The sequence below is a fragment of the Salmo salar genome, chromosome ssa01 (genome assembly GCF_905237065.1).
Source record: "Salmo salar chromosome ssa01, Ssal_v3.1, whole genome shotgun sequence".
NCBI classification, from domain to species: domain Eukaryota; kingdom Metazoa; phylum Chordata; class Actinopteri; order Salmoniformes; family Salmonidae; genus Salmo; species Salmo salar.
The window spans coordinates 123237412-123309500 of NC_059442.1; the positions used below are offsets into that span (position 1 = coordinate 123237412).

The 72089-nt window shown below is 41.7% G+C and overlaps 2 protein-coding genes across 2 annotated transcripts; both read right to left on the reverse strand.

Moving 5' to 3' along the window:
• Positions 1-6192: 6192 nt before the first annotated feature.
• LOC106561213 (zinc finger and BTB domain-containing protein 7C) lies at positions 6193-17266 on the reverse strand. The gene is given in 5 exon segments (XM_014124934.2): positions 6193-8425; positions 10329-10790; positions 10792-10873; positions 10876-11712; positions 16695-17266. Coding segments are annotated over 4 exon segments (2052 nt in total). The 5' UTR covers positions 11693-11712; positions 16695-17266; the 3' UTR covers positions 6193-7734.
• A 6865-nt stretch (positions 17267-24131) lies between these two features.
• Positions 24132-54066, reverse strand: LOC123728223 (uncharacterized). The gene is made up of 6 exons (XM_045699719.1): positions 54016-54066; positions 53725-53790; positions 26363-26431; positions 25079-26256; positions 24533-24935; positions 24132-24218 (listed from the first exon to the last, which is right to left on the reverse strand). Exons 1-6 carry the CDS (start codon positions 54064-54066, stop codon positions 24132-24134), a joined length of 1854 nt encoding a protein of 617 aa, XP_045555675.1.
• Between the last annotated feature and the right edge of the window lie 18023 nt (positions 54067-72089).

Genomic DNA, 72089 nt, shown 5'->3' on the forward strand with positions numbered 1-72089 from the left:
AGCACATTTTGCAATATTCTCAGTAGATAGCCTGGCATCACAGGGCTAGCTATTTAGACACCCAGCAAGTTTAGCACTCACCAAATTCAGATTTACTATAAGAAAAATGTTATTACCTTTGGTGTTCTTCGTCAGAATGCACTCCCAGGACTTCTACTTCAATAACAAATGTTGGTTTGGTCACAAATAATCCATTGTTATATCCAAACAGCGGCGTTTTGTTCGTGCGTTCAAGACACTATCCGAAAGGGTAAAGAAGGGTGACGAGCACGGCGCATTTCGTGACAAAAAAATTCTAAATATTCCATTACCGTACTTTGAAGCATGTGAACCGCTGTTTAAAATAAATGTTTATGCCATTTTTCTCGTAAAAAAGCGATAATATTCCGACCGGGAATCTGCGTTAAGTAAAAAGAGGAAAGAAAATAAAGCACGGGGTCGACTCGTGCACGCGCCTAAGCCCATTGTCCTCTGATCGGCCACTTGCCAAAAGCGTAAATGTGTTTCAGCCTGGGGCTGCCTCGATATCATTCAGCTTTTTCCCGGGCTCTGAGAGCCTATGGGAGCCGTAGGAAGTGTCACGTTACAGCAAAGATCCTCAGTCTTCAATAAAAAGAGCCAAGATGAACAACAACTTGTCAGACAGGCCACTTCCTGTAAGGAATCTTCTCAGGTTTTTGCCTGCCATATGAGTTCTGTTATACTCACAGACACCATTCAAACAGTTTTAGAAACTTTAGGGTGTTTTCTATCCAAAGCCAATAATTATATGCATATTCTAGTTACTGAGCAGGAGTAGTAACCAGATTAAATTGGGTACGTTTTTTATCCGGCCGTGTCAATACTGCCCCCTACCCCCAACATGTTAAACATAAAAATGCAATAATATTCCAACCGGACAATAGCGTATTCATTCAAGAAGAAAAAGAAGGCGCGGCGAGCTCTAGTGCCTGCGCATAACCAAGTCCTTTGTCCTTAGGCAGTCCACTCATTGACTGAGCTCCTATTCTCTGCCCAGTAACAGGAGAAGGATGAAACACATTTCTAAAGGCTATTGACAGCCAATGGAAGCCTTAGGAAGTGCAATGTGACCCCACAGACACTGTAGTTTCGATAGGGATTCAAAAGAAGAACTACAATTCTCAGATTTTCCACTTCCTGGTTGGATTTTTCTCAGGTTTTTCCTGCCATATGAGTTCTGTTATACTCACAGACATCATTCAAACAGTTTTAGAAGCTTCAGAGTGTTTTCTATCCAAATATACTAATAATATGCATATCCTGCGTTCTGAACCCGAATAGTAGGCAGTTTAATTTGGGCACGTCATTCATCCGAATTTCCGAATACTGCCCCCTGTCACTAAAAAGTTTATCAGCTACTTGATATGCCACACCTGTCAGGTGGATGGATTATCTTGGAAAAGGAGAAATGCTCACTAACAGTGATGTAAACATATTTGAGATAAATAAGCTTGTTGTTTGTATGGAGATTTTTGGGGATCTTTTATTTCAGCTCATGAAACATGGGACCAACAGTTTACATGTTGCGTTTACATTTTGTTCAGTATACTTTAGGAGCTTTATTCTCTCACTGTAAATAATAATAAGGAAATAGGTGCCATGATCATGACTGGGAACCGGCCTCAAGGCTAACACAGACTCTCCCTGCTCAAAACAACAATCTACTGCACATGTGGTTTTTGTGCTCTAGGGTCAGACAGCCTCACAGCAACATGTACCGTACTGGCATTCCTATGGTATCTGTTAAGTTTCATAGTGAAAATACAGAAGTCTCCTTTGGGACCACGTTTCTGCAACGGCAACTTAAATATAAGATACTGTCATACATGTGGTTCCCCATAAAATGTTTTAAATATGGGACTGTCAGTGTAAAGACCCATGTCTTCATGGGTCTTTAGTGGGACAACAGTGGAACACGAGAAAATGAACTTCAAGTGCTGATATTGCTTACTCATAAATTATTGTTAATTCTTTGGACAACTTTTTTCATTTGACTTTTTCTTTGCATCACTTATTCAGGGCTTTACGGAGTGTTTCCTATGCCCTATGACCCTCAAACTCAACTCTGGACCTTGAAGCCAGTTCCACTGAATTTGTTCATTGTTCAACTCTAATCAGGGAGTGATACTATACTCTCTAAAGGGGCAAAACTGCATCACAGTGGAGAGGTTGTGTGCGACAAACCTGTACATTGAAACTGTAGTATATTCAATCACCCAGTAGACGGCAGTGGAGAAATACAGATTAATAAAGTCTAGACAGTGAGAGGAAAATGTCTGTGTCTGTAAAAACATTGCTAGCCTCCCAACTTCTTGCTTGTCCATCAGGAAGACAAAACCAGACAGTGGACTGTAACTGATTGCCAAAAGCAGTTTTATTTCATACATTTTCACCTGAAAAAAAATACTTTACCTGCTCTTTTTCAATGTGGCTATTTTTGATTCCACACACCGTATCTCTTTGCCAAAAGGTCCAAGATCCCTTGCTCTGACCTTCTTCTCCAATCCGTTTTGAGGAGGCGAGGAGAGAGACTGTGAGGAATTGAGGAAAGATACATTATGACCCACTGCTTCATGACAGGGAAGTATGCAGAACCTGCGGCTCCCAGGCCATTCTTTATTTTATATATTTTTTCTCATGCTGCGGTTGAGAGTGGGCGGTCAAACAGACAACTTTGGGATGAACATATTTTTGTTGTCCTGCAGATTATTTGGAAAGATCTTTCTAATTTCTATGCGTTAGCCTAGGCCTACCTATTGTATTAAAAGCACATCTTTGTCTCATTATTCACACACTCTCAGAATTTGCTTCTTCAGCCTACCTCTCCTCTTCCAGTTGGGTTTGCGAGATCACGTGCGCTATGTAGCCTATATGTGTGGTCTCAATGAAATAGCCTACCCATGGACAGAGAATCACTTGGCAGTTATCTTTCCAAGGAAATGTTATTAAATATGATTAGACCAGTGGTGTAGTGGAGGGTATTCACAGGCATACAACCTAGGCCTATAGCCTACCCACTTATTTTTTTGTGGGCATTGCGTATACTCACTTCTTAATCCCCACTGATCATACCAAAGTAGTTTAGTGGAGGTACAGGATTTTGGCTATAGACTAGTTTCAAGTGAGGTAAGACATGCCTCCATAATATGAAGTAAAACATCCAGGTTTCAAACAATTAAGGAATATAACAAATATAGCAATGCTAATGATAGGCCTAACCTTCTTCTGGTAGATGGAAAGGCTTTCCTAAAAACCTTCTCTATTAAATGTTAACTACAGTAGCTACAAAGTAGCCTACCAGTCAGAATGATAACATGATTATTTGCATCACTACAGTTGCTATTTCATTTTCATACACCAACGCATGTGCTTCAGAGGGTCTGAATACTTATGTAAATAAAGTATTTATGTTTTTCGTCATTATGGGGTATTGTGTGTAGATTGATCTATTTAATCAATTGTAGAATAAGTCTGTAATGTAACAAAATGTGGAAAAGGTGAAGGGGTCTGAATACTTTCTGAATGCACTGTAGCCCTGGACAACCACTCCTCATTCAGTTCATTGAAGGCTAGTTGATTAGTTGACAAGTTGACTCAGGTGTGCTTGTCCAGGGTTACAATAAAAATGTGTACTGTTGTGGGTACTCGAGGATCAAGATTGGGGAACAATGATTTAGAACATCAAATGTTGTTGTTTTTCTGTTAAAAAAGTGTGACTTTGAAAGTGAAAACCTGTAAAAATTAGGAAAATATTTTCACATGTATCTGTTTCAATGGTAGACCTACTATTAGCCTACTTGCACAATATAGCTCGGGATGGCCTGATGTGAAAGACCAATATGGGATTTATAATTTTAGGTAATTCAGAGTGTTTGTCACTGTTTCTCACACAGGGCGCATTTCCTTAGCCGGAAGTTTGGAAATATTTAGGAAAAATGTGAGTATTCCCACTTCTCCAAGCAGCAATACACCACTGGATTGGACTATAGTTTACTACAGTGGCTGTAAATGAATATTGACAATGGAAAGAAGAGGAGGGCACCCAACCAACGTGATTCGAGGTGCAAAAAAATAAGATAATCGTTGCAAAGTAAAAGGCCCTTTTCATTTTCATTCAATATTGATTACCCATTTATTTGTCTCTGCAAATTGTCCTCTAAATGGTAGGCTATATCCTATGAGAAAAACGTAGCTCAAAAGAAAGTGCAAGTGTCCTCTCTCATCATTCTTGTTGCTTCAACTTCAGTAGCCCACCAACCCACCCTGACCAACCACCCTACTTTCGTTTTTGCCTTAAGTAACCATCTGTCATATGTAACCATACCAAACATAACATATTATACTAATTTGAGTGTCCCGAATGTACCTGCACTATGTTACATCTAGTCTATGAGACCAGGCTGCGTAGCCATACTGTGAGAGCAGGTCTTATTTAAATAGAGTCTATAGCCTATGAATGGGCAGAGAAGCACAGGGCAGTTATCTTTCCAACACATTTTTCTTCATAAATATTATTAGGCATTTAGTTTACTACATTGCCTATAAATAAATATTGATCACCCATATTTGTCTCTGTCTGAAAATCGTCCCACTCCTAAAAGGTAGCTAAAGAGAAAATGCAAGTCTACAACTCAGCTCTCTTCAAACTGTGTCTATAATGGGACACGTGAGAATCTATGGTAAATGTAACCTGTTTCTTAGGTTATTTTTGCGCATTTTGATATTGCCTATAGGCCGCAAAATGGCTGCGACAATGGCTGCCAAGTGAGCTGTGTCACATATGCCTAAAATAACATTGTGGGACTGTGGTTGGGTTCTGGACCAGTCCTTACGTTAGCAGTTAGGAGTCGGACAGAAAGCCAGTGGGTGTGGGCCTGCTGCGGTTGTGGGCGGAGCGAGATGAATTAAGTCAATCTGAAGTGGCCATACAGCATATACTGCAAAGCAGCCTCCACAGACATCAGGATTTTCATACTTCTTGAGCTTAGAAGAGCAGAACAGCTATTGAGAAGGAAGTTGTCAAGGAAGTGATTTTGTGTTTGTAGAGGAGGTACAGTCCCAACCTACTTTCAAACCAATAATGGAGCTATATGGAGCCCTCTGCATTGTTAAAGCCAATTTATGCTTGATCCGCAAATGTGGTCAGTGGCTCCATATGGAGGCATGCAGAGGCCAATTTGAGCTCCGTACTGCATTGCGGTGCGCTTCTGTAATGAGTGCGCTGAGAGTTGGGAAGCAAGTTCAGGGAGTGACTGTTTTAATGAATAAAAGAAACAATGAACACGAAACACAAACAATGCACCGACATGAAAACAGAGTCAATAACACCTGAGGAAAGAACCAAGGGGAGTGACAGATAATCAAGGAGGATAATCAAGGAGGTGAAAGAGTCCAGGTGAGTGTCATGAGGCGCAGGTGCACGAGACGTTTGCGCCAGGTGTGTGGGATAATCAGCAGCCTGATGATCTAGAGGCCGGAGAGGGAGTATACGTGACAGCCTCCCAAATTTTGTAACAATGCGGAGGGCTCCGTATACCTCCGTATATCCCCACATTGACATGTAGGTGGGGGCGGGAGGAGCTGTATAAACACAAACTCACTTCCTTCGCACCAGCTCAGATCAACAACTCTGCGCTGCTCTGCAAAGTGCAAGAAGTATGAATGCCATGACTTCTGCAGAGCCGTATCACCGTAAATGCTGCACTGCCAATGCAGATGTCGGATTGACCATGCAGCTCCTTTAATAAAGGTTGAGAGGCGCACAGGGATGCAGTATGGAGGTTGATTTGGCCTCTGCATGCCGGCGGAGGCTCCACAATTGCATTACACCCTTCATACAAAGCCTCCGGCTACATTTTTGGATCAAGCATAAATTGGCTTTTAATCAGTCCTGCAGGAGGGAGACACAGGCAAGTACATGCATATCCAGTGAGATCACTCCAGATTCAAGTCGAAATGTGATGTTTTTGACGGTCCTCAAGACATAAGGAAACTCCCTGCAAAACCTTCTACTAGGGGCAAAAAGCTGGGATGGAACCCAGGTCTATAAAACAGGACTCTGCTGGTAATTTGTAAAAAAATAAATATATATATGCTCTTTTACAGCATTATAAACGTTAATGCAAGTACATTTTTATCCAACAATCAAATAACATTCTTTACATGTCAAAATTCCATAGCCCTAATTTATTTGGAAAAGTATACATTTATGTAAAATCTTTACAATATCAAGGCATCCAATTTATTTTATGCTTCATGTTGACATTATTATCACCAGCTTATTTTGATAGCAACGTCGAGGTGTTGTGTATGCTTGTATGAAGACAGTGATTATAATATTGATGTTTGAATACAAGCTAAAGCTCAATAGATGATTGAGGATGTTGTGTCATTCTCTAAAATGGCATCCAAACCATAATTCCAGTTATGAAAGAGTTGCACCAAAGGCACGCTCTCTCACACTCACGGCGCACACACGCACGTGCACACATACGCATGTGTGCGCACACACACACACACACACACACACACACACACACACACACACACACCAGACAACCAGAATTTAAACTCCCAGACCCACGGGAGTACAAGATTTAGTGTCTTTATAAAACAACATATTTGCAAAATATAGCCAAGGCTAATTTAAATATGCATAAATACCAAGAAAATAGTTTCCCATTTCAATTCAAATAATTGTGAATAACAACATTTATACACAGATCAGAAAAAAACGGTATAATAAAATAGGGTAGAAACCCTTTTTAAATGTCTTACTGCAGCAATCAAATCACGAGCAGGACATAGCTAAAGCAATAATCTATCTGTCTCACAAATTATTTACACATCATGGTCTTTAGAAGAAACACAGAACGTACTGTGTGCAATGTAACACAAGGCTTATTCAAGTTTGTGCAATATCAAACTCCACATTTTTGGAGGAGTTATCAATTATAAAAAACAACAACAAATATAATACAACAATAATCAACATAACTATGGTCAAATTCTTTAAAACATTTATATATATTTACAATAGTGCAGACAAAATCTGAGAACAATGCATTACAAGGGTAAAAACAAGTCTTCGATGTAGATTTTTTTTGTCAAGTGAATAATTTGTCATGGTTTTGAATGTTCTTCGGTGGCTTAGACTACCCTGTTTATTACCACTGTACCCAAAATCTGCAACTTTGGGTACATTTGGAATCCATAGTTTGTAGCTTATAAATAACTTTGAGCTTTCATATCTGATATCAGTTTATTCATTTATAGACTGGGAATTTAGGAAACAACGTATTGCCATACCTTAATTAATTACACTATGAATTACACGTTTACATTAATAATAAAAAAAATAAACAGTTATATCATGTCCTGAGTGTATAATTTTTTTCAACTTAGTACTTTTGGAACATACAAAATGTATTCGTCCTGTTTTACTTCCCCAAAATAAATGTTTTATCAAAATCCTTGCGATTGTAAAGATGGCAGCTCAAAAGATTTTGATCTGAGATGTTTAACGTCAACTGTTTTCCAAGTAATTACCCTGTTTGCTATATACCTATGTTCCCAGACATCACTCCCCTTATATCTCTAAACAGCAGGTGGGAAATCTACCAGACAGAGAACTCTCTCTGTTCTGTGCGATTCTTAGAACTTTGAAATGAAGTGTCAGTTAGCTATCATTTGGAAGTGTCAGTTGGAAAAATGTTAGTTGGCCGGCTCAGGGATATTAGGGGTGTGGTTCTCCAGTCTCAGGGTCCAGGGGTCAGGGATGTAAAATGGAGGGTGGGTGAGGACTTCCTCCCCAGGCCCCGCCAGGGCAAAGGTGAACACGCCCCTCTGTCTCTCCATCTCCACCTTGTCCACCACGTGCTTCCTGTCTGACTGGTGCCGAGCCTCCCGACTCTCCCTGCTCTCTCTGCTCTCTCTGCTCTCTCTGCTGTCACTGTCCAAGTCCTTATAACTCAGGTTCTTACCACCCAGACCCAGGTCCCGTCTTTCTCTCTCCCCAAGGCCCAGACTTTTACCTCTAACTCCCCCGTGGGAGGGCAGGAGCCGGCATCCGCCCGACCTCTCAGTCAGCATCTTGCCGCCCTCATGGTGATTGGCCGAGCATGGAGGGCCCTGCAGGAAGTTGTTGACTGAGCGCCAAGCGGCCGGCTTGCGGCCCCGTCGAGGGCGTGAGATGCGGCAGCTCTGCCTCTTGATGTGGCGGTGCAGGTGGTCTGAGCGTGTGAAGCTCTTGTAGCAGTGCTCACACTGGTAGGGCCGCACCCCTGTGTGGATACGCAGGTGGTTCTTTAGGTCATAGTTATGGACAAACTTGGAGTTACAGTGGAGACAGATATAGGGGCGCTCGCCTGTGTGCTTTCGCATGTGGATCTTCAGTTTGTCTTGCCTGGAAAGACAAAAAATGAGTTATATTCTGTGTTTTGAAAAATATAAGAGAGATGAAAGCATAGGTATACTTTGGGGTACTAGATGGAAGGTGAAACTATCGTGCCATAACAGAGGCAGGAAATGAGAAACCATTAAAGGGGGTTTCCAGTTTCCACCTTTTAGGTCTCGACTCTCAAGTGGTATTCAGATGAGAGGATAAAAATAATTAGCCTGAACCACAAAAACACATTGTTCCCTTACCCTAATAACATTGCCCTTAAAAGATCTCAAACGCCAGTGTCAACATGATTGCTACACTCTTATAAAAAAGGTGCTATCTGAAACAAAAAGGGTCATTTGGCTGTCCCCACAGAAGTACCCTTTGAATAACTATTTTTGGTTCCAGGTAGAACCCTTTTGGTTCTAGGTAGAACTTTTATGGGTTCCTTGTAGAACCCTTTCCATAGAGGGTTCCACGTGGAACCCACAAGGGTTCTACCTGGACCCAAAAAGGGGGCTCCTATAGGGACAGCCGAAGAACTTGTTTGGAAGCCTTTTTTCTAAGGGTGTATATACAAGTAACATCGATTAAAAGATGATTGGGAAGCACTTTGTTTTACGCATCCATATTCTGTATAGTCTATAGGACTAATAAGACCTATTACAGTGCGAGGAAAGTGACGTGTCCGAAATCTGTCTTGCCTACTACTTACTAAAACTACATACTGTGTATTAATTGCAGTTCATACTTAAGCAGTAAGCAACAAGTATCAACATACTAGACTCATACTGAGAATGCATCATATGATGCGGAATTTCCCACCATTCGTTCATTTTGATACTCATTATCAGCTGTTGTCAAACACATGGGTCTGAAAGACGATTCTCTTCCTCAATCGCATGCAGTGAATTCTACTAGATGAAAATCCGAAATGAGTATGATATCCTGGCAATTAAAGCATATTGAATTTTCAAAGTTTCACATACAGAGCCTTCAGAAAATAGTGTTAAACATGATTGTTTTATGACTGCCTCATCTCTGTATGCCTCAGTCGAGCAGTACATTTCAAACAAAGATTCAACCACAAAGACCAGGGAGTGTTTTCTAATGATAAAAACAGACATTGAATATCCCTTTGAGCATGGTGATACACGCGTCCTTCCTAACTCAGTTGCCAGAGAGGAAGGAACCACGCAAGGATTTCACTATGAGGCCAGTGGTGAAGTTAATGGCTGTGATAGGAGAAAACTGAGGATGGATCAACAACGTTATAGTTACTCCGCAATACTAATCTAATTGACAGGTTGAAAAGAAGGAATTCTGTACAGCAAAAAAAAATATTCAAAACAATCCTGTTTGCAACAAGGCACTAAACCTAAACACAAGGCCAAATCTACAATGGAGTTGCTTACCAAGAAGACAGTGAATGTTCCTGAGTGGCTAAGTTACAGTTTTGACTTAAATATACTTGAAAATCTATGGCAAGACTCTAGCAATGCTCAATAGCCAATGTGACAGAGCTTGAATAATTTTTAAAACATCAATGTGGGGTGTGAAAAGCTCTTAGAGACTTACCCAGAAAGACTCACAGCAGTCATCGCTGCCAAAGGTGATTCTAACATGTATTGACTCAGGGGTGTGAATACTTATGTAAATTATATATTTCTGTATTTCATTTTCAATAAATGCAACAATTTCTAAAAACGTGTTTTCACTGTCATTATTGTGCAGATAGATGAAATAGATGTTATACATTTTGTGTTCAGGCTGTAAGAACAAAACGTGGAATAAGTCAAGGGGTATGAATACTTTCTGAAGTCACTGTATGTATACTATAAACCGTTTTATTTTTAACCCAAAAAGCTACAATTTCAAACACAAGTATGGTTATTTAGAGACAGTGTATATGAATTTGTCATACCTGGTGAATCGCACCTCACAGATGGTGCACATGTATGGTTTCTCTCCTGTGTGGGTCCTCATGTGTCTGGGTAGTTTCCCTGCCCCCTGGATCACCTTGTTACATATAGGACACTGCTGGGAGGCTTTAGGCTTCATCTTCCGCTCTTCCTCCAGCTGCCAGGGAGGGAACAGCGCCCCCAGGTGGCTTGACGTGCTCAGGAAGCCCATGTAGGAGCGGAAGTCTGCCTCGTCCTTTATCTGGCCCAGATGGAGGTGAGACCCCTCGGACCGTACCACCCCCATCTCAACTCCCATCCCTGATAGGCCGGAATTCATGAAGTTTTTCAGGAGGTCCCCATGCAGCATGCTGGGCGGGACTTCCTCCTTTAGCTCCTCCTTGATGATCTCTCTTTTCACAACCAGGTCTAGGGGTCTGTTGTCCAGCTGGGGGGGGGTAGGAGGGGCGGGGAGTCGGGGCATGGTGGTTGGGGTCTAGGACCTTTTGGGGGAAGCCTGGGAACTCTGCGGCCCACATGGGAGGGTAGAAGCCGGGGAGCAGAGGGAAAAGTTAGCCCTCCTGTCCAGGACTGATGGCATTTTAGGGTATAGCCCTTCCTGTAGCAGGGATTCAATGGAAAAGTCCTTGAGGGCTCGGCTCTCCATGCTCTCATGCTCCTGCCGGGGTTTCTCACACTGAGAGTCTGTGTCCCGACACTTCCTCTCATTCTGCTGCAGCCCGTACTGCTGCTGGTACTGGGAGGTATTGGGTGGACTGGGAGCTGCTCCTCTCTCTGACCCGACTTGGTCCTGACTCTCTGACGACCTCATTGACCTCTCACTGGCATTATCCTCCTCGTTATCCTCCTGCTCGTCCTTCCTCGACTCATCATCCTCCTCCATGTCTTTATCCTCCTCTTCATCATCTTCCTCCTCTTCTTCTACATCCTCATCCTCTTCCTCCTCTCCTCCTCCACCTCCACCTCCTCCCTCGCCAGAGTCCATAATCTCCAGACACACGTTGATGATGCAGGGGATTTCCAGCATCTGAGCCGCTCCAAGGATCTCCTTTACGTTGGACGCCGTCACCGTCAGCGTGGAAGTGTAAGCAAACTCCAAGATTGCAGTCAGCGACTCAGGGGCAACAAAGTCTATCTCAAACACCCCGTGCTGGTCACTTCCGTCAGAGGCCACGGTGAAGAGCTTCTTGAAGTACTGGCTGCAGGCGGCAAGGACCGAGCGGTGGGTACGGTACTCCTGGTCTTGTACAACGAGGACTACATCACAGAGTAACCCGGCGCGGCGCTGCTCGTTGAGGCAGCACAGGACGTCACTGCTGTGGTTGGGGAACGGAATCCCGATCAGGTCATCCTCTGTGTGGGCCATCCTCTCCTCTCCTTCTCTTACTTATTTACAACACATGGAGAGAAACACAATATAATTTATTTTCAATCAAATGTATTGCTTTAGCATCAACAGTTGTCACTAACTGCTTTACCCAGCCTAGATCCAAAAATAATCAGAAACACAGTGCCAAGCAAGTGTTATTTCTATGGAGGTAGACATTTAATTTTATTAAACCATTCTTTCACCAGGCAAGTTAATTTATAGATTAGTGATAAAACAAAATCGCTTTGCAGTGCTGCACAGGCCACAGTTGATGAAAGATGAATTTTCTTTAGATTATAGAGAAGAGTGAAGTGTTGAATGCTATCCTATGGAGGATCTTGTGAAAACGTGTTAATTCTGTAAGATGTTTACAGTGAGTGATAAAATGGTTTTGGCCGTTTTCTCGCCCATTCATGTCCCGTCTATGAATAGAGTTTAAACTTGTAGCTGTCCGCTCCTCAGCGGTTACAGCAGGCATGTGAATAGATACTTTCAGATGGCTTCTTACCACAACTGCATTGTTGACTGGTTCCAAATCGTCCATAGCTTATGTTACGTTACAGTATAAAGCCAGAGTAAATAAGCTATGAGTTAATAATATCCATCTGCAGTCTAAGCCGGGGGAAGATTTTTTTATTATGCTAATTGTGCTGATCAGTTACCAATTAAACATGTAATATTCTCGATCTTGTTGCTAGGGAACAGTTTCTATGATTATCATACAGATACAGTATCCATACACAGTGGAAGATACCTATAGAAGAAGACCTAGGTTAGAGACCCCATCTTTTTACGCTGCTGCTACTCTCTGTTTATCATATATGCATAGTCACTTTAACTATACATTCATGTACATGCTACCTCAATTTGGCTGACCAACCAGTGCTCCCGCACATTGGCTAACCGGGCTATCTGCATTGTGTCCCGCCACCCACCACCCACCAACCCCTCTTTTACGCTACTGCTACTCTCTGTTCATCATATATGCATAGTCACTTTAACCATATCTACATGTACATACTACCTCAATCAGCCTGACTAACCGGTGTCTGAATGTAGCCTCGCTACTTTTATAGACTCGCTACTGTATATAGCCTGTCTTTTTACTGTTGTTTTATTTCTTTACTTACCTATTGTTCACCTAATACCTTTTTTGCACTATTGGTTAGAGCCTGTAAGTAAGCATTTCACTGTAAGGTCTAAACCTGTTGTATTCGGTGCATGTGACAAATAAACTTTGATTTGATTTGATATGCTGTGCATTATGAAAAAACATTGATGGGCAGCTTACAGCAAAAGCCCAAGTGGAATTCAGTTAGATTATAGTTGATGTGGTGCTTTCAGAGTTGTAGTAAATGACAGTCAGTATGAACAGGAAGTTGCTGCATTGTCAAATATGTATCGTAATGTCAATATGGAGACTAAGAGTACGTACTAAGAGTAGCCCATGAGTATATATTATATATTAGCCTAAACTGTCACTAATTTCACCTAACATAGACTGCTATAACCTCTAGGACAGTGAGGTCTAACATACATCATCTGCTTTACCATATTAGTATTATTCTTGGAAGTAGTTGATATTGACACAAGGGACCTAATCATACTTCAAGGTCTCTGTAAAGCATGTGTGTCATGTCGAAGGACAGCTCTAACAATGAAAAGAAAAGTGACAGCGAGATAGAATCTGTTAGTTGGGTTTAGGGTCTTGACTTCACCTTACAGTAACATTTAGCATTTGTTCAGCAAAGAGGAGAGGAGGGATCTTGAGTAAAAATGACTTGAAGAAGTAGAAAAATGACAGAAATTCTCCAAATGCCTTTTCTACTTTAAGTGGAATCACATTTCCAGAGCGTTTTGTACATATAACGTTTAAAGAATGTTCATAAAACGTTTTTGTTGTCCGTTTTATTATTCAGAAATAATTTTAAGAAATACCTGATGAGAGAGAGAGAGCGAGTGAGAGAGGGGGGGAGACAGAGAAGGAGAGGGCAAGAGATATAGAGAGTTCCCTAACAGGTTGCACAAACATCAACGCTGTGAAGGACTAGGAGCCCATCCCTGGAAAACCCAGCCAAGTCAAACAATTGGTGCGGAGCTTAGAACAACAGAGTGGATAGGAGAGGGGCCAGGGAGGGCCAGGAGGGAGTCCATGGTTGGTCTCTACAAGTATCCTAAATGGCACCCTATTCCCTATATAGTGCACTGCTTTTGACCAGAGCCCAATGGGCCCAGGTCAAAAGTAGTGCTAAGAAATAGGGTGCCATTTGGGATGTAGGCTGTCTCCCCCACCCTGGGATCATGTGCTACAGGCTAGGCAGCAGCCAGCGCGCCTCTCTCTATCTCTCTCTTACACTCACACACACCCACACACACACACACACACACAAACACACACACACACACACACACACACACACACACACACACACACACACACACACACACACACACACACACACACACACACACACACACACACACACACACACACACACACACACACACACAGTGCTAACACACCAGGGCTAATTACTATGTACTGGAGAGGATCTGAGGAGGATGTGCCACATGGACAGAGAGGGGAGGAGGGCACTGCTTATCCAACGCAAGGTCCTGGATGGATCACTGTTTCATCACCCTTTCCCTCTGTCCCTCTCCTCAAAACAGTCAGGGTGGGGACTCCACTTCACTTTTTGTGATTTGTTCTGCCAGTCTCCCCCTGTCTGTCAGCCCATGGAAAGACACCTTTGATCCTGTGTTTGTACTAAATAGACCCCATAGACCACATCAAAGCTGTTCCACTTTGCTTTGTTAAATAGTCCCAGATAATGCACCTATTAGAAACAATTATGTAAAAAAGACTGTCACTATTGTTTTGGATTAAAACATTTGTTTTTACTTGATTAAATTCAAATCCTAATAGTACTGTATATCTTTGATAGTGAGCAGGAAGAACAAGCCTTAATCTGATGTTTTGAAATACACTACACAAGGATAAATGGCACAATGAGAGAGCAGGTTGGCCTGTCCACAGCTCCTCTTCTCCGACCCCTCACAGTGAGTGACTATTGCCCACTACCACTCACCCACCCCAACTCTGTGTAACCACAACCAACCCTGTGTCCTTGCTTGCCTCCAGTCCTGTGGTAGGCAGTGTCATCAATAGAGGCTGCCAGGGGCCAGACAGTGGCTAACTAGGGGGCTAACATTAACACAGCTCTCTCTCTCTGTGTCTCCAACCCCCCATCACCACTTCTGATTAGTGAACCCAGGCCCACCAAGGGCCACTGTCTGGGGAAATACTGATCTGGACTGTAAGCTACACTATACAATTGGCATTCAGAGCCAAACTTACAGCCAGTTATTTAAAATGAGTCGGTTATGGATAGAAATAGCTCCACTGTCTGGGGGAAACACTAGTTTAGAAAAAACTACACTGACTATAAAATGTGCTATTATTCTACAGCCTGTTGTTTAGAATTAGATGCTTGTCATAACACCCATAGCGTGGCTCTAAAGACCCACACTGTGATATGTACAGATTTTTTTATCATTAAATTAATGATACAGTATACCCATCGATTCTTGAAGAAAATGATGAATGCCATTACTTTGCCACATGTTAAAGAAAATGGCCCTGTATCTTTATACAAGCTTAAATTGTGATCACAAGCCATTTCAATCTGTTACACAGAATGTAGAGGAAAATAATATCTAACTACTGTCTTGTTCATTATAATAGGCGAAAAGTACACCTGTGACAGTGAGTGATTACATTTAATAGACCAAGATTAGTGAAGTAGTGAATTATTGTGGGGGGACAAATTATTACCTATAAGCCAATCGTACAGCAGTTTATTATCGGGCCATCACTCAGTCTCCAGGGGAGCCTGAAGGTTCACACCATTATCTAGCTTAGACAGTACAGGTATTGTTTTTGTGGTTTATTAGGTCTCAGAGGTCAACCTTTGGTTTATTGATTCCATTTTGGAACATTCCATTATTGATTCCATTCCAATAACACTTTACAATAAGGTTATCTTTATAAAGGGTTCATAATTAGTTTATTGGCTGGCTACTACTCATTTATAGATACATTATATATCTATAATAAACATACATGAATTTATATTCTTATGATTACAGGCTGTTCTGTTTTAATGAATGAGTTTAATTTAGACCACTGATGCTTTGAATTAAATTGTTGATGATCCACAGAAGACTTTATAGTTTGGGAGAATTGTTGGTGTCTTCTTGACAACCACTTTTATCAAGCTCACCACCTCTCCTCATCTCATAGTTTTAGTGATTTATGACAAATTAATAATAAGTCAACCAGATAGCAGATGAGGCTATAGTCAACGGATACAGACATTTTTCTTACAAAATATATTTTCATATTTGCTACTCTGTAAAACTAATCTATACAGCTAATTTTACTTGAACGTCTATTAGTACCCCAAAAATGTTTTAACTAGACAACAAGCAACCATTGTAAAACAAACAAGCCTAATCCTTATATTTTGTAAGCAGATGAGGCAAGAGTTTCATGAGATAATAAACAACAAGAGTGTCACAAACATTAGTCTTCTATACCACTCTCCACCATAACAGGTTTTCATTCTGTCAACACTCCAACTTTAACTTTAGTTCAAAAAACATTCACTTTTGTTTCATGAATTACTTCAGAATCAGTAATAAGAGAACTAGTAATGTTTCATGAATTACTGCAGAATCAGTAATAAGAGCACTGCATTTTCTTGAGACTGCATCTCATAATGCTTTCCAAATAATTACGAGTCATCAAATTACCATATTCACACAGAGCAGAGTCTCTGTCAGAGTACACAAACACATACACACTGAACAGGTGTACTGTAGCACATTAAGACCGATACACTGCAAGCACTAAGCAGACACACTCACATAAACTTACACATATAAACATGAAGAATGTTCAGAATTCCAAACTATAATCCTCATAATCATGGCCTACCTTCTTAATTACTTCCTTTCCTTTTTTGTTTATTATTCCAAGTCTACCAGTGATGTCCAGTGACCTGCCACATTGCTTCTTTAGAGTAGAGTACCCAGAGATGACAGTCCGTCCGTCCGTCCGTCAGTCCGTCAGTCAGTCAGTACATTCACAGTCACAGTCACAGCCACCTCGCATCGGATGCCCATTCACAAAAACAGGCAATATCCACGCTTCCAACACCAATACAAAGATAAGGAACTGCTAGTAGAGTGGAACAGTAGAACATCGGAGCGGAGAGAAGTGTAGGTGTCCCTGTCAAGCTTAAACAGGCTGGTGAGCAAAGCAATAGTGGAGTTGAGAGAGAGAAGGCAGGCAGGGAAACCAGGCAGGCTTGTCAGATTCACAGTAGGGAGGGAGAGCAGAGCAGCACTGCTGCAATGTGGAGATGTCGGGTTTTATAGCAGGGTGGGTAGCTAAAAGATAATAATACCCCAGCCCTCCTCCATAACACAAGTTAAGCACACTATGTAATAAGCTCATGGCTCAGACACCCTCTGATTTAGTTCAGACAAAATGAGTGAATGAGTGAATTTCAGTATGGAGGGATGGAGGGAGTGGTGTGAAGCTGCTAGGGCTTGTTTAGGGAGAGAGAGAGGGTAAAAAAGAAAGACGAAAAAACTAAAATATATATATTTTTTTAAAAGGAGAAAAGTTTAGACTTCAAACTAGCCACTTAAGAATTCAACCGAGGAGAGATCAGAGATGAAACAACAGTGTTGCTATTGATGAACAACTTTAAGATTTAAGATTAAAACCAAAATATGAATGTTTTATTTTGTTGAATTGGACATGATACAGTACAGTATTGTAGCCCTTTAATGGCCTAAATTTCAACTTGGACAAATGTCTGCCATTCGATTCTTTCACACACTTAAAGGATATTGCTTACTCGTTTTTACCACAAACTCAGTCTGAGCTCAGTGTGGGCTGGGAGACAGACTGCTAATCTGAGTATATAATCTGGAGCAGCTCTCCATTCTATTCTTTAACAACCTGTCTGTTTCCTGTTGATTCATGTCTAGTCAAACGCTGCTGCATCCTTCACCTGAATGTCTTGGATGGTTTTTACAATTTGTAATAATATTCTATTTTATTTTATAAAAATATAGCTACATTTGTACAAGACTAAATCCAAAATAAAAACAAACCATTTAAATTTAGATATCGACAGTATATCTAATCAATTATTTGACCTCTTGTTTGGCTTCCTGTATATGATTCAAACTGAAGTTAGAAGGTTTGAAGGATCAGAGAGGAGAGGTGACAGATTCTTCTGTTTGACTCAGTGATCACAGCAGTGGGAGTATATTATATAGCTCCCTCTGTCTGTAGAGGTCGAAGACAGCCTCTTTAGACCGGGGTGTTTACATAGAAGAGAAAGAAGAAACAGAGAAAAGATGTGGTTGCCCTCCTCTTCAATTTAGAAAAGGAAATGATCAGTCTGGCATGTGGACTTTGATAGGCGGGTGAGAGAAAGAGAGAGAGAGAGCTAGAGGCACTGAGAAAAACCAACCATTCGCTCAGAGGGGTGGGCTCTCCTATGAACTTTATGCTTTTTTCTAGGTCTTATAACAATGAACTCAGTGTCTATGGCATCACAGCCAGTACTAACAGAAAAATGTAAATCTCTCATCCTCTCCCAGTGTTTCCTGACTCACATGACAGGACACTTTCACAGGATAGCTTCTGTTACTGACAGTCTGGCCCATTGGGACACTACGGATTTCCTACATGACATCAACACTATTGCTTATTTTGTAATGCTCAGCGTAATAGCAGTTTGCACTGGGTCAGTTCTTAGAAATTACAGAAAATGTTCAAATGTGGCATTTAGCATAGCAGAATAAATCTTATAAAACAAGCCTGTATTGGTTAAATCAAATAAACTTTTATAAAATGTTCTTGCCAAAACCTAGATGGTTCTGACATGTTTAAAGTGCATGGTTGTGTTATTGTAGGAGTAAGCATGTGTTATGTTAGTATTTGGCTGCTCGCAAGTTTCTTCACATTCTGTAGTATGATAGACTTGTACTCATGCTTATAGGCCAACATCCCCTAGGGAGTATGTAGCGAGACCACAGCCTTATTCTTGGTGGTTGCAGGGTTTCGTAGTTGGCGAGAATTTAAGTATACTGAGATGGAGCTTGGTATATATAAACAGGGAAGCCACTAAATGTTAGCAGACCAGCCAGCCGGCTAGACAAGCAACAATCACAACCTATTCAGGCAGGTCCGTAGCTACATATGATGACACTGAGGTCCGGACCTCTGTATTTAAAAAAAAAAAAATTCTACTCAATCAGGGTCTCAACTTATTGTTGAGAGTTAGAATAGTAGAATACACAAGGTGCAATTTCGAAACGTGGTCGTGCATCAGCAGTTTACTCTTGTTATATGTCACTCACTGACATTCACTCAATTAGCCCATGTAGGTTAAAAAAAATTAGATTGGTAAATTAGTGTAGTTAGTCTAGCCAGCTATCGAAACTTGTAGTAACCTAATCATGGCAGAATTACCGACCCGGCATGCAGACCCGGCACCACGAACTCTCCAACCCGGCAGCCATCATTCCCTGACCTTACCGACCCGGCACACCTTAACCTCCAGAGTGCCCCCATTTGATTTTGTTAATCACTCTCACTCAGATACATAATAACATGGCATAAGTCATGGCAAAATGTGTAGAAATTCTGTAAAGCAAACTTATTTGTTTACCATTTCGTTACAAAGAAAATCCACTCAATCCCAATACGTTTTGCATGTTAACAGTCAAGTTTTTAAGATATTGGACATTCAAGAAGCAAAGTGTCACCGGCCACATCACCACGATGACGCAAAATGGGAATAATCACTAAAACTCAGACCCTGGCTACGATCCTTATCTAAATGCTTTGTCTGCTGTTGTCATAGAAACTCTATGCAGGTTTCACTGTAATATCGATTACAGGCTCAAAATGGCCAGAAACTAATAACTTTCTTCTGAAACTTATCAGTCTATTCTTGTTCTAACAAATTAAGGATATTCCATGTGAGAAATTGCCAAGAAACTGAAGATCTCATACGCTGTGTCCTACTCCCTTCACAGAACAGCGCAAACTGGCTCTAACCAGAATAGAAAGAGGAATGGGAGGCCCCGGTGCACAACTGAGGAAGAGGACAAGTACATTGGAGTGTCTAGTTTGAGAAACAGATGCCTCACAAGTCATCAACTGGCAGCTTCATTAACCTGTTATGGCTAGGGGGCAGTATTTTCACGGCCGGATAAAAAACGTACCCGATTTAATCAGATTATTACTCCTGCCCAGAAACTAGAATATGCATATAATTATTAGCTTTGGATAGAAAACACTCCAAAGTTTCTAAAACTGTTTGAATGGTGTCTGTGAGTATAACAGAACTCATTTGGCAGGCCAAAACCTGAGAAGATTCCATGCAGGAAGTGCCCTGTCTGACAATTTCTTGGCCTTCTTGATTATCTCTATCCAATACAGGGGATCTCTGCTGTTACGTGACACTTCCTACGGCTCCCATGGGCTCTCAGAAGGCGGCAAAAAGCTGAATCGTGGCTTTGCAGGCTCTGGCTGAAAAAAAGTAGCGCGTTTGGATAGTGGCCGGTCACAGTACTATGAAACTCAGGCTCGTGCACGAGGGGATCCCATGCTTTTATTTTCTCTCCCTTTGTACGTATACACGCTTTCCCGGTCGGAATATTATCGCTTTTTTACGAGAAAAATGGCATAAAAATTGATTTTAAACAGCGGTTGACATGCTTCGAAGTACGGTAATGGAATATTTATATATTTTTTGTCACGAAATGCGTCGTGCTCGTGACCCTTATTTACACTTCGGATAGTGTCTTGAACGCACGAACAAAACGCAGCTATTTGGATATAACCTCTTAGGGCTAGGGGGCAGTATTTACACGTCCGGATAAAAAACGTACCCGATTTAATCTGATTACTACTCCTACCCAGTAACTAGAATATGCATATACTTATTAGATATTGATAGAAAACACCCTAAAGTTTCTAAAACTGTTTGAATGGTGTCTGTGAGTTTAACAGAACTCATATGGCAGACAAAAACCTGAGAGATTCCTTTACAGGAAGTGGCCTGTCTGACCATTTATTGGCTTTCTTTGACATCTCTTTCCAAAACAAAGGATCTCTGCGGTAACGTGACACTTCCCACGGCTCCCATAGGCTCTCAGAGCCCGGGAAAAAGCTGAACGTCGTCATTCCAGCCCCAGGCTGAAACACATTATTGCCTTTGTCAAGTGGCCGATCAGGGGACAGTGGGCTTAGGCGCGTGCACTGGTCGCCCCCGTCTTTCTTTTTTTTTCCTCTATTTACCGAAACGCAGATTCCCGGTCGGAATATTATCGTTTTTTTACGAGATAAATTGCATAAAAATTGATTTTAAACAGCGGTTGACATGCTTCGAAGTACGGTAATGGAATATTTAGAATTTTTTTGTCACGAAATGCGCCATGCTCATAACCCTGAATTACCATTTCGGATAGTTTCTTGAACGTACGAACAAAAAGCCGCTGTTTGGATATAACGATGGATTATTTGGGACCAAACCAACATTTGTTATTGAAGTAGAAGTCCTGGGAGTGCATTCTGACGAAGAACAGAAAAGGTAATAACATTTTTGTTATAGTAAATCTGATTTTGGTGAAGGCTAAACTTGCTGGGTGTCTAAATAGCTAGCCCGTGATGGCTGGGCTATGTACTTAGTATATTGCAAAATGTGCTTTCACCAAAAAGCTATTTTAAAATCGGACATATTGAGTGCATAGAGGAGTTCTGTATCTATAATTCTTAAAATAATTGACATGCTTTTTGTGAACGTTTATCGTGAGTAATTTAGTAAATTTTTTGTAAATTCCCCGGAGGTTTGCGGGGGGTATGCTAGTTCTGAACGTCACTTGCTAATGTAAAAAGCTGGTTTTTGATATAAATATGAACTTGATTGAACAAAACATGCATGTATTGTATAACATAATGTCCTAGGTGTGTCATCTGATGAAGATCATCAAAGGTTAGTGCTGCATTTAGCTGTCTTCTGGGTTTTTGTGACATTATATGCTAGCTTGAAAAATGGGTGTCTGATTATTTCTGGCTGGGTACTCTGCTGACATAATCTAATGTTTTGCTTTCGTTGTAAAGCCTTTTTGAAATCGGACAGTGTGGTTAGGTTAACGAGAGTCTTGTCTTTAAATAGCTGTAAAATAGTCATATGTTTGAGAAATTGAAGTAATAGCATTTCTAAGGTATTTGAAAATCGCGCCACAGGATTCAACTGGCTGTTACGTAGGTGGGACGATTTGGTGCCACCTGCCCTAGAGAGGATAACAATGGATTATTTTGAACCAAACCAACATTTGTTATTGAAGTAGCAGTCCTGGGAGTGCATTCTGACGAAGAACACCAAAGGTAATCAAACTTTTCTAATAGTAAATTGGAGTTTGGTCAGGGCTAAACTTGCTGGGTGTCTAAATAGCTAGCTGTGATGGCTGGGCTATATACTCAGAATATTGCAAAATGTGCTTTCACCGAAAAGCTATTTTAAAATCGGACACCTCGATTGCACAAAGGAGTTCTGTATCTATAAATCTTAAAATAATTGTTATGTTTTTTGTGAACGTTTATCGTGAGTAATTTAGTAAATTCACCAGAGGTTTGCGGGGGGTATGCTAGTTCTGAACGTCACATGCTAATGTAAAAAGCTGTTTTTTGATATAAATCTGAACTTGATTGAACAAAACATGCATGTATTGTATAACATAATGTCCTAGGTATGTCATCTGATGAAGATCATCAAAGCTTATTGCTGCATTTTGCTGTGGTTTTGTTTTTTGTGACATTATATGCTAGCTTGAAAAATGGATGTCTGATTATTTCTGGCTGGGTACTCTGCTGACATAATCTAATGTTTTGCTTTCGCTGTAAAGCCTTTTTGAAATTGGACAGTGTGGTTAGATAAAGGAGAGTCTTGTCTTTAAAATGCTTTAAAATAGTCATATTTTTTAAAAATGGAAGTTTTTGAATTTTTGAGGAATTTGTAATTCGCGCCACGCCTATCATTGGATATTGGAGCAGGTTTTCCGCTAGCGGAACGTCTAGATGTAAGAGGTACCCGCAAAACACCAGTCTCAACGTCAACAGTGAAGAGGTGACTCCGGGATGCTGGCCTTCCAGGCAGAGTTCCTCTGTGCAGTGTCTGTGTTCTTTTTCTTAAAACCTCACTAGGGTAGGGGGCACTATTTTCACCTCCGGAAGAAAAGCGTACCCAAAGTAAACTGCCTGGTACTCAGGCTGAGAAGCTAGGATATGCATATAATTAGTAGATAGAAAACACTCCAAAGTTTCTAAAACTGTTCAAATAATGTCTGCGAGTATTGAAATGGCTGTTTTTCCAATGAAAGCCTATCCACCATTTAAAGGGATAGGACCCAGATTCCATTCCCCATGTCTTCCACTAGTTGTGAACAGTCTTTAGACATTGTTTCAGGCTTTTATTCTGAAAAATGAGGGAGAATGACAACATTGAGTGAGTGGACCCTGGGATGTCCTCAGAGGTGGTTACTGCGCGCGACTGAGAGCACGCCTTTCTTGTTTTCCTTTTATATTGACGAAGCTTTTGTACGGTTGAAATATTATCGATTATTTAGGCTAAAAACAACCTGAGGATTGATTATAAACATCGTTTGACATGTTTCTACGAACTTTACGGATGCTATTTGAAATTTTCTTCTGCCTCTTGTGACCGCATTTGAGCCATTGGATTACTGAACAAAATACACCCACAAAATGGAGGTTTTTGGATATAAAGAGGGACTTTATCGAACAAAACAAACATTTATTGTGTAACATGGAGTCTTGTGAGTGCAACCATACGAAGATCATCAAAGGTAAGTGATTAATTTTATTGCTATTTCTGACTTTCATGACTAATCTACTTGGCTGGTAACTGTACGTAATGTTTTGTGTGCTGAGTGCTGTCCTCAGATAATTGCATGGTTTGCTTTCACCGTAAAGCCTTTTTGAAATCTGACACGGCGGCTGGATTAACAAGAAGTTAAGCTTTATTTTGATGTATAACACATATATTTTCAAGAATGTTAAATATTTGAATTGAGTATTTTTCAATTTCGCGCTCTGCAATTTCACTGGATGTTGGCCAGATGGGACGCTACCGTCCCACACCCCCTAGAGAGGTTAATCTTTTGTTTTTATTGGCCAGTCTGAGATATGGCTTTTTCTTTGCAACTCTGCCTAGAAGGCCAGCAGAGGGGCTAATGACCTTGGAGATCGGGAAAGGGCCGATGATCCAAAGGGACAGTTTACGAGACTTCACCCGGAGGGGCAGATCCTGGGTGGACAGCCTTACCTTCTGCCCGAGACGATACTGGGAAGCCGGGGTCCGATGGCGATCTGCTTGTCATCGATACTTGGAGGTGGTCTTGAGGAGGGCTGATGACCCAATGAGGGTGAAGAATGCCTTCCAGAACTGGGACGAGAACCGAGGACCCCGGTCGGAGACCATGTCCATGGGCAGTCCATGGATCCGGAAGACGTGCTACACATTGAGGTGGGCCGTCTCCTTGGCAGAGGGTAGTTTGGGGAGAGGAATGAAGTGGGTGGCTTTGGAGAACAAATCCACCACGGTCAAGATGGCAGTGTTGCCATCAGATGGGGGAAGACCCGTGACAAAGTCCAGGGAGATGTGGGACCAGGTATGGTGGGGGACAGGCAGAGGTTGTAGAAGACTTGTTCTGTGCACAAACTGAGCAAGCGGCGTCGAATGCGGACACATCCGGGACCATGGTAGGCCACCAAAAGCGCTGTCGCACAAAGGCCAGGGTCTGATGGGTGCCCTGGTGGCAGACCAGCCTCGAGGAGTGGGCCCACTCCAAGACCTCGGAGCAGACGGTGTCAGGAACGAACATGCGGTTATCAGTGCCCCGCCCGGGGTTTGGCTGGGAACGCTGTGCCTCACGGACCTGCTTCCCTATCCCCCAGCTGAGTGCTGTCACAAGGCATGAGGTGCGAAGGATGGTCTTGGGTTCAGGGGTAGTAGTTGTGGGGCTATAGCGGTGGGACAGGGCATCTGGCTTGACATTCTTGGATCCCAGCCGGTACGAGAGGGAGAAGTCGAACCGTGTGAACAGCAGGGCCCATCTGGCTTGCCTTGAGTTGAGGCGCTTGGCGGTGCGGAGATTCTCCAGGTTCTTGTGGTCAGTCCACACGATGAACGAATGTTCCGCCCCTTCCAGCCAGTGCCTCCATTCCTCCAACGCTTTCTTCACTGCGAGAAGCTCCCGATTCCCCACATCGTAGTTCCTTTCCATGGCGTGGAGGCAATGGGAGAAGAAGTCACAGGGATGTAAATTGAGGTCAAGGGCGGAATGCTGGGACAGGACAGCCCCCACTCCGACGTCCGAAGCATCGGCCTACACCACGAACTGACGAGATGGGTCCGGATGAACCAGGATGGGAGCTGTGGTGAAGCAATGTTTGAGATCCCGGAAATCCCAGTCAGCAACTGGGGACCATGTGAATGGAACCTTGGGTGAGGTGAGTGCTGACAGGGGGGAAGCCAGGGTACAGTAACCCCGGATAAGCGGCGATAGAAATGGACGAACCCCAGGAAACGTTGCAGCTGCACCCTAGACGTAGGCTGAGGCCAATCCATCACAGCTCTCACTTTCCCGGGATCCATCTGGACACTCCCATTAGAGATGATGTAACCCAGAAAGACGATGGTGGAGCGATAGAACTCACACTTCTTCACCTTCACAAACAGCTGTTTCTCCAGAAGGCATTGAAGGACCTGCCGGATGTGGAGCACGTGTTCTTGAGCGGAGCGGGAGAAGACAAGGATGTCATCAATGCAGATGAAGACGAACCGGTTCAACATGTCACGGAGAACATCATTCACCAGAGCTTGGAACATAGCAGGGGTGTTGGTGAGGCCAAAGGGCATGACCAGATACTCGTAGTGGCCACTGGCTGTGTTGAAGGCGGTCTTCCACTCGTCCCGTATCCGCACCAGGTGGTAGGCGTTCCGTAGATCCAGCTTGGAAAACACAGTGGCCCCCTGGAGTGGCTCGAAGGCCGAGGAGATGAGTTGTTGCGGGTAACGGTTCTTATCCGTAATGTCGTTGAGTCTCCGGTAGTCAATGCACGTGGGCAGGGTCTTGTCCTTTTTCTCCATGAAGAAGAAGCCTGCGGGAGATGAAGAGGAATGGATAAATCCAGTAGCTAGGTGGTCCACAATGTAGGTTTCCATAGCCTTGGTCTCCAGTCCCGATAGAGAGTACAGACGTCCCCGGGGTGGCGTGGTGCTAGGGAGAAGGTAAATCCCGCAGTCATAGGGTCGGTGCAGTGGAAGCGACATGGCCCGGGTCTTGCTGAACACCTCCCGGAGGTTCTGGTGCTCCGCAGGAATGGCGGAGAGGTCCGGGGCACCTTCCCGAGACCCCAGGAATGCATCCTGGATCAGGTTGTGCTGACTTCATTCAATGGGTGTGGCAGAACGGGCTCCAGCCCATGATGGCACCAGTAAACCAGTTAATGAGGGGATTGTGTCGTTGGAGCCAGGAGAATCCCAATACCACGGGAATCAGAGGGGACTCAATGGGCAGGAACTGGATAGCCTCGCTGTTGTTCCCTGACACCCGTAGCTGGATGGGAATGGTGTAGTGGGTGAGTGGGGATGTTCAGCTTGGACCCCAGGGTGGCGTCCAAAAAATTATTGTCAGCCCCAGATTCAATGAAAACCCAGAGAGATTTGGACTGGTCTCTCCACAGCATAATGACATGAAAAGGGGTGCGAGCAGGGGAAGCAGGAACGTTCTCCATATGGCCCACCAGAGTCCTTGATCCTACCGGTAAATATTCCATAAAATATCAGCCGTTTCCAGCTACAATAGTCATTTACAACATGTCTACACTGTATTTCTGATCAATTTGATGTTATTTTAATGGACAAAAAATGAGCTTTTCTTTCAAAAACAAGGACATTTCTAAGTCACCCCAGACTTTTGAACTGTAGTGTATATCCGCCTCACTCTCAGAGAAAAAAGTAGCACTGCAAGGTTTTACACAGACAAATGTGACAAATAATACATTTTATATTAAAGAACTATTCAAAGGAATCATCTGTGACATCAATATACAGTACCAGTCAAAGGTTTAGACACACCTTCTCATTCAAGGGTTTTTCTTAATTTTTACTATTTTCAACATCGTAGAACAATAGTGAAGACATGAATACTATGAAATAACACATATGGAATCATGTAGTAACCAAAAAAGCGTTAAACAAATCAAAATATATTTTATAGCCACCCTTTGCTTTGATGAAAGCAAATTCCCTCTGGCACACATAACCAGAGGGAATTTGCGATATGTTAACTGGATTACAGATGTTCAAGTTCTTGCTAGCTAACCAAATGACACCTGCATCTCTAGCTGTGCATAGCCACCGAAAAACTATATGAGGGGAAAAAGTCATTCACTCACCAACTCCTCCAATGACATGACATGACTCCTCCTAGCAGCTAGCTAACTAACGTTAGGCTACGTGTTTTTAGCTTGCTAAATAAATAGATATGCTAGCCTATTAGCTACATTATGACTGACTTGTGATCATTGCCCTTGCAAATGTTATTGTATTTACATTCCTAGCCTTAGTTACATTCATCTGTTTATGTCCAAAATATTGAGTCACGGAAACTGAAACAGTGCATCCCGAATGGAGTCAGCAAACAACATACGCTGCCGGCTGTGATTTACAACGTGATAGCAATATTTTTGGGACTACTGAGAAATGTATTGGTGAATTATATTAATCATGCATTGAACTGCCTCCATCTATTCTGCCATCAATTCCTTAGTGTACATCATGGAATGAGTCAATTGGAACCTATTTTTAAAACCTCTTCTAAAGTTGGTTTTGTTGCATAAACTGAGAATTTGATATTTTTTACTGATATTATGATTGTCTGTTCGTTTCATATCTGCAAAGTAGTTAAAATGCTGTAATTTCCACATTAAGAACACCTTCCTACGCTTTGAGGCCCTCAGAACTGCCGCAATTCGTCTGGGCATGGACTCTTCCCACAGTTATGTCAAGTTGGCTGGATGTTCTTTGAGTGATGGACCATTTTTGATACACATGGGAAACTGTTGAGCGTGAAAAACCCAGCAGCATTGCAGTTCTTGACACCAACTGGTGAGCCTGGCACCTACTACCATAGCCCATTCAAAGGCATTTCAATCTTTTTTCTTGTCCATTCACCCTCTGAATGGCACACATACTGTACATAATCCATGTCTCAATAGTCTCAAGGCTTAAAAATCCTTCTTTAACCTTCATCTACACTGATTGAAGTGGATTTAACAAGTGACATCAATAAGGGATCATAGCATTCACTTGGATTCACCTGGTCAGTCATGGAAAGAGCAAGTGTTCTTAATGTTTTGTACACTCAGTGTATAGTGTTGTGACAAACCCCATTTTAATACACATCTAAAATCTATTAATTTCAAATCTGAGAACTTGAATATTTTACAGATATGTAAAAAATTGCAAAAATGCACTGAAGGGGGAAAAAGGTTGTTGATATGTGGCTTGATTGAACCATATTATTGGGTAAATGTGCGGTGATTGGTTGAAATTGTGAGTCCTCTTTTTGTACTGCGGCGATGGATCATTATAATATAATGTTGCGATGATTTGACTGTGTTATGCAGAAATAGTGCAGTGATTGGTGAAATTTGCAAGCCCTCGCATAATATGCGGGGAATTGTCTATTTCGCAAAAGACAATTTGCAATCACAGAATTGCGGAATCCTGGAGACTGAACATTGTACCATCAGAAGTGTTGGATTTCCATATTACATACATAATGTTATCAAATGTCAACTTCTCTGCAATTCTATCACTAGACAGTTCCCATGCTGTAAGTATTAACTACTGGTCTATCTCAGTTTGACTTGACTTACAGGGTTCGTTGTGCAGTCTGTTCTCACTCAGCTCAGGAGCAGGAGGCAGGAGACTGGGTCTGAGTAAGTGTTGGGCACTGGTGTACCTGTTTGCTGCCACCCGCTGAGTTCACAGCATGACAGCTCAGCCAGAGAACTCATCACTCAGCACCAGATCGGCTCCATATTTCTAACCCATGAGGAGGGACTGGCAGAAAGGCACAGTCTAAAGTTAGTTAAGCAAACAGGGCTTTCTCGATCTCAATCATCAACAACATTAACTGATTTCAAGGGTGATTTCAAGGCCTTTAGACCAATAAGGTCATTCAAAAACGGTATGTTTCTGTTTGACTTGTAGGGGTCTGTGCTGTTTTGTGGGTAAGAGTAGACTAACCCAGAGGCCAGTCATTTTACCATTCCCCGCCCAATCCACCCACCTGCCACAACCCCCACTCTTCACCCTATGTGTCTTGTTGTCTGAAGGACAAGGTTGATGTGGGAAAAAAGCTGCAGGCAGACAGGGCCGAGGCAGTGGAGGTACCCCCACATTTCAGCTCTGCCAGCTATTACGCCCATTGTAGAAAGACCCACTCTCATCTTCCAGCAGCCAGGCAGACCTTCTTAAAAAACATCTCCAAGGACAGCACACAGACAAACAGACACACAGACACACACTTCAACAAGGTCAATATACAGCTCATCTCCGAGCAGCCCACTATTCAGGGTGAGTTGAGGTTCAGAGCTTTTTTCTGCTGACATAATGTATCTATTTCTGCTTTGAGTTCCTCTTGTTTTGTCTGTTTCTGAACATCCTAATCTGGACGGGAGGCTTCTGCCAGAGGGGAGGCACTGGTGCGTACATACAGACTGTACATGCTCTTGAGAGACATTCTGTAAGACAGCATCTATTCACAACCATGATAAAGCATAGCCAGCCAGAAAGAGGTGGCACTACCTTGGCTCGATTATTTCACAGGTGGTCGCAGTTGTATAAAAGCGTTTATGTACAAGTGTGTGTGTTTACACTGTGTGTGTCTGTGAGCTTGCGTGCGTGTATGTGTGTGAGGACATCTCCTGGCGCTGTTGGTGATAACGTGGGGGAGGCAATGCTGAGGCATGGAGGGAGAGGAGAGAAGAGGAGAGGAGGAGGGGGAGAGGAGAGGAGGGACAGGAGAGTAGGGAGAACCTCTGTCTGCCCTGGGGCTCTCTGGCACCTCCTAATTAAAAGCAGCCAGGCTGCAGGGCAAGGGAGACAGATGGCTGTCACACCAAGGCACACACACAACTACGGAACATACACACAGAGACAGGTACATACATACAGAAAGAAAGACATAGACAGACGGACAAAAAAATATGAATACACAGCTGCGCGGATTTACACACACACATACACACAGACATTCATGCATGTACAAGGATGAACACACACACGCACATAGCCCCCCCCCCCCGCACACACACACATACTCTAAAACAAGCATTCACACATACAGTATGCCTTCAGTTTCTTTTGGTCTATCAGTTACTGTACATGTTGGGCCATCTTGTGTGAGTCTACTGGATCGTCTTGTACATTACTGTATCTATCTTCAGACTGTGACCATGTCCTCTCTGAGCATGGGAATGTACAGTAATGTGCTTTCATGAACCACACAAGCTGCTGTGCGTCTGGGGTGGGTGGGTGGATCAATGCAGCCTTCCGAAGTACAGCACGCTACAGAGCAATGCTAACCCACACACTCATGTCTTCTTTAAACTGCCATCCCCTACCCGCATCACACAGGTGGGTGGACCCACTTCTTCAACCCAGATCTTTGAAAGACATTATGAAATTAATGTGGTCTAATTTTCTGTTTCTGTTCTGTCCCTGGACAAAAAGATAAAATAAATAAATGTCTCTAATCTTAACATTCTACATCTGTTGTTGTCTTGTTAATTCACTTTGAGTTAATTTTACTTGATCGTCTTAGAGTCGTGCCTGTGAAGGTATTTGTGTAATTTAGTGGAGGGAGGAAAGCTAGGAGAGGTGGAAAGTGAGCTCTGCTCAAGGGGTTGCCAGTGGTTACCAGGACTATTTTTGATAAGCTCGGTTGGCCTCACAGGAAACACCTACATAACTAACTCTTCTCAAGGACTTACAGTATCACTATCACGTCAGATACAGAATGCTTTGTGTTTCAAGACAACAAAGGAGACATTCAAGAAGATCTTTATATGTCATGTCATAAATATTTGGAGTTTGAAATTTTATTGCAGTTAATATTATTATAAGTAGTTTACTCTAAATGTCAATACCGATTTAAAGCCAATATGATTATTTTACCATACTATAAAGACAGTCTTGGTTCACAGTTGTCTATTACCAAGTACAATCTTAGATGCCTTTATCATTGGGGAAAAGACAGGGTTAGTTGAGGACAATCTCAAGTGATTGATTAAGAGAGAGAGAGAGAGAGAGAGAGAGAGAGAGAGGGGGAAAGGAAATAGAAAGAAAGAAGGAGAGAGGGAAAGGAAAGAGAAAGAAAGAAGGAGAGAGAGAGGGAAATTAAAGAGAAAGAAAGAAGGAGAGAGAGGGGGAAGGGAAAGATAAAGAAAGAAGAGAGACCTCTGGGTGTGTGAGTGCATGCCTGAAGGTTTAAGAAAGGCGTGTGTTCGTGAGTAACACAAAGTACACAAATCCCCCAAACTTGCTTTTTTGGCACGGATCAGGCCTCCCACCCACGATACCCTCTTAAAAGCCTCCTCCCACCCTCTATTCAGCTGCTCTGCGATGGCTGTTTACACACACACACACACACACACACACACACACACACACACACACACACACACACACACACACACACACACACACACACACACACACACACACACACACAACCTGTGTCCACGCCATGGTGGAGGAGGAGGATAGTACTCACACATACGCTCATGATCACACACTCACACAGTGCAGAGGCCTACGGGAGGTCTACAGGAGCCTACGTGAGCCCATCTCTCTTCCCATACTGCATTACTCTTATTCTGCCATGCAACTAGTATGTGCCATTTACAGTACAGGACTTAACTGTTTCAGCCACTTGTCCTTTAGACAAGTAGGACAGATTGTTTACTTGTCCGAAAGCTAAAGTCACTTGTCCAAAAATAAAAAAGGGTTAAAAATGTGACTGAAAATTGTGTTGTAAGATGCAAGGACAACTTCACAAAAGAACCTTCATTATTATCACTGGTATTGACTTTGGAAGGCTGCTGGTCTCTGATCCCATGTATTGTATCTCCTGCCATTCTGGCCTTGAGCAAGACACTTAACCCCCCATAATGTAAAATACTGCACTGATAGGCTACTGTATAAAACCAGTGTGGTCTGTCAAACCTTAATCTGGAGAGCTACTGGGTGTGCAGGCTTGTTATACAACCCTGCTCAAACAAATCAGAGTCAGCTTATCAAGGTCCTGTTGTGCAGCTGGAGCAAAAGCCTGCACACCCAGTAGCTCTCCTGGAATCTCCTGGATGAGGGTTGGTTGCTCTGCAACATTGTAATTACAACCAAATACTTTTTATTGTCTTTATGAAATAATTCCCTCATTCAATGAGCCAGGGAACAAATGGCTAAGGTGGACGAGGTAGCTAACTAAAATGTTTATCTATTTGTAAGGTTATGACAGCATAAGTGTTACTTGTAAATTAGGCTACTTTAAGAATATTTTTTTTACTTTGTAACTATTGAATAGATGAGTATCCTAGCCAATTTGAGTGCTTGAGAGACGATTTTACAACTGGAGTATGCAGAATTGGTTTGATCAACTGCGCACCCGTATCAACTGAGTTTTGGCCATTTGCGGTTATACATGAGTACATTACTTTTCCAGGATTTTCATTGCTGACCAAACATTTTATATAACTGGGCAAACAACGCCCTAGCAATTATTATCAACAAATGTGCAAATGCGGCTCGCTTTGATCCAATAACACATCTTGCGACTGCATGATTGAAAGATCGCTTGTGCCTGTCAATGCAGGCCTACAATAATTATACTCCGATGTGCTGTGCAGAGATTGGGAGGACAGTGAGAAAAACATTGCATCCGGAGGACACTTTGATCCAATTCTGATCCAATTCTGATCGGAGTAGCCTAAATGTGTGATATTGTGATATTTTTTTACTTGCCCCGGGCAAGAGGACAAGGATTAATGTCGAGTCCTGCAGTAACACTAACCGACTGAACATGAAGAGACTTCACATGATAGTAAAAATATTGTGATTTTGAGTCACAGCACCAGGGGAGAATGAGAGAAAGAGGCAGTGCTGTTACCATGTGTGATGTTGGCACCACACTCACTCTAGAGTCTAGATACTGAATGCCTGGGCATTGTGTTGTACTGCCTGTTGCATTCCCACACACCACACTAGAGCTGCGCAAATAGAGGGAGGGAGGCTATTCCCAAAATGTTTGTGAACAAGCCAGTGTAAAAGTATCCAGTATGCCGTAACAAAAGACTGCACGCAAGCACCCACCCACCCACTCACTGCTTTTGGGAGAGTGTGATAGTCCATTTTTGATTCACACCTTATATAACCATGTATAGATATCTCTGGCCTTGACAATTGTGAGCAGGTTGGATTCTAGCTGTTTCTGGGCAATGAGAGATTTATTTTATATAAAATCTGTTCATTTTATGTCATGGACATATAACTCCAACTGTATAGAATTTTTTTCTGAAATAACATTTTGAATAAATAATTCCAAATTGGTATCCTGTCATTGTCTTAATGCAGTGTGTTACACATTTTTATAACCATTCAAGTATTACATTGCTGATGCTCTTGAGGAAGTGTAACGACAATAAGAAAATGTCATGCCAGGTTATCATGTTACCAAAAAGACATTGATGTGCATTCTGTAAATAAATAACACACACAGTGCCAGATTTAGTGCATTGCAATCTATTCAAAAAGTCCTCATCATTTGAATGGCTTCCTATATACAGTGAGACTTTTTTTTAGCAAAGTTGTCCAAGTCTCTCCTAGCCTCTCCTTTACTAGAAAGTCACACTTTGGAAACATTTGAAAGCATGTTGAATTGATTGAAATGCACTCACTCTGTCAGTGTGTAGGAAAGGAGTAGTGACTTGATACTGAGGCAAAGCACATAGTAGATGAGTCTGTATGCACTGCAGACCCTATAATGTACAGTATGTAACTAACCCTGAGGGTATACCATGCATGATATATGAATACTGAATAGCCCTACAATCTCTCCACTAGAAATCTTTACTAATGAGTCTGTGAGAACTCATTAAAAAAAACATGAGACTGAAATGAGAAAAAAAACAGAAAGAGAGTTACTGACCTTTTAACACAGACAGGTGTTTTGTATTTCAGTTTCTTCTTCTCACTCTACTCTCGGTCCCTGTCTGTCAGTAACCAGAGTCCTGTCCTCTGTGGCGGGCATGCAAAAGTGAGAGATATATATATAGAGAGAGGGTGAGTAAGAGAAGACAGAAGAGCTCAAATTTGCACTGAAGGTGTGTCACCTTCGGCAGGGAGAGGAAAATTAACCTTACCACCAAACTGTTACATAAAAAGACAAAACAAAAGTGCACACCCACCCACCAACCAACACCCCTCCCTCCCTCTAAACCAAAAGTATTTGGCAGCGTTCCCCACATGTCCACCTGTGCTGTGCTGAGGGGAGTGATACACTCACAGGCAAAGCTTGGTAACTAACCTGCTCCTTGGCTAGGGCTCACACATTACCTGCATGGGGCTGGGGCTTGGGCTGGGGCTGGGACTATAACTGGTTTTTGGTTTGGGATTTGGGCTATGGAACTGGGACTGTGACTTGGGCTTCTACAGTATCATCTTGGACTGGGTCTAGAACTGGGACTGAGCTTGGGTTAGGAGTTATTAAGGCTGTTGGAATTGATGCTGGGGCTGGGGCATTAACCTATTAACAGAGATGGCAAGGCCTCAAGACAATACCTTTGCCACCATTTACCTCAGTGTGTTGGGTCAGGGTGTGTGCTGTGGTGTGGTGGGCTAACTGAGTGTGTGTGTGTGTGTGTGTGTGTGTGTGTGTGTGTGTGTGTGTGTGTGTGTGTGTGTGTGTGTGTGTGTGTGTGTGTTTGGGTGTGGGTTGGTGTGTGTCGGTCGGTGCCTGGTAGCAGGTAAGAACACACACGTCATTGTGAAGGCTCTATAGAAACATAATGAGAACATAATAATGTGTGATCAGTGATGTCAATGCCAACTATACGACTATTTTACACCATTTGAAAGATAAGACTCTCCTTAATCTAACCACATTGTCCGATTTCAAAAAGGCTTTACAGCGAAAGCAAAACATTAGATTATGTTAGGAGAGTACATAGCCACAAATAATCACACAGCCATTTTCCAAGCAAGCATATATGTCACAGAAACCCAAAACACAGCTAAATGAAGCACTAACCTTTGATGATCTTCATCAGATGACACTCCTAGGACATTATGTTATACAATACATGCATGTTTTGTTCAATCAAGTTCATATTTATATCAAAACCCAGCTTTTTACATTGGTGTGTGATGTTCAGAAAATGTATCCCCACCGAAAACTTCAGGTGAATTTACTAAATTACTCATCATAAACGTTGACAAAATACATAACAATTATTTTAAGAATTATAGATACAGAACTCCTTTATGCAATCGCTATGTCAGATTTTAAAATAGCTTCGGCGAAGTATATTTTACAATATTCTGAGTACATAGCTCAGCCATCACGGCTAGCTATTTTGACACCCGCCAACTTCGGGGCACACTAAACTCAGAATTATTATTAGAAAAATTGTATTACCTTTGCTGATCTTCGTCAGAATGCACTCCCAGGACTGCTACTTCCACAAGAAATGTTGTTTTTGTTCCAAATAATCCCTAGTTATGTCCAAATACCTCCGTTTTGTTTGTGCGTTCAGGTCACTATCCAAAGGGTAACGCGCGAGTACATTTCGAGACCAAAAAATTCTAAGTGTTCCATTACCGTACTTAGAAGCATGTCAAACGCTGTTTAAAATAAATTTTTATGGTATTTTATCGTAAAATAGCAATAATATTCCAACCGGACAATAGTGTATTCATTCAAACAGGAAAAGAAAAAACAGGGTGGTCTCGTGAACACGCATATCCAATCTCTTAGTCACCAGGCAGACCACTGACAAACTGAGCTCCTATACTCTGCCCAGAGACAGGAGACACCTCAATCTGCTTTCTGAAGGCTTTAGAGAGCCAATGGAAGCCTTAGAAAGTGCTAAGTAACCCCAGAGATACTGTAGTTTCGAAAGGGACTAGAAAGAAGAACTACAAATTCTCAGACAGGCCACTTCCTGCTTGGAATTTTCTCAGGTTTTTGCCTGCCATATGAGTTCTGTGATACTCACAGACACCATTCAAACCGTTTTAGAAACTTCAGAGTGTTTTCTATGCAAATCTACTAATAATATGCAAATATTTGACTCTGGGCCCGAGTATTAGGCCGTTTACTCTGGGCACACTTTTCATCTGAAATCGAAAATACTGCCCCCTATACAGGTTAACTAGTATGGGCTAGGTGGGACGCTAGCCCATACTAGGGCTAGGTGGGACACTACTAATAATATGCATATTCTCGTTTCTGGGCAAGAGTAGTAACCAGTTTAAATCGGGTACATTTTTTATCTGGCCGTGAAAATACTGCCCCCTAGCCCAGACAGGTTAACTTTCTTCTAAAGTCTATAGTTAAGGAAAAAATGGCAGTTAAGAAGACATTTGTTCTTAAGAAGGTTTTGTGAATCTGGGCACAGGTGTGCTGTGCATTATAATCTGTTTATTTTCCAATTGTTGATTGTTGTAACTTCTACGAATACATTTCCAAAATTCAGTAATTTAAGTGTGAAACATCATTGAAAGTGTAATGAGTCCCTCTCATCACAGTCATTTAAAACAATGCAATTACCGGTGGTCCTACTCCACTACACTGATTAACATAAAACCCCTGAGCAAGGTCTCAAACTCCTGTCTAATTTCTGTTGGCTTTTCAATTACTGATCACAAACAAAGGACAATAACTGCACAGAGAATGGACTATTAAAATGCTCTCTTTCTCAGTTAGCCCAGTCTTTGAGGGGTAGGGAGTGCATATGGGTAGGGTGAGTGTAGGGTATAAGGTAAGGGAAGGTAGGTGGGTGGGTGAGGGGTAGGGTGATGGTAGGGTATAAAATAAGGGTGGGTGAGGGTAAGGATGCTGTCTTGTTGAGAGACACACCCAAGACAAACACCCTGCTCCCTGCTTCTCTCCCATATCTGCCAACTGTCCTGTCCCACCTTTCCCCTGGCCCCACCTGGCATCATCTGACTCCTGCACTCACCTGAGACTGACAGCATAGTGTATTTAAACAACCTGTCCTTACGGATGGCATTACCTGTGAAGCGCTGTGTCTATATTCTTATCATAGTCAGACAACCTGCCACCACTGGGGCAACTTTAATTCACATAAATGTGGTTAATAGTTACAGTATGATAAGTGTCATGTCAAGGAAGAGAGGATTACAGTATGGGTGTGTACATACAGTTCAGGTCAGGTTCACTATTCCATATGGGTGCTATAGGCTTAGTAATTCTGGAGATCACACAATGTACACTTGTAAAAAGCCAGACTGTTCGGGAAGTGTTTTTAGAATGTGGGCTAAGTAGGCTTTGTTTTATTCAGAAATGTATGGAGTTGTCTATCTGAAGTTGACAATATTTTTTTCTGAAAATGGCTCTCTCCTATGTTGGCTATGTCATTCCGAAGTTGGCTATGAGTTTCACAGAGTTGTCTCTATCCTGTGGCACTAGTTATAGAGTCAAGATGACAAAGCCCACATCCTCTTCCTTAACCAATACACATGTCAAGTGGAACACACCCAACTCCCTCTCCTTGAGAGTTCCGTGACTAGGTGCCCTAACGCTATCCAGGGTTTGTTGCTATTGGAGTAGGGGTGAAAGCAGTACAATTCACATCTATGCCAAGCAACAATATGTACTGGTATGTGCCATAGACATTGTCCCATGTACCATAGTCTCCATAGAACAGGCAAACAGGCCCTTATCCACCACCACGAGCAAAGTCTGGCTAGGAAACCAATGTCACACTTCTAAAAAATGAGAGGTGGAGAAAGAGTTTGTGAGAGAGAGAGAGAGAGAGAGAGAGAGAGAGAGAGAGAGAGCGAAGGGGGGGATTAGTGAGAGGGGGGGTAGAGAAAGGGAGGAGAGAGGGAGGGGTAGGATAGAGACGAAACAGTTCTCATTGAGGCAATGCCAAGGTTACACCCCTGGAGTGGTCGGACTGGTTCACACCAGCAGCTCTCTCTCTCTCTCCCTCCCTCCCTCTCCCAGCCAGGCCCAAAATCAATGGCATGACAAGACAGGGAGAGGAATGTGATCTCACCACCCACACTCTCTCCCCAAGTTATTACCTCACCCCCCTGCATCCACACCCTCACCCGCCTCACCCCCCACCCATCCATCCACCAGCCCTTGCTCTCTCTCTCTCTCTCTCTCTCTCTTCCTGGTTCTCCCCTCCCTCCACTCCTCCACTCCTCCTCTCTAATGATATTCCTGCCAGGCCGGAATGTTTTTCTTAGCCTCTCCTACACACTTTCACAGAGCTCCTCTCTCAACATACATCCTACCCACCCTGTAGCTGGAGGAGGGGTTGGGTGGGCAGCTGCAGGAGGGAGGGAGAGACAGAGGGAGGCAGGATAAGGACGGGAGGGATGGAGGGAGCACTTGTATCAACTTAACCCTGTCATTGCATAGGGTTGAGAGAATATATATATACCAGGCTGGAGTTATTTGAATGTATGGACATGAGTTAATGTACAGTATTTCGATATACAATGTGACAAACATGGTATTTTCATAAGTATGCCCTATTAGTGAACCACAGGCAATGGGGACCAGGGAGCATGCCCCTACCATAATCTTGTGATTGACAGACCAAGATAACTCCCCTCACCAGACAAGGGGAGTATCTTATGAATAAGGTCAACTGCTTCTTTTAAACTGTATGTGACTTCAACACTTTGATGATCATGAAACATTTATTTTCTAACTTTATTTAGCATTCCCCACATTGTTATAATCATACCCATTCACTCTTTTAACTCTCATGAGATATTTTCTTAGTTCTCTGTAAGAGAATGATCTTATGTGATTGGGGAGACAGGATGTGAGTCTGGGTTAATAGAGAGATCTCTAAAGGTTATAGTGTTTGTTATCAGGCCTCACTGTACCATCACCTCGTTGTTGTGGTTAAGAAACAGGCCCAGGAGGAGAGGTGAGCTTTATCAGAGCATCTCTATCTCATCAAATCTTCTCAGAGCTGCACAAATCAACAAGACATACTTTTCAGAAAAGAGGAAAGTGTCTGATAGCCACAACTTTTTTTTATAATTCTGATTAAAAGATGCGGGGGTTAACAGAATTCGAAGACACCCTGTAAAAAGGGGTTGTAACATTTTATTTACTGTCTTGTGCAGTTAGTGTCCTCAGCCATGATATTGAACATATACAGACAGTACAAGATGGATCCACAGAATCTTTTTCATTCTGAGCATGAAGGGGTTATTGTGGGTATTGTGGAACGCAGTTAAGTAAATTAAGCATACAAATAAAGAATAAACCAGTAGTCTACACCAGGGCAGTTGTAGGTCAGTCAGCTGGGACTTCACCTCTACCTCGGTCATTATCAAAACAGACTTGTACAGTAGTTACCCATGATTACTTGCTTACTGTTTTCCAGATTGAAGTGGCTACATGTGGGGACAATAAAATATATATTCAGTACATAATCATCAGTGTTGACTATCAATATCCTACATAGTGATTTTGGTTGAGGAGAGGGCTGGACTGGTCAGTGAATATGATTGTGGGTTAGCTGTGGAGAGCTGTTAAAATAGCCAGGCGAGGAGAGCGAGGAGTGGCTACTTCCCTAACAACAAAAACTGAAACATGAAAAAAAAGTCATAAAAAAATGCGTAAGAAAAAATTGTATAAACAAACATTTATGAACAAATCACGTAAAAACAAAAAAATCACAAGTCAGACACGTGGTTATCAGACACGTATGAACTTCACATGAGTCAGACACGTGTGAAGGTTTACATAGATTTTTCACATGATATTCTAAATTTCACATGTTTTTGAAACCAGCCAGAGTAGATCCCAGGTCTCCCAGGGGAGAAGCCAATGTCTTGACCATTAGACCAGGGGGGCCAACACTGGGTTTCTCAATGTATATTTACTATTAATTTCTCTCAATCTCAGATTATTGACTGTCCAATTCAAAATATGGCTGTCAAACATTTAAAACGTATTTGAGATAATCGCAGGATTTTCTGCGATTAATCACAAATTCTGAATGTGATCAAATTGAGCTGTAGTTTAAGGTTTTTTATAAAGCATTACAATAATATTGATGTCTTGTTTTTGTCCAAAAGTAATGGTTAGCAAAATCAAGAAAAATGTATAAATCACACTTTCTTTAACCTCAATGTCAACATCACATTGACATCACATTCTCACATTGACATCACATTCTTGTTTTTAGCTATATAGATTACGTATTTTGGATGTTTTCAGTGTATTTTGAAATGCTTACAGACAATGAGACTAATCACAATAAAATAAATGTTACAAAAAGTTAACTCATTAACTCTGACAGCCCTAATTCAATATCATCTCTTTGTAGAAAAGTATCTGTATCAAGGCACAAGGCGAGACCCAAATGCAGACACAGAAGGCAGATGATTGGAGTCTTACAATGTTTATTAATCCAAAGGGGTAGGCAAGAGAATGGTCGTGGACAGGCAAAAAGGTCAAAACCAGATCAGATTCCAGGAGTTACAGAGTGTCAAACAGGCTCAAAGTCAAGGCAGGCAGAATGGTCAGGCAGGCGGGTACAAAGTCCAGAAACAAGCAAGGGTCAAAACCGAGAGGACTAGAAAAGGAGAATGCAAAAAGCAGGAGAATTGGAAAAACGCTGGTTGACTTGGAAACATACAAGACGAACTGGCACAGAGAGACAGGAAACACAGGGATAAATGCACTGGGGAAAGAAGAGACACCTGGAGGTGGTGGAGACAATAACGAGGACAGGTGAAACTGATTAGGGGGTGACAATGTGCTTACGTTCATCCCAAAAGCAAACACATTCACACATTTTCAAATACCTTTTAGGCTTGTGCATTAAATGTTACAAAAACCAATGAACAGCTAAAAATAACAGAAGCTAAAAATGAAATTCTATCGCCTATCACTAAGCTAGCTAGTGGTTGACAATTAGCATGAGTCCATTAGATTAAAATTTGATCAAAAGTAGCCTTCTAAAATACATATCATTAGCGTGGTTCATTTGTACATATTTAAATATACTTTATGAGCCCTCGTTTGTAAACATAAAATAATTTAAGAGCGAAAACATATATAATGGGGGAAAAAAACTGCCAAAACTAAAGAAATTATACATCAAAATGACCAGAAAACTCAACACAGTTTAGTTAAATATGTTATCTCTAGATTTTGAAAACGTAACCATGCTTACAAACCGGAAAACGGGCAAAAAAAATGAGACACAGAGAGATAGCTTCACTGTTCTTTTCGCATAATTATTTTGTCTAACAAAGTAAAGCCAAAATCACACCCACAGTTGCGATGAATGTTTCATAGCCCATAGATTCGATTTCATTGGTCAACAGGATGAGAGCGGTGATTGGACAGATTCAGAGACCCTCAACCAGGCGCGTGCCATCAAAAGACCGCAGAAGTCCCAAGTTATTTACGAGAAGTTTTAGTTAAACATTTTGAGCATGATTGTTGGATAAAGTACAAACATTACTCATGCATCGAAACTGTTCATTACTGGCTGGCACACCCGTTATACAGTGAATAATCTAGGGGCAGCAAATGTAAGCCAATGTCGTCAGTAACTAAAACAAGATAAGAAAAAAAAGTAAGAATATTTTTTCTAACTAATGACAGACAGCAACATAACACTAGCGTTTGCCTGTTGGCTGTTAATATGTTTGTTAATGATCAGAAATTTGCTTATCGCCAGCACGTGTGTATCATTGTTATTTTTTTTAACTCCATTCCTCATAGCCGGCCTCGCTGTCGGTCCTGCGCAGGTCATTAGGTGTATTCCGCTGGGTGAAAGCGGATGAAATAGTGTTAACTCTGCCCACCCAGGAAAGATTCTAGCCCCCTGCTTGCAAAAAACGTGCACACATATTTGTCCTCCAGACAAGTGCAGTACATCACCTGTAATGATATGAAAGAGGGGGTTAATTGTAACCAGTAGTGGTGCAACCTATGTGTTGTGATAGAGTTTTTTGCTCTATAACCTGTTAGTTCATATTACTTGACACTGGGATATACTGTATAGGCCTAAGGCCAAGACAATAAGAAGACACAGTGGCAGAATAAATTCAACCACACCTTTGTTTCATCACAAAACCGGAGAGCAACAGCGGTCCGGTGAAGTCCACAAAACATATTGCATGTAACAAACAGTTACATGACCTACAGAAAGGTCAAGCAAGTTAATGTTTCCGAACTTTTCAGACTGCTAAACATCTATTGATTTAGAGCCACAGAGAGTTACAGTAAGTCACAAAGTAAACAGGTGCTTCATCCACTATTCTAGCACCATTTCAACTTAATAAACATTTCAACATCATCTAATCACCTATGCTTAGTCTAATATAGTCTAATTTATTAAAAACTAAAAGATACCAAAAACTATTTAGTCAAATCAACGTAAGCTAAATATGATGTGGCTGTCCATTGTACTGATTTCTGTGTGTTAACACGCGCGTGCAAGTAGAAAAAACATGTTGACTCACCCAGGACTGTTACGGTGCCTGTATTACCGCCACACTGGCAGTCACGAGTCATGAAGGCAGTCAAATTCCATGTGACCGTTTAGTCACAGTAATTAGGCTGCTCCAAGCTCTGATGCTGCTTATGGTCATTAATGGCCTCCCAAACTTGCTATCTGCCTGGTACTCAGCACTCTATTGTCCCTCTAATAACTCCGACATCAATGGAAATGTAATCGAAAATCTAATCAAACACTCATGAGCTGTTGCGCAACATTTCTATAGGCTATGCAATTGCGTGAGAAAACAGAGTGATGGCCTCTGTTAAAAATAGCTTTCCTAATATTAAGCATGCTGCTTCTCTTTACAACACAAGTATAGTTTACTTGGCTGGCATGAAAATTAACCACGGGAAAAGCGTCCTCCATATTTAAGTGCGTAGATGACATGTATTTTTCCCCTGCCCCTGTTTCAAAACAGGTGCATGATAACGGTCCATTCTAAATCAAAACTAATTTCACACATATATTATTTAGTATATGAAAAGATTAAATGGATAATATTCTGATGGTTGACAATATTAGCCTATCACTGGTGAATTATATACACTGCTCAAAAAAATAAAGGGAACACTTAAACAACACATCCTAGATCTGAATGAAAGAAATAATCTTATTAAATACTTTTTTCTTTACATAGTTGAATGTGCTGACAACAAAATCACACAATAATCAATGGAAATCCAATTTATCAACCCATGGCGGTCTGGATTTGGAGTCACACTCAAAATTAAAGTGAAAACAAGAAAACCACACTACAGGCTGATCCAACTTTGATGTAATGTCCTTATAACAAGTCAAAATGAGGCTCAGTAGTCTGTGTGGCCTCCACGTGCCTGTATGACCTCCCTACAATGCCTGGGCATGCTCCTGATGAGGTGGCGGATGGTCTCCTGAGGGATCTCCTCCCAGACCTGGACTAAAGCATCCGCCAACTCCTGGACAGTCTGTGGTGCAACGTGGCGTTGGTGGATGGAGCGAGACATGATGTCCCAGATGTGCTCAATTGGATTCAGGTCTGGGGAACGGGCGGGCCAGTCCATAGCATCAATGCCTTCCTCTTGCAGGAACTGCTTACACACTCCAGCCACATGAGGTCAAGAATTGTCTTGCATTAGGAGGAACCCAGGGCCAACCACACCAGCATATGGTCTCACAAGGGGTCTGAGGATCTCATCTCGGTACCTAATGGCAGTCAGGCTACCTCTGGCGAGCACATGGAGGGCTGTGCGGCCCCCCAAAGAAATGTCCCCCCACACCATGACTGAACCACCGCCAAACCGGTCTTGCTGGAGGATGTTGCGGGCAGCAGAACGTTCTCCACGGCGTCTCCAGACTCTGTCACGTCTGTCACATGTGCTCAGTGTGAACCTGCTTTCATCTGTGAAGAGCACAGGGCGCCAGTGGCGAATTTGCCAATCTTGGTGTTCTCTGGCAAATGCCAAACGTCCTGCACGGTGTTGGGCTGTAAGCACAACCCCCACCTGTGGACATCGGGCCCTCATACCACCCTCATGGAGTCTGTTTCTGACCGTTTGAGCAGACACATGCACATTTGTGGCCTGCTGGAGGTCATTATGCAGGGCTCTGGCAGTGCTCCTCCTGCTCCTCCATGCACAAAGGCAGAGGTAGCGGTCCTGCTGCTGGGTTGTTGCCCTCCTACAGCCTCCTCCACGTCTCCTGATGTACTGGCCTGTCTCCTGGTAGCGCCTCCATGCTCTGGACACTACGCTGACAGACACAGCAAACCTTCTTGCCACAGCTCGCATTGATGTGCCATCCTGGATGAGCTGCACTACCTGAGCCACTTGTGTGGGTTGTAGACTCCGTCTCATGCTACCACTAGAGTGAAAGCACCGCCAGCATTCAAAAGTGACCAAAACATCAGCCAGGAAGCATAGGAACTGAGAAGTGGTATGTGGTTACCACCTGCAGAACCACTCCTTTATTGGGGGTATCTTGCTAATTGCCTATAATTTCCACCTGTTGTCTATTCCATTTGCACAACAGCATGTGAAATGTATTGTCAATCAGTGTTGCTTCCTAAGTGGACAGTTTGATTTCACAGAAGTGTGATTGACTTGGAGTTACATTGTGTTGTTTAAGTGTTCCCTTTATTTTTTTTTAGCAGTATATGATCACTTGATGATGCCCAGTGTAAGGCAAGAAACTATGCCTTTTTTTGCGACGTTTTCGAATCATAGTGGCACACCTCATGTATCCTAGCCCATAGACCTATATGTTTTGATAAGGTTTGTATCACAACTAAAGTGGCCAAATAACTTATTAAAATTAAGCACATTAATCCGCTTTACAAGGGGTGTAGAGCCTGACTGGCATAAATAAGCATCGCATGAGTTTCAAGTTTGTGGAAGATAATTTTCATCATAAAAATGAACCTTCATAATAAAGGCATTACATGCGTAATCACATTTGCGGTCACTTTTGATAACGGTGTTTTTGCGCTAATGGAACATTCGTGTTTATAGCATTGCTGCACTTATAATGTGAAGAAATAGCTATTATAGTTTATCAACATTTTAAGCTAAACGTTCTGATCTGTTGCGTCAGCCTCATTGCATACATTTTTTTTTTGATGTTAGTGGATGTATTAATTTGGGATCTATTACATTCCGACAACTGTCCCAGAGTATGTTTGGAATATTTATTTCTCGCACAGAATAGAATATTCTATGGGGGATAGTAGATTGACATAGACTAGTGCTTTTGCTTTTCTTAGTTGTCTGACGAAAGTAAATGTTAACAGTTCTTCCAATATCTTCAATATGCACCTGGGAATTGGATAAGGACGCACACAGTTGCGTCCCCAATGTGTCTGTCTTCACTTGTAGCCTGTGAGAAAGGCCCGATCAGGTGATGGAGAGCCATGTGAGTGAGAGGTGTTTCGGTGCACGCAGCACTCAGGGAGAAGGGAATTATAATTATTATATTTTTAGCGCAAGGGCACAACGGCCACAGGCTGCAAAAGGCATGGATTTTTTTTGTGGGTATTACGACCACAATAAGGGGATGCCACCGGGAAATTTGAGGCATTATCAGGTGCTTGTCATATTGTGAATGAGAGACAGATGAAGTGTGTACAGCCTACGCAAAAAAACAAAGCAGAGCTCATGCCTTTCAAGCAACTTTTTTCAAATCATCATTAGAGTCGCATCATATAGATTTACAATGTATTAAAAACCTAAACATGTAGCTTAACATTTGTAGAACAACTCAACTTACATTAATAACTCTAAATTAAACATCTAGGAGTACCTATTTCTTTGTTAACTGCTCAACACAGAATCGCTGCATGTTCACACTCCCTCAAATCGTTTGGATAAAATATCCTTTCTATTTCATTCAGCTTGGTTCAATTATATTCTTCATACTATAAAATAATATAAAATAATGCCACGGAATTCTAAGCAAATCTTGTCTGCTAAAATAACTAGTGTAGCCGACAGCCATATGGCATAGCCAGATCAGGACCTAACATAAGGACAACTAATGCTATTCTGTTCTTCTGAAATAGACTACATTTTCTTCATATCATGTTTCTTTAGACCTGTCTAAAATAAATAATGGATTTATTGTGAAGGGGTAGGCTATATTACATGGATTTATTATACTTTTTAAAATGTAGACGTTCCTAAGGTCTGCATCAGTGGCTGGTAGACTATTTGTGGAAGTCAGAAAATGCTAAATGTGTTTATGTTAATTAACGTTCAATTACCGTGAGACCGGCGGTTTGCTTGACAATCACAGGCTGACAAAATTTTGTGACCACCATAGGCCCTAGACTCACCCTACTTGTAGAGAAATGCTAATGCCGTTCTCCTCTTTCATGTTGCCTAAATGGTCTATGACTATGTCATGATATGGCACACGCTTTTAGTGTTTGTTGTCCTAGGCTACCTGGTTAAAATTCCAGGCCAGCTAGTTAACTATTAGCCTACTACATATAGCTACATATTGAACTTCCATCCCCTCAGGCCAGGGGCACCATGTATGAGTTTCTGGTTGGATCAGAATTTCCGTTATTATCATTGGCCAGTACGGAGAATTAACCACCGGAAGACAACAACACAACGAGACGCAACAATTCAAGTTTTTTAAATGTGAATTACATTTGGCTTTTGAGGTGATGTGGTTGGTCTGAAGCCAATTCAAAACTGGCTTCCCTTTACACTTTTTTTTAGATCACCAGGACCATTCACAGTTGAACTCACTCAGATTAGCTAAACAGTGATTGGCTACATTTATTTATTTTTTTATCAAGGGAGGTCAAATGCTTGCTGACTTTCCATGTATTCAGTGCTATGGGCGGCAACAATTTCATATTATTTTTACCAGACAGCATCAGATAGATGGGCTTCACATACAGAGACAGAGGGGCACTGTTTTGCTCACTCGGATGCTTTCTACACTCTTGCGAATTGAAGGAAAATTATGAAGGACAGAGAAACGAAAGATAAATTATTGTATATTGTCACGGTTGTCGTCTGGAAAGGACCAAAACGCAGCGGGTCTTATACTCATCTTCTTTTAATAGGCGAAAGAAGGAAAACCAAACAAACACGTATACAAAAATAACAATAATGATGAACGACGAAAAGAGAGTCTTGTCAGGCATAGACAGCTAAACAAGAAACAACCTCCCACAAATTACAAACACAAACACACCCTAATATATAGGACTCTCAATCAAAGGCAACAAGACAACACCTGCCTTCAATTGAGAGTCCACACCCCAATTAACTAAAAATAGAAACAGTCTAACTAGAAAGAACATAGAAATAGACTAACGTAGAGCAGTGACCAAAAAAACCCTGGAATACATAAATCAACTACCCTCTACATAATACACACACCCCGAACCACATAAACAAAATACCCTCTGCCACGTCCTGAACAAACTACAATAACATATAACCCTTATACTGGTCAGGACGTGACATATATGTTTTTGTTTTTTGTTGGTAAATATTTTGGGGAACCCTGGCTTTGCTTGGCACCCATGAATACATGACACTGACTGTAACAAATGTCTAATCTTAGTTTAATCCAAGAAAATACAACAATAATTATTGTTATCAATTATTCCAATCAAAAGACGGGGAATGTTTCGCAGGTTAATAATCAAGAAAGAGAGGCAGCAAGAATATTTAGAATTCGGCCTAAAATAAAACCTTTTTTTTTCTTTTCTATTTAAACAAAACTTCCTAGTTGAAGTCGGAAGTTTACATACACCCTAGCCAAGTACATTTAAACTCAGTTTTTCACAATTCCTGACATTTAATCCTGGTAAAAATTCCCTGTCTTAGGTCAGTTAGGATCACCACTTTATTTAATGAATTGAAATGCCAGAATAATAGCAGAGAATTATTTATTTGAGGGTTTATTTCTTTCATCACATTCCCAGTGGGTCAGAAGTTTAAATGCACTCAATCAGTCAGGTTTGTAGGCCTCCTTGCTCGCACACGCTTTTTCAGTTCTGCCCACACATTTTCTATAAGATTGAGGTCAGGGCTTTGTGATGGCCACTCCAATACCTTTACTTTGTTGTCCTTAAGACATTTTGCCAGATCTTTGGAAGTATGCTTGGGGTCATTGTCCATTTGGAAAAACCATTTGCGACCAAGCTTTAACTTCCTGACTGATGTCTTGAGATGTTGCTTCAATAAATCAACATAATTCCCCTCCCTCATGATGCCATCTATTTTGTGAAATGCACCAGTCCCTCCTGCAGCAAAGCCCCCCCCACAACATGATGCTGCCACTCCCGTGCTTCACGGTTGGGATGGTGTTCTTCGGCTTGCAAGCCTCCCCCTTTTTCCTCCAAACATAGCGATGGTCATTATGGCCCAACAGTTCTATTGCTGTTTCATCAGACCAGAGACATTTCTCCAAAAAGTACGATCTTTGCCCCATGTGCAGTTGGAAACCGTAGTCTGGCTTTTTTATGGCGGTTTTGGAGTGGTGGCCTCTTCCTTGCTGAGCGGACTTTCAGGTTTTATATATATATATATATATATATATATATATATATATATATATATATATATATATATATATAGTAAAACGAGTCCTGTATATATTCGTTTTACTGTGGATATAGATACTTTTGTCTCTGTTTCCTCCAGCATCTTCACAAGGTCCTTTGCTGTTCTGGAATTGATTTGCACTTTCGCACCAAAGTACGTTCATCTCTAGGAGACAGAATACGTCTCCTTCCTGAGCGGTGTGACAGCTGTGTGGTCCCTTGGTGTTTATACTTGTGTACTATTGTATGTACAGATGAACGTGGTACCTTCAGGCGTTTGGAAATTGCTCCCAAGGATGAACCAGACTTGTGGAGGTCTACAATATTTTTCTGAGGTCTTGGCTGATTTCTTTTGATTTTCCCATGATGTCAAGAAAAGAAGCACTGAGTTTGAAGGTAGGACTTGAAATACATCCACAGGTACATTTCCAATTGACTCAAATTATGTCAATTAGCCTATCAGAAGCTTCTAAAGCCATGACATAATTTTCTGGAATTTTCCAAGCTGTTTAAAGGCACAGTCAACTTAGTGTATGTAAACTTCTGACCCTCTGGAATTGTGATACAACGAGTTATAAGGGAAATAATCTGTCTGTAAACAGTTGATAGAAAAATTACTTGTGTCCTGCACAAAGTAGATGTCCTAAACGACTTGCCAAAACTATAGTTTGGTAACAAGAAATTTGTGGAGTGGTTGAAAAACTAGTTTTAATGACTCCAACCTAAGTGTATGTAAACTTCTGACTTCAACTGTACAATATATATATACTACCGTTCAAAAGTTTGGGGTAACTTAGAAATGTCATTGTTTTTTAAAGAAAAGCACATTTATTGTCCATTAAAATAACATAAAAATGATCAGAAATGCAGTGTAGACATTGTTAATGTTGTAAATGACTAATGTAGCTGGAAATGGCAGATTTCTGATGGAATATCTACATAGGTGTTGTCGTGTCTTTGGGTAAAATTAAACTGAAGACATGTTTATCAAATAACTCCCAGTAATTATTATTACGCAATTAAACTGATTAATCGTTTAACTGTAATTAACTAGGAGATCGGGGCACCAAGGAAAATATTCAGATTACAAAGTTATAATTTTCCTAATATAACTTTCCTATATTATAACATATATTATATTATAGTATCTGACCGATTATCTTCTGGTTTAAATGGTGTATTCTACCTCGTTCAGTCTCATTCCAAATGTCGTAAATCGTTGTATCTGTACGAACCCAGTCTTCACTAAGTCATCCATACATCAACTGTCTTAAAATCATTTATTTACTAAACAAAGTAATTCACAGAAAGCATACAAACAGTAGTTATCGTCACAAAGAATTGGTAGAGCAATGTGCCCTAGTGGGCGGCTTGATAAACAAACAAGGGGTTGGGGGCAGCGGAGAAGGCACACAGAGTTGATAAATATTAACAATTAATATGCTAACCCTTTGCACATGAACACTCACTCATTCGGGAACAATTGCAATCAATATATATTTACGCTCAGTGTGTCGTCGGGATCCTTGTTGGAGAGTTTTTGTCCTGTTGGAGAGTTTTTGTCAGTGTTCTCTCTCTCTCGGTTAGAATGGATCTTTCAAAGCGTCATTCATTAATGTCGTTATAGAATGGATGTTTCGACGGTCTTCGCGTTCAATGATATCAAATTTCTAGCTGCAGACTATTAATTAATATCAGACTTGTTATTATTCTGTCGGTATCGATAGTCTAAAAGTTTAACCATGTGGTATGGTTAAACTTCAGTAGAGGAATGCATGGTCAAACCTTGGCTCTCTCTTCTGAGGTAAGCTGGTCTCCAGAAAGTAACCCTGGGGGGGCTTATATACTGAACGTCGAAAAACTGTCACATGACGCCTTGTCCTGTCTGTGTCCCTGGGGGCGTGCCGATGTCTGAGTTAAGCTTTGAACAGAAATACAATTCTATCACATTAACATCAGTACATAGCCTCTCAACATATTCCAAATAGCTTTAATCTTATTAAATCATTGTATACAACCATTAGATGTAAGTCTCACCGCTGAGGCTAGTATATAAACCTTAGTATGGTAATATGGCCATATTGTCTCTAATGAGCCTCACAAAATTGTACCAAGCGGACCAGTTCGTAGCTGGATTCTTCACCTGATCTTTTATACCTTCTCCAGAACATAAATGTCGTTCGGTTCTCCAATTCTGTGAGGTGGAAGAATCCTTTGTTCTCTCCATGAAAACACTCTGTCTCTTTATACTGGGGTCATGAGGCAGGACATTTTCCTTTGGAATTTTACGACCGCCTTCACACAGCCTTGTGTCAGAAGTATAGAGGTTGGGGGATGGTGCATAGAAAAGGCCTGGTGCAGAGGGAGGGGGTTCAACTGTGTTCTCTGAGAGAGGGCAACGTCATGACAGTGTACAAAGGCCCATTGGGTCATTGAACAAGCATGGGTAACAGTGTTTTTAACCCTTCACAATGAAGATCTGTGAAGTTATTTAGATTTTTATGAATTACCTTTGAAAGACAGGGTCTTGAAAAAGGGACGTTTTTTTGTTGCTGAGTTTATATATATTTAGTTTTATTTGTTTTCTTCTTCTTAGTTTACCTTTTACTTACTTAGCTAATGCAGCTAATTTAGCCTACTCAACAACCTGACTCAAACAGAGAGGAATGCTATTTATCTCATGAAATAGGTTTCCATAGCCGAGCAGCCGCAAACAAGCCTAAGATAACCATGCGCAATGTAAGAGCGTCGGCTGGAGTGGTATAAAGCTTGCCGCTATTGGACTCTAGAGCAGTGGAAACACATTCTCTGGAGTGATGAATCATGCTTCACCATCTGGCAGTCCAATGGACGAATCTGGGTTTGGCGGATGCCAGGCGAATGCTACCTGCCCCAATGCAAAGTGCCAACTGTAAAGTTTGGTGGAGTAAGAATAATGGTCTGGGGCTGTTTTTCATGTTTCGGGCTACGCCCATTAGTTACAGTGAAGGGACATCTTAACGCAAGAGCATACAATGACATTCTGGATTATTCTGTGCTTTCAATGTTGTGGAAACAGTTTGTGTAAGGCCTTTTCCTGTTTCAGCATGACAATCCCTCCGTGCATAAAGCGAGATCATTACAGAAATGGTGGAAGAACTTCACTGGCCTACACAGAGCCCTGACATCAACTCCATCGAACACTTTTGGAATGAATTGGAATGCCGTCTCTGAGCCAGGCCTATTAGCTCAACATCAGTATGCGCTTGTGGCTAAATGGAAGCAAGTCCCCGCAGAAATGTTCCAACATCTAGTGGAATGCCTTCCCAGAAGAGTGGAGGCTATTATAACAGCAAAGGGCGGACCAACTCTATATTAATGCCCTTGATTTTGGAATGAAATGTTCGATGAGCAGGTGTCCAAATACTTTTGGTCAAGTAGTGTATTTTGCAGATGTTATCACAGGTGCAGTAAAATACTTGTAATTCTTGCTCCAACAGTGCAGTAATACCGAACAATACAGAGAAATCCAAAATATACAATTGAATAAATATCAGAACAAGCAATGTCAGAGTCCGGAATATAAATATATATGTATATGATGGTGTGTACAGACATTATGAAAATGATATGAATAGAAAAGGTGTTTACAGTAATAGTTAAATAGGATGAGCCTTGACTAGACTTTTTAATACATATGAAATGGATAAAACAGCATGCAAACATTAGTAAAGTGACCAGTGTTCAATGACTATGTACATAAGGCAGCAGTCTCTAAGGTGCAGGGTAGTGTAGTGGGTGGTAGCCAGCTAGTAACAGTGACTAAGTTCAGGGCAGGGTACTGGGTGGAGGCCGGCTAGTGGTGACTATTTAACAGTCTGATGGCCTGAAGAGAGAAGCAGTTTTTCAGTCTCTCGGTACCAGTTTTAATGCACCTGTACTGTCTTTGCCTTCAAGATGGTAGTGGGGTGAACAGGCCGTGGCTCGGTTGGCTTATGTCCCTGATACGCTTCTGGGCCTTCCTGTGACACAGTGCTGTAGATGTCCTGGAGGGAAGGTAGTGTTCCCCCGGTGATGCGTTGGGCTAACCGCACCACCCTCTGGAGAGCCTTGCAGTTGCTGACAGCGTAATTGCCGTACCAGGCAGCATGACAGGATGCTCTCAATGGTGCATCTGTAGAAGTTTGTGAGGGTCTTAGGGGCCAAGCCACATTTCTTCAGCCTCCTGAGGTTGAACCATTTCAGGTTGTCAATGCCCTGTTGCCCTGTCAATGTGGATGGGGGTGTGCTCTCTCTGCTGTCTCCAGAAGTCCACGATCAGCCCCATCATTTTGTTGACGTTGAGGGAGAGGTTATTTTTCTGGAACCACTGTGCCAGGGCCCTCACCTCCTCCCTGTAGGCTGTCTTGTCGTTGTTGGTAATCAGGCCTAACCTACTGTGTCGTCTGAAAACCTGATGATTGAGTCGGAGACGTGCTTGGCCATGCAGTCATGGGTGAACAGGGAGTTGAGGGGGCTGAGCTCGTGCCCTTGTGGGGCCCCTGTGTTGAGGATCAGAGGTGTTGCTGCCTACCTTCACCCCCTGGGATCGACCAGTCAGGAAGTCCAGGACCCAGTTGCACAGGGCAGGGTTCAGACCCAGGGTCCCGAGCTTAGTGATGAGCTTGGAGGGCACTATGGTGTTGAAGGCTGAGCTGTAGTCTATGAACAGCATTCTTACATAGATATTCCTCTTGTCCAGATGGGATAGGGCAGTGTGGAGTGTGATGTCAATTGTGTCATCCGTGGATCTGTTAGGGGGGTATACAAATTGTAGTGGGTCTAGTGTGTAGGTGGAGGTGGAGGTGATACGATCCTTAACTAGCCTCTCAAAGCACTTCATGATGACATAAGTGAATGCTATGGGTCGATAGTCATTTAGTTAAATGTCCTTCACTTTCTTGGGTACATGAACAATGGTGGACACCTTGAAGCAAGTGGGTACAACAGACTGGGATAGGGAGAGATGGAATATGTCCGTACACATCCAGCCAGCTGGTCTGCATATGCTCTGAGGACGCGGCTTCGGACGTCGTCTGGGCTGGCAGCCTTGAAAGGGTTAACACGCTTAAATGTCTTACTTATGTCAGCCACGTAGAATGAAGAACGTGTTTTCCTAGAAGCGGCGAAGAAGGTGTTTAGCTTGTCCGGGAGCAAGGTGCCGTGTCCACAACGTGACTTGCTGTCCCTTTATAATCCATGATTGTCTGGAGACCCTGCCACATATGTCTTGTGTCTGAGCCGTTGAATTGTGACTCCACTTTGTCGTTTTGCCTGTTTGATTGCATTACGGAAGGCATAGCTGCTCTGTTTGCACACGTCCATGTTTGCACACATCCCAGTCACTTTGCCGTGGTTAAGTGCGATGGTTCCCACTTTGAGTTTTGCACAAATGCTGCCATTTATCCATGGTTTTTGTTTTGGATAAAAATGTATATTTTTAATACTAAACATACGACAACATCATACAAACATCCCCTACATCACACCTGCCCAGACCGACTAGCACACACCCCCATCTCCAGCACCCGCATTACTGTCTGCCAAATGGCCTGAAACTGCACCGTTCTGTTTCTATCCATAGCCCACGCACTTTCAATATTTCAAAAATAAATAATTCGGTTTTTCCATTGTGACGGCGAGTTACGTTTTTTCAAGATTTTTGATGAGAAGTGAATCATCCAAACCATTGGGTATCTCACTGCACCCCCATATCCCATGTCTTGAAATATGCAGACAGACGGATTTAAAGTATAGTATATTAACATTGTAATACTTCTGACAGCCACCTTTTTAGCTCCGCCCACAACTTCTGGACTTCTTAGCATTCCCAGAAAGCATGGATTATTAAGTTATTATTAGTTTTACACTTAAGACATGACTCTGTCGTTGCACTGTAGAATCTTCTAAGAGATTGTCAATTGGATATGCTCTCTGCAAGGTTTTGTATATCTTCCTTATCACATGAACATCCTTCTCTGACTCAAACAAGATTCCCTCAAGGTTGCTCTGATGTCCAAAGTATTTTAAATCGATATTACTTCATATGTAAGTTTGAAGTTGAATGTGTTTGAAACTATCTACATAGGTCAGTCCAAAATTACATTTTAATTATGTCATGGAAATCAATGTATTTCCTGTTACCAAGTTATTTACGGTTTCTATGGCTTCAGTTTTCAATGTGGACCAATTTATCAGTGAATTCCTGAAAAGCTATCCAAGGATTGTTCCATATCCCTTCCATATCCCTTCCATATCCCTTCCATATCCCTTCCATATTCTTGTAGAATACGTTTCATTTCTTCCATATTGTTATAGTGTACTTAACTTGGGCTCCCAAGTGGCGCAGCGGTCTAGGGCACTGCATCTCAGTGCACGAGGCGTCACTACAGTCCCTAGTTTGAATCCAGGCTGTATCACATCCGGCCATGATTGGGAGTCCCATAGGGCAGCGCACAATTGGCCCAGTGTCATCCAGGGTAGGCTGTCATTGTAAATAAGAATTTGTTCTTAACTGACTTGCCTAGTTAAATAAAGATTTTATAAATAAATAAAACTAAGTTGTTAAAGTTCTCACACTGAACAAAAATATAAATGCAACAATTTCAAAGATTTTACTAGGTTACAGTTCATATAAGGAAATCAAGTCAATTGAAAGAAATTCATTAGGCCCTAATCTATGGATTTCACATGACTGGGAATACAGATATGCATCTGTTAGTCACAGATACCTTTAAAAAAAGGTAGAGGTGTGGATCAGAATACCAGTCACTCTCAGAATACCTCTTCAATGGCTGTGCGAAGTTGATAGATATTGGCGGGAACTGGAACATGTTGTCGTACACGTCAATCCAGAGCATACCAAACATGCTCAATGGATGACATGTAAGGTGAGGATACAGTCATGGAAGAACTGGGACATTTTCAGCTTCCAGGAATTGTGTACAGATCCTTGTGACATGGGGCTGTGCATTATCATGCTGAAACATGAGGTGATGGTGGTGGAGGAATTGCACGACAATGGGCCTCAGGATCTCTTCACGGTATCTCTTTGCATTCAAATTGCCAACGATAAAATGCAACTGGAGTCAGGTCAAGACTCTGGTGAGGTTGATGAGAATGCAGATGAGCTTCACTGAGATGGTTTGTGACAGTTTGTGCAGAAATTATTTGGTTGTGCACACCCACAGTTTCCTCAGCTGTCCGGGTGGCTGGTCTCAGATGATCCTGCAGGTGAAGAAGCTGGATGTGGAGGTCCTGGGCTGGCATGGTTACATGTGGTTTGCGGTTGTGAAGCCGGTTGAACGTACTGCCAAATTCTCTAAAATGACATTGGAGGCGGCTTATGGTAGAGAAATGAACAGCTCTGGTGGACATTTCTGCAGTCAGCATGCCAATTTCATGCTCCCTCAAAACTTGAGCCATCTCTAGCATTGTGTTGTATGACAAAACTGCACATTTTAAAGTGTCCTTTTATTGTCTCCAGCAATTCTGTAGGTGCCCCTGTGTAATGATCAGGTTTTTTATCAGATTATTGATATGCTACACCTGTCAGGTGGATGGATTATCTTTGCAAATGAGAAATGCTCAATAACAGGAATGTAAACAAATTTGTGCACAACATTTTAGAGAAATAAGCTTTTTGGGAATATGGAATATTTCTGAACATGAAACATGGGACCAACACTTTACATGTTGCATTTATATTTTTGTTCAGTATAGCTTTATCCTTAGAAAAGAGACACGTAAAACAATTCTGGGGATGAGCATGCATATCTTCAAAATGTACCAATTGTTCCTCTTTAGTGCATTTATTTATATATCATGAGTAAAAGCCTTGTGTAGCAAGTTAATCAAATTCAAAGTCTGGAAGGTTGAAACCACCCCCAGATTTGGGAAGATGTACATCTTTCCTTTTTATTCTATACATTTTATTTGCCCATATAAAGTCTGTTACGACAGAGTATACTTTTTTAAGAATATCTTCGGTGGGGTAATTGGTATTACCAAAAAATTACTTTAGCAACCATGCCATTCTAAAGAGATGTATTCTACCTGTTAGATATATAGGAAGATTTTTCCATTTAATTAGATCTGCTTTCATATTGTTGAGAATGGAATGACGTGTGTTTGTTCTCACTTATTAAGCATCCAAAGTATTTAAAAAATGTTGTGCCCCACTTAAAGAATTTCTGTAGATCGTGAGTTTTTTTAATACATTTTTTTATTGCCATTATTTAGTGTGGTTTTTTTACGTTCAGTTTAAATCCTGAGATTTTTGAGTATTGTAAAATATTTTTTGCAATGGGGCATTGACTTTTCAGTATTGGTCAGGTATATAAGGAAATCATCTGCAAACAAGTTTAGTTTATATTCATGTTTACCAATACTGAGACCTGTTACGTTTGGGTCCTGTCATATGTTTTCTCTAAGCTGTTCAATTGCCAGTGCAAACAGGAGGGGGGAGAGGGTACATCCCTGTCTTGTGCCCCTTTCTCATCGGTTTGGATGAGTTCTAATCCTCACAGTGGGAACAACATCCTCTATGCACTTCCTGATTAATTCAGTCACAGAGTTAGTGTACACGTTAATACTATTCTCAGAGGCAAGCCAAAACATATCCCAGTCCGTGCACTCAAAACGATCTTGAATCATAGATTCCAATTGGTGACACCAATATTGAACAGTACTTCCTGTTTAAGTTTGTGCCTAAAGGAGGAGGGGAGCAAAATGGAGGCGTGATCTGATTTGCTGAAAAGAGGGCAGGGAAGGGCCTTGTAGCAGTCCCCGAAGGGGGAGCAGCAATGGTCAAAAGTGCTCGATGAGCGAGTAGCTCATGATTTGTGTTGATAAAACTTCGGTAGCATTTTCCTTATATGTCCTTTATTAAAGTCTCTAGCTACAATAAATGCGGCCTCAGGATATGCAGTTTCTAGTTTGCACAAAGTCCAGTGTAGTTCCTTGAGAGCCATTGTGGTGTCGACTTGGTGATGACTATACACTGCCATGACAATGACCAAAGAGAATTATCTCAGGAGGTAATGTGGTCAGCATTTGAGCGTGAGGTATTCAAGATCGGGAGAACAAAAGGACTTGCGTTCCTGTACGATACCACAATCACCATAAGTAGTTAATCATGAAACATGCACCCCCATTATTACCTACAGCTGAAAATAACTTTGGGACGTTAGATCGGCGATCACTCACAAGCATTTTGACTAGAAATTCAAGTTCCCTGAATTGGATCCTTTATTTGAACTTCCCGAAGCAATTCCATTCATCGCAGGGGCTGCTCCAAGACGCCATCACTGAGAAATAAGGAGTGGGATTTTAGTCAGACTCAGGAGGTGTGCATACCATCTACCGCTTCCGAGTATATTACTCGCTAATGTTCAGTCCCTGGACAAATAAGTACACAAGTTCAGGGCGAGGATCTCCATCCAGAGAGACATCAAGGACTGTAAAATACTATGTTTCAGGAAATAATGGCTCTCTCCGGATATACTCTCCCCTTCCATTCAGCCAGCGGGGTTCTCCGTACAGGAAGAAAGGGAAAAGGTGAGAGGAGGAGAGCACGTAGATACGAGAATACATTTTACAACTCAAATAAGATTCAAGGTTGCTCTGATGCCCAAAATATTTCAAATCGAAATTTCATGATTTTGTAACTTTAAGTTGCATGCATTTGAAACTATCTACATTGGTCAGTCCAGAATTACTTTTTAATTATGTCATGGAAATCAATGTATTTCCTGTTACCAAGTAATTTATGATTTCTATGCCTTTAGTTTTCCATGTGGACCAATTTATCTGTGAATTTTGAAAAGCTCTCCAAAGATTGTTCAATAAGGTTGTGTTTTTAGGAAATGATATTGGTTCTTGTAGAATATGTTTCATTTTTTTCCATATTGTTATAGGGTTCTTAACTATGAAGTTGTTCATGTTCTTACACTGAACAAAATTATAAACCAACATGCAACGATTGCAAATATTTTACTGAGTTAAGGTTCATATAAGGAAATCAGTATATTGAAATAAATTCATTAGGCCCTAATCTATGGATTTCACATGACTGGAAAAAGAGATATACATATCTTTAAAAAAAGGTAGGGGCGTGAATCAGAAAATCAGTCAGTATCTGGTGTGACCACCATTTTCCTCATGCAGCGCGACACATCTCCTTTGCATAGAGTTGATGTTACGTTCCCCAGTTTCTGTGTTGTAGTTTGTGTTTCAGGTAATGGCTCCCTGAAGTTCTCCAAGCAGCTAATTGGTCGGCCCCATTGCTGATTGGAGAGCTGACCCCGCCCCCTCGTCAGGACGCAGCTGTCTCCAATTAACAACCCCACCTAAAGCTATATAAGCTAGTGTGCTGTTGCTCAGAGGAGGAGACACACAGATGATGGCAGAGAGATATTTGCTGGGAGACACAGATAATGGCTGAGAGTTATAGCATGTTGGTTGTTGCTAAGACATTTGGTATGTACTGTGTAGTTGTTGCTGTGAGAGCTGATTGTAATTTTCTGTGTTAGTTTGTTGCTCCGAGAGAGCTTCTTTAATGTCCTGAGTTAGTGGTTTTTTCTCAGTTTGTTGTAAAGACATTTGGAATATTCTGTTTCATTTGTTCCCAGGGGGGAAGGGGAAGGCACCTAGGGAGTGCTTAGGCACTACCCTCTAGTAATTTATTGTCTATGCACACTAGGAAAGACCTGTGTGGACCATCCCCTGTATTTTGGTTAGTGCATCAGGTGGTGCTAGTTAGGTAAGTAGTGGGTAGGCAGGTAAGGTAGGAGAGGGGGCTTTGATATTTACTTTGCTTTGGTTCCGTTCAGACCCTTTTCCCCAACCTTACCGCGTGAAGGAATAAATTCCCTGTTAATGGTATTCTCTGCCTTTTTGTCATCCTTGCTCACACCTACACTTCTATACCTTTTTCACACCACGGAGAGTTAAGTTGTAGCAGGGTGTTGCGTTCCCTCTTTCTAGAGGCGTGCGTAACAGTTGATCAGGCCAATTTCTTACATGTGAAACTGCAAATGTGATTTCACGTGATCATTTTTTTTAATGTGTACTTGCAATTCCCATGTTCTATTTACTGTCTGTTGTGGCTAGTACACAGAGAGGACAACATTTCTGTAGACAGACAGGAGGACACCTTGTTAAAGTTACGTTATCACATCTCAGAACCAAGCTCTGTTGGCCTTTTGTCTGTCTGCAACCTTGGGCACACCATAACATCTCCTGTACCCTGCAATACAGAATTTATATTTTCCTAGCGACGACCTGTCAAGAGGCAAGTGCATTTAACCCAGGGTTAATTATAGGTTAACAGCACCAGGTCCTGTAATAGGCATTTCTGACTGTAGCCTGTAGTGTTCAGTATGACACAGTATGGGGTGTGCTGCTCTCTTATGCAATTTATGATTCACTATTGAGGGGAATGGAATCGCCCCTGCCTGTGTTTTATACAGCATTAGCTAGCTAGCCCCTTCCCTTTAATGGGCGGATGGAGAACGGAGGTAATTTCACTCAGATATTTTTATATAGCAAGTAAAAAGCTCTTCCAGCTCCCTAAGTCTTTAACACACACACAGCTTACTGCCTACTTTAGACTCAAGGGTGGCGAACTAGGGGAGGGAGAGAGAAAATGAGAGTAGAGAGAGGGGGGAGAGATGGGGAGAGAGAAATATCTAGATTAGCTTCTTCTACACAAATGTATTGCAGACACCTAGTTGTGTATAGCCTAGCTTGTGTATGGAGCTCTTTCCAACACAGGACCTAATTACAGGCACACGGCAACAGATTTAGCCGGGATTCTAACCAGAACGGAGGAGGAAGAAGGGAGGGTGCAGTTGGAAATTCGCGGCTGGACGAGAGCTTCACAAGAGTGGACCGCAGAGAAGAGGGGGCGGCTATTTCAGGATCCGCCGCTCTCATTATTTATCATAGATGGAGTCTCTCTGCACGGCTCTACAACCTACAATTGACTGGGTGCAGATGGGCAGGCAGGGCAGCCTCCCTCCCTCCCTCTGTACTCCCCGACCCAACCAAGGCGAGTGTAGAACCCACCTACTCCTCATCTCAGCCCCACTGCCAGATCTGTCTGTGCAACATCGTCCCAACCTGGTGAATAACTGGTAAATAACATTACAACCAGCTAGATCTTTGCCCCACCTCACCTAATAGGCTTACGCAATACACCAAACAACTGCTTTGCAGAACATTACTTCATTGTCAATACAAACACAACCATATACAGTAAGTAACACTACAGTGTCAGTGGTCTGCATAAGAGTCAAGGAATACAGTTCTAATACACTGTAAAAAAATAGTGTGTGTGTATATATATATATATATATAAAGACAACTTAACCAATTGCTTAATCAGCGTTATTATGCAAGTGGAGTGGGCTTCAAAAGGACAAGAATTTGAGCTAATGTGTTTACATATGTTTACTCAACAAACTCTGGTTGAGGTCAGTTGTATTTGAACAAGCTTGTTGAGTAATATAAAAAATGCTCACACCCATCATTATCATGTTCCCAGCATGCTCTCTGGCAGGTAGATTTTTCAGAATTGTTGGTTTCAATACCTGTCTTTTTGCATGTACTTTGATTGGTTGATTAACATCTTATGCTACACAAACATAAATACCATACATTTTTTCAAATCTATTCCAATCTGTTAGTAGTTAAAATTATGGCACCTGTTACTAAGATGGCTGTTCCAGTTTATGTATTTACTTCAGTTTCAATAAACAATCTTCCCTACCCTAGCAGTCATTCTGAATGCAGGTTGCGAGAGGTCAAAAGTTCCAATTGTTGGATATTAAATCAAATCACATTTTATTTGTCACATGCGCTGAATACAACAGGTGTAGACCTTACAGTGAAATGCTTACTTTCAATTTTTTTTTTTAAGTAAGTGATAAGAATAACAAATAATTAAAGAGCAGCAGTAAATAACAAAACTGGGGCTATATACAGGTGGTACAGGTACAGAGTCAATGTGCAGGGGCACCGGTGTCGAGGTAATTGAGGTAATATGTACATGTAGGTAGAGTTATTAAAGTGACTGTGCATAGATAATAACAGAGTAGCAGAAAAGTAGAAGAAGGTGGGGGGGAAGCAATACAGATAGTCTGGGTTGCCATTTGATTAGCTGTTCAGGAGTCTTATGGCTTGGGGGTAGAAGCTGTTTAGAAGCCTCTTGGACCTAGACATGGTGATCCGGTACCGCTTGCCGTGTGGTAGCAGAGAGAACAGTCTGACTAGGGTGGCTGGAGACTTTGACAATTTGTAGGGCCTTCCTCTGACACTGCCTGGTATTGAGGTCCTGGATGGCATGAAGCTTGGCCCCAGTGACGTACTGGGCCGTACGCACTACCCTCTGTAGTGCCTTGCAGTTGGGCGCGTCTCTGTGTGTGGAGTAAAGGTGGTCTAGAATTTTATTCCCTCTGGTTGCACATTTAACATGCTGACAGAAACTAGGTAAAACTGATTTAAGTTTCCCTGCATTAAAGTCCCCGGCCGCTAGGAGCTAACAAAATGTGCCATTGGAACACAGGAGTGATGGTTGCTGAAAATGGGCCTCTGTACGTCTATGTAGATATTCTATAAAAAATAAGCCGTTTCCAGCTACAATAGTCATTCACAACATAAACAATGTCTACACTGTATTTACGATCAATTTGATGTTATTTTAATGGACAAAAAAAATTGACATTTCTAAGTGACATTTCTAAGTGACCCCAAATTTTTGAACGTAGTGTATATGCATAGGCCCACGCCCCATGTCTTACCAGAGGCTGCTGTTCTATCCTGCCGATAACCTGCCAGCTGTATGTTCTTAATGTCGTCATTCAGCCACGACTCGTTGAAACATAAATATTACCGTTTTTAATGTCCCGTTGGTAGTATATAAGTGCTTTCAGTTCTTCCCATTGATTTTCCAGCAATTGAACGTTAGCTAGCAGGATGGAAGGCAACGGCAGATTAGCCACTTGTCGCCTGATCCTCACAAGGCACCCTGATCTTTTTCCAAGAAATCTCAGTTTCCTTCTCCAGCGAATGATGGGGATCTGGGCCTGGTAGGATGTCTGTAGTAAATCCCTCCCGTCCGACTCATTGAAGAAAAACTCTTAATCTAATCTGAGGTGAGTAATTGCAGTTCTGAAGTCTTTTCGGGTCATAAGAGACGGTAACAGCAAAATTATGTACAAAACAAGTTATGAACAACGCAAAAAAAAATAAAAAAATAGCATGGTTGGTTAAGAGCCGATAAGACGACAGCCATCCGCTCTGGCACCATCATTTACAAGATGTGCTCACTCTGGATTCCAATAGGACTTTCTCATGACTAAAAGACATCATAATGTGAATTGTAGGCTTGATATGGCCAGTAAACCAGGAGTTTCAGACAAATGTGTTAGTATGTAACTATACCTTCAAATGCCTTATGATATACGCAATGTATTGTCACAAGGAGCTTAATTTTAAAGATGACATATTCATTAAGACACTCACTTGGTGAAGGCTACAGTACTGAAAACCATTGCAGTCATGGGTGGTAACTACAATTCCCTCAAAAGGCAAGGCACACTGGGAAATATTTATGAGTTCATAATAGACGAATGACAGTCAAGCCCAGAGCAGAGTAGAGCTCACCCACGGGCTCCACCACTTCCACCCACCATGTCCTCTATACAGCTGCTCTCAATGTAGTAACCCCCCCCCCAGGTTTTCTTACTTTCAGGCTCTCCATGACTTCCTCTTTGCAGCTGTATTTTCATTCTTTCTCTCTTGCAGTAGGGATCTTTCAACAACTTACTCATGACATTAACCGTCACAGTGTAGAAAGTGCCATATATTATGAAAATAAAAATGTACAATGTAGAAGCATAATTCTGAATCACAATAAATTGCTATAAGCTTATATTGAACAAAAATTGAAACGCAACATGTAAAGTGTTGGTCCCATGTTTTATGAGCTGAGGTAAAAGATCTCAGAAATGTTCCATGCTCACAAAAAGCTTATTTCTCTCAAATTCTGTGCACAAATTTGTTTACATCCCAGTTAGTGATCATTTCTCCTTTGCCAATATAATCCATCCACCTGACAGCTGTGGCATGTCAATACGTTGATTTAAACAGCATGATCATTACAAAACTACACCTTGTGCTGGGGACAATAAAAGGCCACTCTAAAATGTTCAGTTTTGTCACTCAACACAATGCCACAGATGTCTTAAGTTGGGGGAACATGCAATTGGCATTCTGACTGCAGGATAGGCCACCAGAGCTGTTGCCAGAGAATTGAATGTTCTTTTCACTACCATAAGCCGCCTCCAACGTTGTTTTAGAGAATTTATCAGTACATCCAACCGGCCTCACAACCGCAGACCACGTGTATGGTGTTGTGTGGGAGAGCGGTTTGCTGATGTCAACGTTGTGAACAGTGTCCCATGCTGGCGGTGGGGTTATGGTATGGGCAGGCATAAGCTACGGATCCTGAGGCCCATTGTCGTGCCATTCATCCGCCACCATCACCTCATGTTTCAGCATGATAATGCATGGCCCTATGTTACAAGGATCTGAACACAATTTCTGGGACCCGGAAAAATCCAAGTTATTCCATGGCCTGCATATTCACCAGACATGTCACCCATTGAGCATGTTTGGGATGCTCTGGATAAAGGTGTACAACAGCGTGTTCCAGTTCCCGCACAGCCATTGAAGAGGAGGGGACAACATTCCACAGGGCACAATCAACAGCCTGATCAACTCTACGCGAAGGAGATGTGTTGCACTGCATAAGTAAAATGTTCACACCAGATACTGACTGGTTTTCTGATACACACTCTTACTTTGTTTTAAGGTTTAAAAAATATCTGTATTCCCAATAATGAATTTATTTAAAATGTGTGATTTCCTTATTTTAACTGTAACTCAGTAATTTCCTCGAAATTGTTGCATGTAAGGTTTATATTTTTGCTCAATATGGAAGGTTATTCCGCTGTCCCCATAGGATAACTCTTTTTGATTCCATGTAGACCCCCCCCCCAAAAAAAGGGTTCTACATGGATCCTGAAAGGGTTCTATCTGGAACCAAAAAGGGTTCTCCTATGGGGAAAGCCACAGATCCTTTTTAGGTTCTAAACAGCACCTTTGTTTCTAAGAGAGTAGGCTGCACCAGTGTTAGATAGATAGACCAAGATACTGTGTGTTGGACGGACAGGCATCCTGCCAACCAACTAGAATCACTCCTCTTTCCTCTTATCATACACCTTCTTTATTGGTTACACATCCTCTCACAGTTGTTTTTCCTGAAATAACTGTGTGAATACTTAGAAACTACAGCATTTACATGGAAATTGTGATTTAATCATGTTAAATGGAAGATTATCAACAAGAACATAAAACTGACTCACAGAATCCAAGTCATGCCAATGGTTGACATCAGCTAAGATTATGCTGCCCCAGCCTTTCAAATCTTTCATCCTTCAGAGAGAAAATGTCATTCTCAGTTACTAACCGCCCACCTACCTTCAGAGTCAGTTAGCCATCAGATGCAATTGAGTTTGCAGTTAGACAAGTTTGCTTTAACCTTATTTGGGGAAAGACCACAATCCCCCCATGAGACAGACAGATTCTAAGATCCTTTTGTTCCAGTGGAAACCAATCACATCTAGATAATGATGAAGATAACGATAACCCCCTGCCTCACCTTAGAAGTGCCGCCCACCAGCCTGTAGCTCAGCACTCATATTGCTGATGACAGCATGCTAGGCAGGATGGGAAATAAGGAGTGGGAGGGATCCTGACCTGAAAAAGCTCAGGGCCCTGATTGTGCGGTGTGTGTGTGTGTGTGTCTCCATCAACCGACCGGCGGCTCCATCTCGATCGATAGGAACTCTTTAAATTGTATGTAAAATTCTCCCTGCCTGATGAACCCATGTGAACTTGTTGAGTCTCATAAAATTATTGTACAGATTGTACATTGTAGTGTTACTTTGCGTGGAACAACTTACTGCAACTAGTTGAACTCACCAACTCCCCCCCCCACCTGGGCTTCAGGCAATCAGGTTCATTAAAGGAAGTATAGGTTTCTGTAGTCTACATCCTTAATTGGCCATTTCAGAGTTATGAGACAGTTACTTGAATAATAGGTCAACAATGAGTTTAATTTTACAGTATCTATGGTAGGCATATCTATAGTTACAGGATACAATATACTGTATAAATAAAAGCCATAAAATACACTTCAATCAGTCCATCTCCTAGGGCATTTACTCCTGCCATAGGCATAACAGGGGGCATAACAGGGCATACTGGGACCACTTTAGAGTCTTACTGAAGAGGCAGAAGATTTTACTCACACCAATACATATTATGTGAAGTGAAGGTACATTTTTGAAAACGTTTTAAATGAATTAATGTATTTCTTAATAATGTCAATCACTTTTAGATTTTAAATGGTCTTCTTTTTTTAGCTTTTAAATAATTGACCTAATTTTGTGTGCTAGATATAAGAGAAGGAAAATTATATTATATTGTTCCACTACCTGTGCAATTCAACCCAAAAAAGTATACACTCACGGTTTGTTTTGGCCAGAACTATGAGCTTTAGAATAACCTCAACCTCCACATAGACCCACTGTGTCATTATGTTAGCTCTAAGATAAATAGAAGTGAGGATGTTGGGTTAGATTTCTCACACTGCATACATAACCCCTCATCACATGGGACTGGGACACAAACCAGTGCTGACACTAGAACCATCCTAGTCAAAAAATCCTATAAAATCCTATATTCTCACAATCCTATACGATTTTGTGGCACCTCTTATCAGAATCCTATTGGAATCCTATTCCACAACTTTTTCCTATTGGAAATCAAAAGTATTCCTATTGGATCCTGTAGGATTCTTGCAATCCTATAGGATTTTGTGTCACCTCTATCAGAATCCTATTGGAATCCTAATGGACTACTTTTTGCCTAAGGGAAATTAAAAGTAATCCAATGGGATTCTAAAGGTTTTTGTAGTCTTGTAGGACTTTGTCAATCAGAATCATATTATAAAAAAAAATCTTAATTGAACCCATTAAATTGTATTTTGTTGTAATTTGTTCCAGTACAATACAACATTTATTGATTAGAAACAACAGTTCCATATTCATTTCTGTTTTATTCACCACCACAATATGGGAATGATTCAAGGCTGCATTTCATTTCCAGTACAGTCCCATGTGTCCACTGTCCACCTTCATGTCTAAGAGGTTTGGAGGGTAGAGTGTATAGCCACATTTTGAGGATAAATCCTTTAGAATTTAAAGATGGACTATGCAACTTTTTGGCTGACCAGACCATTCACACTTTCTTGTTTTGTTGCATAAACTGAAATTGAAAGAACAATTCGAATGGTGGAGGGATTTCTACATAGTGCATCTTTAATGCAAATATCGATATAATTCCTATAGAAAAAAAATATAGAAATGCTATAGGAGAAAACAAAACATTGAAATCCTATAGGATTCCAATACAAGGATCCAAGTAGAATCCGATATAAAAATCAACACAAATCGAATGTTATTTGTCACATGCGTCAAATACAAGAGCTGTAGACCTTACAGTGAAATGCTTACTTACAAACCCTAAACCAAAAATTAAGTTTTAAGAAAAAAAATTACATAAAGAAATGAAAGTAACAAATAATTAAAGAGCAGCAGTAAAATAACAATAGCGAGGCTATATACAGGGGGTACCGGTACAGAGCCAATGTGTGGGGGCACCGGTTAGTGAAGGTAATTGTGGTAATATGTACATGTAGGTAGAGTTATTAAAGTGATTATGCATAGATAATAAACAGAGAGTAGCAGGAGTGTAAAAGGGGGGGAGCAGTGCAAATAGTCTGGGTAGCCATTTGATTAGATGTTCAGGAGTCTTATGGCTTGGGGGTAGAAGCTGTTTAGAAGCCTCTTGGACCTAGACTTGTTGCTGGCTGGAGTCTGACAATTTGTAGGGCCTTCCTCTGACACTACCTGGTATAGAGGTCCTGGATGGCAGGAAGCTTGTCCCCAATGATGTACTGGGCCATACACGCTACCTTCTGTAGTGCCTTGTGGTCGGAGGCCGAGCAGTTGCTATTGCAGGCAGTGATGCAACCAGTCAGGATGCTCTCGATGGTGCAGCTGTAGAACCTTTTGAAGACATGAGGACCCATGTCAAATCTTTTCAGTCTTCTGAGGGGGAACAGGTTTTGTCGTGCCCTCTTCAAGACTGTCTTGGTGTTCTTGGACCTTGTTAGTTTGTTGGTGATGTGGACACCAAGGAACTTGAAGCTCTCAACATGCTCCACTACAGCCCCGTTAATTAGAATGGGGACGTGCTCGGTCCTCCTTTTCCTGTAGTCCACAATCATCTCCTTTGTCTTGATCACGTTAAGGGAGAGGTTGTTGTCCTGGCATCACACGGCCAAGTCTCTGACCCTATAGGCTGTCTCGTCATTGTCGGTAATCAGGCCTACCACTCTTGTGTCATCGGCAAACATAATAATGGTGTTGGAGTCATGCCTGACATGCAGTCAAAAGTAAACAGGGAGTACAGGATGGTAATAAACACGCACCCCTGAGGGGACCCCATGTTGAGGATTAGCGTGGTGGACGTGTGTTGCCTATCCTTACCACCTGGAGGCATAATGGTGTCGAAAGCACGTCATGGCTACAGATGTGAGTGCTACAGTTCGGTAGTCATTTAGGCAGGTTACCTTAGTGTTCTTGAGCACAGGGACTATGGTGGTCTGCTTGAAACATGTTGGTATTACAGACTCAGACAGGGAGAGGTTGAAAATGTCAGTGAAGACACTTTCCAGTTGGTCAGCACATGCTCGGAGTACACGTCCTGGTAATCCGTCTGACCCTGCAGCCTTGTGAATGTTGACCTGTTTAAAGATCTTACTCACATTGACTACGGAGTGCGTGATCACACAGTCGCCCGGAACAGCTGATGCTCTCGCGCATGCTTCAGTGTTACTTGCCTCGAAGCGAGCGTAGAAGTTATTTAGCTTGTCTGGTAGGCTTCTGTCACTGGGCAGCTCGTGCCTGTGCTTCCCTTTGTAGTCTGTAATAGTTTGCAAGCCTTGCCACATCCGACGAGCATCGGAGCCGGTGTAGTACGATTCAATCTTAGTCCTGTATTGACGCTTTGCCTGTTTCATGGTTCGTCTGAGGGCATAGCGGGATTTCTTTTAAGATTCCGTGTTAGAGTCCCGCTCCTTGAAAGCAGCTTCTCTACCCTTTAGCTCAGTGCTGATATTGCCTGTAATCCATAGCTTCTGGTTGTGGTATGTACGTACAGTCACTGTGGGGACGACGTCCTCGATGCACTTATTGATAAAGCCAGTGACTGATGTGGTGTAGTCCTCAATGCCATTGGAAGAATCCCAGAGCATATTCCAGTCTGTGCTTGCAAAACAGTCCTTTAGCTTACCATCTGCTTCATCTGACCACTTTTTTATAGACCGAGTCACTGGTGCTTCCTGCTTTAATTATTGCTTGTAAGCAGGAATCAGGAGGATAGAATTATGGTCAGATTTGCCAAATGGAGGGCGAGGGAGAGCTTTGTACGCTTCTCTGTGTGTGGAGTAAAGGTGGTAGAGAATTTATTTTCCTCTGGTTGCACATTTAACATCCTGATAGAAATTAGGTTAAATGGATTTAAGTATCCCTGCATTAAAAGTCCCTGGCCACTACGAGCGGCGCCTCTGGATGAGCGTTTTCCTGTTTGCTTATGGCGGTATACAGCTCATTGAGCGCGGTTTTAGTGCGCGCATCGGTCTGTGGTGGAATGTAGACAGCTATGAAAAATGCAGATGAAAACTCTCTAGGTTGATAGGGTGGTCTACAGCTTATCATGAGATACTCTACCTCAGGCGAGAAAAACCTTGAGCCTTCCTTAGATATCGTGCACCAGCTGTTGTTCACATATATGCATTGGCCCCGCATAGTCTCTTACCAGAGGCTGCTGTTCTGTCTTGCGTGTATAACCCGCCACCTGTATGTTCTTAATGTTGTCGTTCAGCCACGACTCGGTGAAACATAAGATATTACAGTTTTTAATGTTACGTTGGTAGGATATACATGCTTTCAGCTCATCCCATTTATTTTCCAGCAATTGAACATTAGCTAGTAGGACGGAAGGTAATGGCAGATTAGCCACTTGTCGCCTGATCCTCACGTGGCACCCGGATCTTTTTCCACTAAATCTATGTTTCCTTCTCCAGTGAATCACAGGGATCTGGGCCTGGTTGGGTGTCTGTACTAGTATATCGCTCCCATCCGACTCATTGAAGAACTCTTCATCCAGTTTGAGGTGGGCAGCGCACAATTGGCCCAGTGTCATCTGGGTTTGGCCTGGGTAGGCCGTCAATTTAAATAGAATTTGTTCTTAACTGACTTGCCTAGTTAAATAAAATAAATAAATAAAAAATACCCAGGAACTTTGCACAGCAATTGAAGAGGAGTGGGAAATCATTCCACAGGCCACAATCAACAGCCTGATCAACTCTATGCGAAGCACATGTGTAGCGCTGCATGAGGAAAATGTTGGTCACACCAGATACTGACTGGTTTACCTGAGCCACACCCCTACTTTTTTTTAAAGGTATCTGTGACCAACAGATGCATATCTGTATTCCCAGTCATGTGAAATCCATACATTAGGTCCTAATGAATTTATTTCAATTGACTGATTTCCTCATATGAACTGTAACTCAGTAAAATCAATGAAATTGTTGCATGTTGCATTCATCATTTTGTTCAGTATTGCTACTAATCAGGAGACAGCTTATAGTTGCTCACGTTCGTTCTAACATATCACATTTTATTCACATTCATACACTTTTTACTTAAACTTTGTTGTTGCGAAAAACAATTACTTTCCTCAGTGTGGTGAGTAATAATGGTGGTGCTGCACAGTGCTTTTTTCTTTCACTCACACACTGCCACACCACTTGTAACAACCTAAAGTGAGAATGAAGCAGTTAGTGGTGAGCGGAGGCCTATTCAAAAGAAAAGTCACTCAACGAATCTGGTAACTAGTTTTTCAAAATAAAAGTCTCGCAAATATGAATATAGTTATAATTTTTTTTTGGGGGGGGTGAGAAAACATTTTACCTGCTTCTAACATTGGGATGGACATTACCCCCCCCAGCTCCCACGACTGAGTCATGATTGCGGTATTATGTTTAAAATTCCCGCCAACCTCTTTCATCTTACTGACTTTGGCACGCATTAAATCATAAACATTCTATTGTTGTTCTCTGTCATCAAAATTGTCTTTGTTATTATGAAAAAGTATAGCTCTACAAAGTATACTAAACAACTTAAAAATGTCTTACCTGTGATTAAATGTTTTCCACACACAGAGCTACATGCATCCCCACATTTCCTACTCTCCCATATCAAATAACCTGAAGCATCAGGGCTCTTCTCTGAGGCTCTATTTCCCTACATGAGAGCATTGTGAATTGTAGGTCGGGATTCAGTTGCCGCCAAATCAATGTCAATATTGAAGTGGTTCTGAAAGATGCAATTTGGTGTTTCTATCACCAAAGTTACAATCCAAAACATAGCTGCCCCACTACATGGAATTCTATGGCTAAGCATCCAACATTCTAATGCCAATTGCACAAGATAGGTTATTTTTAAACAATAGTTAGGTGGTGCTTTCAAAGTTGGCATATTATATATAATTTAAAAGGTCATTTCATGACCTTTCAGAACCACTTGTCAAACAAAGTGTAAAATGTATCATGGTTTCCTTTTTAAAGCAATTTATACAGGTAATTCTGATATGTACCCTAGAGGTCAAAGTTATGTTGACCAGAACATGGATAGCTGTGAATCTCAGCTTTCCAATGATATATGATTAAAGGGTATAAATGAGCAATAACTTGTTTGTCATCGGGTAAAATCCTATGGATGGATGGATGAAAGAAAGAATGATAACACAGAGAATGCTGCCCTTGCTGCACTGCTATCACACATTTTCCAACTCTAGGGAAATAGACCTTCAAGAAAATGCTTCAGAATTCACAAAAAGTGACATTAGCTGATGAAGATTATCTCATAGAACAAAACGTTTAAGATCTAAGTTTATGCAAACCCCCCCCATAAAAAAAAATTCCCAATAGGCTTTTGCCAATGAGCCATTTTAGAGTTAGTACCTACAAAAAGACACCATTACTATGACTCTCAATTCTGACAAGAAAGAGGTAAAGATGGCGCTGTTTGAACAGGGATCATATAAACATTTACCAACTGTTTTTACAAGCAACATACCATGATATC

Coding starts and splice junctions, on each gene's coding strand:
- LOC123728223 (XM_045699719.1), bottom strand. CDS start 54,066: ATGGACGTGTGCAAACAGAGCAGCTATGCCTTCCGTAATGCAATCAAA. Junction 26,432..53,724: donor CAGACCAGCTGGCTGGATGT/GTACGGACATAT, acceptor ATTCCCATCCAG/CTACGGGTGTCAGGGAACAA. Junction 26,257..26,362: donor AGTCCCCTCTGATTCCCGTG/GTATTGGGATTC, acceptor GAATGAAGTCAG/CACAACCTGATCCAGGATGC.